The sequence below is a fragment of the Zea mays genome, chromosome 3 (genome assembly GCF_902167145.1).
Source record: "Zea mays cultivar B73 chromosome 3, Zm-B73-REFERENCE-NAM-5.0, whole genome shotgun sequence".
NCBI lineage: Eukaryota > Viridiplantae > Streptophyta > Magnoliopsida > Poales > Poaceae > Zea > Zea mays.
Genome location: NC_050098.1, coordinates 15389844 through 15460266, shown reverse-complemented (window position 1 = coordinate 15460266; position 70423 = coordinate 15389844). Strand labels below are relative to the sequence as shown.

Sequence of the window (70423 nt, the reverse complement as noted above, 5' to 3'; positions counted from 1 at the left end):
TCCGTATCCCCTGCACGACCGAGGCCTTCCGATCCGTCGTTATTGGTGCCGTCGTTAGAAAGCCCAAGTCATGACAATTGTCCGATGCTCCCTGCTGATGAATGATGATGCTCCATTTTTTTCTCTCTCTCTCTTGGTTTCTCTGCAAATGTATTAGCTTATTAGTCACAGTTTCGCACAACCACACAAGGAACAAGGTTGTGCTTGTGCAGAAGGTGTAGAAGTTTCTGCTAAGTTGTGGGTGTAGGGAGGTTGGCCTCCACTGTCCACTTGTACAAGTGCAAGCAGGGACTTTTAAATCCAGTGTCATGCATGGTTCATGATCAAATCACTGCAATAATTTGCTATGATGATCTCTCTTTTTTTTTGCAAAAAAAAAAAAAATTTGTTGCTATTGCACTCATTCAATCAAAAGTAGGCAGAGATCCAAGAAGTACTAGAAATAGACTTCGGAGCTCGCTATTTATCCTTATTGCTTCTTTGTCTTCCCTGCACAGATTTAAGGGATATACAGCGTGTTTCACAGCGGCGGTTTAGTCTCTCGTTCAAGGCATAAGTATCGGTATGACGAAATGGCCATAAAGCTTGTCAGTAAGCAATCTGACTGCTGAAAAGCTACATCACGTTTCATCTACAAACTTCTTGTCATGCTCTACATGGTTCAATCAGTTAACCATGGGTGCGGCAGTACAGATTTGTTGTAAAGAATAAGAGAAGAGAGAAAAAATATATAGATGGGCAAAAGATTGGTCTAGCTCTAGCCTGGTATGGCGCGATTATAAAGGTCCATTGGCAGTGTTTTGGCTTCTATAAAAATAGCTTTGCCTCTAACTTCTCTGAAAACTCAGAGCCAGTTGAGCCACATTTTGTGGCTTCTCCTGTTTAATAAAAAATGGTTCTGTCATTTTAAAAGAAATAATTTTTAAAAAATGATGTTTGGCACAACTCTACCTTTTTAAGGAAAAGATAGAGCCAAAGCCCCGCCCCACATGCCCTAAATAGATAGGATATTATTGGACACGGTAGGTCGGTACCATGTCATAGTCAGTCGTGCTTAACTCTCGATCTAGACGTTGCCCTATGTGCCATCCCAACGGGCTCAACGGCCCACCAGGCCCGTGTTAGGCCTTCGCCATAGCGTCGCACCAACGAGTCGTATCTAGTTGAGTGGTGCTATCACACAATCACACCTCACTATGATCATATTTGTATCTTTTTTTTCTGGGCATGATTGTTGTGATCGTTGATTCGTCGTATCGCCATATTCTCGTCGATTCTCGATCACTAGTTCAATTTTCGATCACGAGTTTTATCACATGATGTTTGACATGATTATAGGATTCTTATCGTTGACACCACCAAGTTGTGAGTTGAAAGGGAAATAGGCTTTAAACCTCTTCCTAAATGATTTTGGTGGTTGAATGTCCAACACAAACAATTGGACTAATTAGTTTGCTCTAGATTACATGTTCTACAGGTGCCAAAGATTCAACTCAAAACCAATAAAAAGAACAAGACAGGGTTCAAAAGAAAGGAGCAAAGAGAAACCGAAGTGCTCCCTGGTATGGCGCACCGGACTGTCCGGTGTGCCACCGGACAGTGTCCGGTGCACCAGGGAGGATTGTCTTCAAACTCTTCACCTTCGGGTTTCTCAGGCGCAGCCCACTATAATTCACCGGACTGTCCGGTGCACCACCGGACAGTGTCCGGTGCTCCAGAGTGAAGCGGCTCTGAACTGGCCAGCTTCGGGAAAATGGGAGGTCGCTCCGCTAAAATTCACCGGACTGTCCGGTGTACACCGGACTGTCCGGTGTGCCAGCGGAGCAACGGTCATCTGCGCGCAACGGTCGACTCTGCAAAGTGTACAGTTGAATTCAGAGTGTCAGAGCAGAAGTCAGAGGGGCACCGGACTGTCCGGTGCTGCACCGAACTGTCTGGTGCCACATGAGGACAAAGCCTTCAACGGTCGACCAGCTCCAATCTCAACGGATAGGATGACGTGGCTGGCGCACCGGACATGTCCGGTGTGCACCGGACTGTCCGGTGCGCCCATCGCCAGCAGCTTCTCCAACGGCTACAAAATTGGAAGGTGGCTATAAATACCACCCCAACCGGCCACTTCAATGTATGGGAGCCCAAGCAACATTCCAAGTCATCTAGTTGACATACTCAAGCCCTCCCAACTACATATATTCATTGATCCATCCTATACACAAGATTTAGTCCACTGCAACCAACACAAGTGCCACAAAAGAGAGAGAGCAAGCAATTGAGAGCTACTCAATTGAGTTTAGCCCTAGCGCCTTGTGAGATTCATTAAGAGATAGTGTGTGCTACATCTTTGTGTTCATTTGTGCGTGGAGTATTGACTCCCATCGAACTTCCTCCAAAGTTTTGGAGGCTTGTAAAAGCTAGCAAGAGACACCAAAGAGTGTGGTGGTCCTTGTGGGATCGAGAGTGATCCTTGAGAAGAAGAAGAGCTCGCCGATCCTTGTGTGATCGGGGGAGAGAGAGAAAGGGTTGAAAAAGACCCGTCCTTAAGTGGACTCCTCAACGGGGACTAGGCCTTCGAGGGCCGAACCTCGGTAAAACAAATCACCCGTGTCCTTTGTGTTTATTACTTGTGATTTGTTTGTTTTCCCTTGCTCTAAGTTTTCTTGCACCATTATTTGCTAATATCATTTGGTGTTGCTTCAAGTTAAATTCCCATTTAGTGAAGCAACACGTTGCAAGAAAGAACTTGTCCTAGTGCTCTTCTCATCTAAAGGCTTCTTGCTTTGTTATTCTATAACTTATTAGTTGTATTAATTTATCACTCCCGCATTATTTAGCAATACTCTTTCCAAGCAAGAACTTAGTTTATATACTCCTATATTTGTATATCTTGTTCTAACCACTAATCAAGGGATCTAGTTGGGGGATAAAGTTTTAATTTTCAGGTTCCGCCTATTCACCCCCCCCCCTCTAGGCGACTTTCAATTGGTATCAGAGCTAGGCACTTCATCTTGAGTCTAACAACTCGAAGTGATGGCTCGTAGAAGATCCCAAAAGAACAAGAAGACTCCTCCATCGAACGTAACTCAAAAAGAGGTAACTCTTGAAATATTATTTGATGATTGTTCCAATTATGACTCATGGTCTACTAGTGTGATAAATGCTTTTAGAACCATAGATCCACGATTAGAACAAATTATAGACAAGAGTATTTTTTCCTCTAATTTCAATGGAAAAATTAATTCCGAGGAGGATCAAAGATGTTATCGCTTAAACTATCTAGCTTTTGACATCTTAACTAATTCTATTAGCAAAGAAGATTATCGTGCCTTCATATCAAATTATAACGAATCAATCCATGATGCGCATGATATTTGGACTAGAATTAAAAGCAAATTTAATAAGTCCAAACATGATAGTTCATTTTGTGCTTCTACTTCCTTTAGTATTTGTGATACTAACCCTTGCAAGGAAGAAGAAGAAAATGAACGGTGGAGACCAAACGATGAATCCACCTCTCCAAAAGGTTTGTCTTCCCATTTCGATTCCCACATGTGTTGTGTGGCTAATGCAAATGATAGCGGAAGCACAAATGAGGATGAGGAGGAAGAAAGAAGCTTTGTGCAACTCTACGCTCGCCTAAGCCAAGAAGATAAGGCGGTCATGCTCAAGCTTCTAGAAAGAGCGAGAGAGCAAGGCGAAGCTCGTCAAAGGTTAGAAAGTATTCTCTCCATGAAGATGCAATGCTTTGACGAGTTGACTAAAGAACATGAGGAGCTAAAGTGCTCTCATGTTGATTTGGTCCAAAGGTATGAAACTATTTCAATTGAGCAAGATAACGCTTTACATTGTATCGCTCAATTAGTAAATAAGAATACCTTGCTTAAGGACCAAGTGGAAAAGCTAAAAATTGAAAATCTAGCTTTTCAAGAAAAATATGATATGCTCCTATGCTCTCATGAAAATCTTAGAGATGATCATATCATATTAAACATTGCTCATGAGGTTGTGATAGAAAATTTAAAATCCCAACAACCTCACTCATGCACATGTATTCAAATTGATACTATATTACCATGTGCTAATGCTTGTTGTCCGTCGACAAGCAAATCTTCCTTTGAGCTAGAATTTGCAGGAACAAACGATGATTCATATCAAAAGCTCAAGGAAGAAAATGAGAGGCTAAAGATGAGCTTGACACAACTAAAAGGGAAGTGCATTGCTCAACCTTCTCAAAATAACCGTGACCACATGGTGAAGAAGCTTGAGACGGGAACAACTGTGGCATGCACTAAAACCCTTGAGGAAAATGTCAAGGATTTAAGGATTGCCAAGAGGAAGAAGCAAAAGATGAAATTCAATACATCCTCCAAAAGCCTCAACCACGCCTCTACAAAAGGTAACATCCAAGGTAATGATCAAGCCACACTTCACATTAAGAGGTGTAGTGAATGCTTTGAAAAGGGGCACTTGATTAGGTCATGTCCCTACATTAAAAATGGCTTGATTATTAACAAGGATGATAGACTTTGTTTTAAATGCTCTAAGAAGGGACACTTGCTTAGATCTTGTCCCCATTTAAAACAAAAAGGCATAGGGTTAGAAAAGAAAGTTTTTACTAACCATGTAGCAAGCAACAAACAAGGAAAGAAGAAAACTTCAAAACTTGAAAAACGCCTATGCTACACATGCCGAAAGAAGGGACATCAATGCAAGGATTGTCCCATTGGTAACAATTCCACTCCTAGCTTGTCAATTAATTCTCATGTAACTAGGCAACCCAAAATTGCAACTTGTGCTAGAAAGGTAATAAGTTTACCTAGTGCTAACACAAAGAACTTTTGGGTTCCTAGATCTTTGTTGACTAACCGTGATGGACCCATCAAGCGATGGGTACCAAAATATGCTTGACAAGCTTTGCAGGAAGAAGGAGATGATATGAAGTCTTTGGGGTGCTTGAGAGAGTTCATTCAATTCTTATCAACTCAAGCCATCAATCTTCAATGATCTATATACATGATTGACCCAAGGTTATTTTTCAAATTGCTGTGTCTTAAACTCATATCATCTCGAGGAAGATATTATATGTTGTAGGAAGTGAACAGATATCATATGCGAAAAGTCAAGGCCTACAGCATGGAGGAAAGCCAAAGGATGGTAACACTTATCTTTTAAGTATTTAAAATATCATTTCTTATGTGTCTTGTGTAGTCACATAGAAAAATTGAAGCACTTCAAATGTCTTTAAATTGATATTACCATTCTTTGAAGAATTTCCTCTCATATGATAGTTTGCACATTCATCATTTCCATACTATGGCAATCTACATACTTTAATTTATTGCTAGTATGTCATGGCATATCCTTCCTCTAATTATCTTGTTATTGCCATGATTCTAGATATAGAGAGATATTTCATGTTCTTAAAAGAATAAGGTGTCATGTAAGGAATTCAAATCCTTAGGACACTTGTAAAAGGAAAACTCTCTCTATAACTAGAATAGTGAGACTAATGATTTCTATCTAAGTAACCCAAGTAGTCTCACTTGTAGAGAATAAGTTTCTCTTTGGAAGCATGTAATCTAACATGAAAAGAAAAATCAATCCAATGTTTTATGATGTATTTCTACTTGCTCAAATTGGATATGATTCTTTCACATTTATCGCTTTCCAAATCATGAATTAGATTTATTCCTATAATCTCAAAGGATTATTTATGCTTGTTTTATGAGTTAAAATTGAGCATAACATCATCTATGGATAATCTAGTTCATGCTATGGAGTTTCCATGTTTTGGTAATCTAGCTTCTCATTCCTTATCAAAATGATTACAAAAAATGGAAACTAGTGCTTGTGTTGCCACTAACATTTCTCTTGAGTTCAATTATGAAAATCTACAAGAGAGAAAGTGCACAAGCCTCATGGGTTGAGCTTCACCCAAAGGAAGAAAGGTAAAAGCAAAGGTATGGGAACTCATCTTCTTAAGTTTGGTTCCCATCTCAATGGGTATTTAATCTAAATTATCATATTCTACCCTTGTGAGGAATAGATTCTTTATTGGACCAAAATTAACTAAGTATGCATTCAATATCATTTTCATAAATGCGCTTGTCCATTAGAATCTAATTCATGCCTTTGCTATATCCATTTTCATATTGATGCGCTTCTAAGTCATGATAATAAATTCAATATGAAAAAGTAAAATTCCTTTGATTGATCAAAAATGATTAAAAAGGTGCTCATTCCTCTTTTCTGTTAATGTGCACTAACGTTAAGGAATTTACTTCATGTCTATGTGACTCATGGATGATGAATTATGCTTATTTCCTATCTAAAAGAAATCATCCATCACTATATACTCCCTTGTATTACTAACATTTTTCTTGAGTATTTTCAATAAGTTTGAAAGGAAAAAGAAGCCACTGCAAAGGGAGGACTCTCAAATGAAAGAGGAGAACATCAAGAACAACACCACCTACTTCCACGAAACAATCAATGGTGTGGTTGTGAGTATTCTAAATCTTTCATAATGAAAATACTAGGCTCAAGTTATTTATTACAAATTTAATGAGCCTTGATCAAGATGTATAATGGTTCTCCCTATTTGTCTTCCAAGTAAATACATCCATTCAATTCATTCAAATTCTTGATGCATATCTTTAGAGGGAGCCTCTTTCTATATCTTGATTATGTTGAGACTATTACTTTATCTTAGTAATTTCATATAGTCTCTTACATGAGAATAAGTTTCTCATATAGTATGCTACTCCACATCAATCCAACTTGTTAAAATAATGTCGCCTTTATCAAGGATTGTTGCTTTCATTGCTAAAGTAGCATGCTTATTGGATTCTCCCATTTTAAGCTTAATTCATATTCCAATATGTTACTCTCTTGATCACATCCATTGTTTGTTTGATCATAGAAAAACATCAAATGACACTTAGTGCCTCATACTCTTTCAAATCGATATCTCTCTTGATATGCACTAGGTTAAAAGGAGAATTCATGATTCATTTATGCAATTTGTGATCCACTTGATATATGTTAACCATGTCTTAGAAAAAGGATCACTAGTTGTAAGAACTCTCTCTTGTGCAAAATATTTTCACACACTGTCATTAAGCATAGGTCTTAAGCAAACAAGACCAAGGACATAAGCACAATGGAGAGAGCGTCTACAAGTAAAGGTACAAAAAGGGTAAAACTAATTCCTATCATTTACATATGTACCTAAATCTTCCTCTTATATACACTCTTTGCATATCTTGTATAAAAGGAAGAGAAAGCATGTCCTTTGCATTTATCCCTGCTTCATACCTAGTTTAATCTCTTAAAATCTCACTCATGCATTATTGCATCTTTGTTAAAACTAGATGAAGTGGTTTTATTGTCAAAGAGCTTAAAGCTTAACCTTTGTAACGAGGATAAGCTACCTTTGTTCCAAAGGTGGATGGTCCTTAAGTCTCTTTGAAATCTTTAAAGGAAAATGCTTAAAATGTTTGCAACATGCTTTCATAAGTGCATAATCTGTCATGAGCATCACACATATACTATGACACAATGCACTTCACTTTCTCTATGATATAGACTTGTTCTCATTAACCTAATTATGTGCACTTGGCATTTAAGGCCAAAATATGTAATCCTCTCAAGGCACATATTTAGGGGGAGAAATCTATATTGTATAGAACTAAGATCATGCTTAATTGACATATCTTTTGATCATATCTCTTTCATTTTGGTACAAATGCATATATCTTATTATTCTCGTACCATGACTACGACTAATATGTTTCCAAGTATATTTCTGTCGGCGTTTCGAGACAGGGGGGTCCCAAAGCCGACGAGTGAGTGTGTTGCGTGCCCCAGCCCAGATGGGTCGAGCGCGTGGGCGAGCGCGAAGGGGGGAGAGGCGAGGTGGCCGGAGTCGAGCGTGAGAGAGGTGGAAGTCCCGCGGCCTTCGTGTTCGTCCCGCGCCCAGGTCGGGTGCGCTTGCAGTAGGGGGGTTACAAGCGTCCACGCGGGTGAGGGAAGCGAGCGGCCCCAAGAGAGCGCCTGTCCCGTCCTCGGTCCCGCGCGGCCAACCTTCTCTAAGAAGGCCCTGGTCCTCCCTTTTATAGTCGTAAGGAGAGGATCCAGGTGTACAATGGGGGGTGTAGCAGAGTGCTACGTGTCTAGCGGAGAGAGAGCTAGTGCCCTAGGTACATGCCAATGTGGCAGCCGGAGAGGTCTTGGCACCTTGCTGGCGTGATGTCGTGGCTGTCGGAGGTGCGACGGAGCCTGGTGGAGGGACAGCTGTTGGAGCGGTCGAGTCCTTGCTGACGTCGCCCTGCTTCCGTAAGAGAGCTGGGGGCCGCCGTCGTCACAGAGCTTGTGGAGCGCCATCATTGCCCATCCGGCGGAGCTGGCCGGATGGGACGTCGGTCTTGTTCTCCGTGACCCGAGTCGATTCGGGGTAGGACGATGATGACGCTTCCTGTTGACGTGGCGGGTCTGTGCCCTAGGCGGGGTGACGTGGGGGCTCCTCCGAAGCCGAGGTTGAGTCTGTCTTCTGTTGCCGAGGCCAAGTCCGAGCCATGGGGTCGGGCGAGGCGGAGGTCGTTTGGCCGAGGCCAGGGCGGAGTCCGAGCCCTGGGGTCGGGCGAGGCGGAGTTTCGTCGTCTTCTGGGTCTTAGCCCGAGTCCGAGCCCTGGGGTCGGGCAGAGCGGAGTTCGCCGTCTTCCGGGTCTTAGCCCGAGTCCGAGCCCTGGGGTCGGGCGGAGCGGAGTTCGCCGTCTTCCGGGTCTTAGCCCGAGTCCGAGCCCTGGGGTCGGGCGGAGCGGAGTTCGCCGTCTTCCGGGTCTTAGCCCGAGTCCGAGCCCTGGGGTCGGGCGGAGCGGAGTTCGCCGTCTTCCGGGTCTTAGCCCGAGTCCGAGCCCTGGGGTCGGGCGGAGCGGAGTTCGCCGTGGCGCCTTTGGCAAGGCCTGACTGTCTGTCTGACTCACTCTTTGCGTTAAATGCTCCTCTTTTTGACGCGGTTAGTCGGTGTGGCGATTTAGTCAGGGTCGCTTCTGAGCGAAGCCAAGGCCTCGGGCGAGCCGGTGATGTGTCCGCCGTAAAAAGGGGGGCCTCGGGCGAGACGGAAGTCTCTCGAGGTCGGCTGCCCTTGGCCGAGGCTAGGCTCGGGTGAAGCATGACCGAGTCACTCGTGTGGACTGATCCCTGACTTAATCGTACCCATCAGGCCTTTGCAGCTTTATGCTGATGGGGGTTACCAGCTGAGAATTAGGCGTCTTGAGGGTACCCCTAATTATGGTCCCCGACAGTAGCCCCCGAGCCTCGAAGGGAGTGTTAGCACTCGCTTGGAGGCTTTCGTCGCACTTTTTTGCAAGGGGACCAGCCTTTCTCGGTTGCATTTTGTTCCGGTGGGTGCGCGCGAGCGCACCCGCCGGGTGTAGCCCCCGAGGCCTTGGAGGAGTGGTTACACTCCTTCGAGGTCTTAATACCTTGCGTAATGCTTCGGCTGGTCTGGTCGTTCCCTCATGCGAATTGGCCGTAGCCCGAGTGCACGGTCGGGGCCCAAGCTCTCGGGCTGGTATGTTGACGCTGTCAACGGTTTGGCCGGAGCCGGTTTTTGCGAGAGCAGCCCCCGAGCCTCTACACAGGGCGAGAGGACGATCAGGGACAGACTCGACTTTTTACATACGCCCATACGTCGCCTTTCCGCAAGGAGGAGGGGGAAGTGCGCCATGTTACCCTCGATGGGCACCGAACATGGTGTCTCCGGTGAGCTGCAAGCGGGTAATCCGAGTGGGCGTCCGTGCCCCGTTCGTTGGGGGTCGGCTAGGGGCCCAGAGGCACGCCCAAAAGTACCTGCGGGTGATTTGCCGGACCCGGTCCCCTGGCGATGGGGTCCGAGGGCTCGATGCCTCCCTCCGATGGGATTCCGTTACAAGATCGTTCCCGCTGGTCTCGGAAATGTCCTAGGGTACCTCGGGAGCGCAGCCCGAGCCTCAGTTATGTATCGAACGTACCCCTGGTCATCCCTCGCTCGGTGTCTGAGGCGACTGTGAACCCTTCGGGGGCCAGCCTTCGAACCCCTGATCAGTAATGGGCGCGGAGCCCGAGTAGCCTGAGGCGGCCATGGAGCCCTTCGGGGGGCTGGCCTTCGAACCCCTGACCAGTAGTGGGTGTCGGGCCCACGCGATCTGAGGCGACTGTTGAACCCTTCGGAGGGCCAGTCTTCGAACCCCTGATCAGTAGGGGGGCTCGGAGCCCGGTTCCTTCGCGGAAAAGGATCCTTTTCGGGGTATCCCCCTTTCCCGGTCCCTGTTGCAAGAGATAGAGAAAGAGGAAAAAGGAAAAGGAAACGAAATCGAATGACGTGGCGTACCTCTTTTTGACGCGGTTATTACGACGAAGGTGAAGCGTCGCGCGCTTCTCCCGCCAGAGGCGCCGCGTGTCCCGCCGTGGAGTTAATGCGACGGGGCGAGTGGTTGGCGAGGCCTGAACATATATGTAATTTCGGCACGGAGCCGTGTTTTTTCCTCATTTTCGAGCACTAAGTCTCGCCCGTTGGTTATCTGAACCGCTTTACCAAGCATGAGTCGCCCCGTGTCAAGGTGACGAGTGAGGTATCCGTATCCCGGAGGCATAGGAATCCCTCGGCCCGTTCGGCCTTGTTGTCTGGGGCTCCTCTAGCTTAGTTAAAGAGACCCCTCGGCCGCCCTTCGATGAGCCGAGGCCAGGGGTAGCGATATCAGTATGAACAGAGGCGGAGTTGGCTCGAGAATGGGAACCTGGTTGGCCGGAGCCTAGCCGTGTTGTCCGTCAGCGGAGCCGACGCCAAAGTCGATCCGCCGAGGCCTCGGGTCGGGCTGGCGCCCTTGGAAGCCGGTTGGCCGAGGCCCCAGGGGTAACCGGCCGAGCCGCCTGCTCGGGCCGGATTCCCGGAGGGGTCCCTGGACCGCGCCACCGTCTGAGGCTGGGTCGGACATAGCTGAAGACGCCGTCGATGCCGAGGGTGCTACGGCTCCCTTCAACGTGAAGACCCGAGCCTGCAGGATCAGATCGTCTTGTAGTGTGTGCCTTCTGCGGCCGCCGAGGCCAGAAAACACACCCTCGCCGTGCTTGCGAAGCTGCGTCTTTTTTCCTCCTGTTTCGAGCATCTGGACTCTGTCGGTAACAGGGATGTTTGTGTGAGCGAGAGTTACTTCTCGCGGAAGGGACGAGTGAGGTATCCGTATCCCAGAGGCGTGGGAATCTGATAGTCGCCTAGAGGGGGGGTGAATAGGGCGAAACTGAAATTTACGAATATAAACACAACTACAAGCCGGGTTAGCGTTAGAAATATAAACGAGTCCGAGAGAGAGGGCGCAAAACAAATCCCAAGCGAATGAGCAAGTGACACACGGAGATTTGTTTTACCGAGGTTCGGTTCTTGCAAACCTACTCCCCGTTGAGGAGGCCACAAAGGCCGGGTCTCTTTCAACCCTTCCCTCTCTCAAACGGTCCCTCGGACCGAGTGAGCTTCTCTTCTCAAATCAAAGCCGGGAACAAAACTTCCCCGCAAGGGCCACCACACAATTGGTGCCTCTTGCCTTGATTACAATGGAGTTGTGATCTCAAGAACAAGTGAGAAAGAAAAGGAGCAATCCAAGCGCAAGAGCTCAAATGAACACGGCAAATCACTCTCACTAGTCACTAGGGTTTTGTGCGGAATTGGAGAGGATTTGATCTCTTTAGTGTGTCTAGAATTGAATGCTAGAGCTCTTGTAGTAGTTGAGAAGTGGGGAACTTGGATGCAATGAATGGTGGGGTGGTTGGGGTATTTATAGCCCCAACCACCAAACTTGACCGTTGGCTGGAGGCTTCTGCTCGATGGCGCACCGGACAGTCCGGTGCACACCGGACAGTCCGGTGCCCCTGCCACGTCATCACTGCCGTTGGATTCTGACCGTTGGAGCTTCTGACTTGTGGGCCCGCCTGGGTGTCCGGTGCACACCGGACATGTACTGTTTGATGTCCGGTGCACCGGCATGGGCGATTCTGACTTCTGCGCGCGCTGTGCGCGCATTAAATGCTCCGCAGGGAGCCGTTGGCGCCGCAGGGAGCCGTTGCTCCGCTGGTACACCGGACAGTCCGGTGCACACCGGACAGTCCGGTGAATTTTAGCGGAGCGGCTGCCACGCGAACCCGAGGCTGGCGAGTTCTGGAGACCGCGCTTCCTTGGAGCACCGGACATGTCCGGTGCACACCGGACAGTCCGGTGAATTATAGCGCGCCGGCTTCCGAGAATTCCCGAGGGCGAAGAGTTTGAGTCTGAGTCCCCTGGTGCACCGGACAGGTACTGTTCACTGTCCGGTGGCACACCGGACAGTCCGGTGCGCCAGACCAGGGGTGCCTTCGGTTGCCCCTTTGCTCCTTTATTGAATCCAAAACTTGGTCTTTTTATTGGCTGAGTGTGAACCTTTTACACCTGTATAATCTATACACTTGGGCAAACTAGTTAGTCCAAAGATTTGTGTTGAGCAATTCAATCTCCAAAATTATTTAGAAACTAGGTGTAAGCCTAATTCCCTTTCAATCTCCCCCTTTTTGGTGATTGATGCCAACACAAACCAAAGCAAACATAGAAGTGCATAATTGAACTAGTTTGCATGATGTAAGTGTAAAGGTTGCTTGGAATTGAGCCAATATAACTACTTACACGATATGCATGGAATGTTCCTTTCTTATATAACATTTTGGACCACGTTTGCACCACATGTTTTGTTTTGCAAATTTCTTTTGTAAATCTATTTCAAAGATCTTTTGCAAATAGTCAAAAGTAAATGAATAAGAGTTTGTAAAGCATTTTCAAGATTTGAAATTTTCTCCCCCTGTTTCAAATGCTTTTCCTTTGACTAAACAAAACTCCCCCTAAAAGAGATCCACCTCTTAGTGTTCAAGAGGGTTTTGATATACCATTTTCGAAATACTACTTTCTCCCCCTTTTGAACACAATAGGATACCAAATGATAAATACTTTTGGAAAGCACTAAGTTTTTGAATTTGGTGGTGGTGCGGTCCTTTTGCTTTGGGCTCATTTCTCCCCCTTTTTGGCATGAATCGCCAAAAACGGAATCATTAGAGCCCTCCTTAGTGTTTTTCTTCCTCTTTGGTTATAAATGAATGAGTTAAGATTATACCAAAGACGAAGTCCGGTCCTTTTGCTTTTGAGCTTTTACTCTCTCCCCAAAGGATGAAGTCCTTTTCTTTGATGCTCATTTCTCCCCCAAAGAATAGAGAGTTGCTCGGAGTGATGGCGAAGCATGAGTTACGGAGTGGAAGCCTTTGTCTTCGCCGAAGACTCCAATTCCCTTTCAATATACCTATGACTTGGTTTGAAATAGACTTGAAAACCCATTAGCCATAGCATATATAAAAGAGATATGATCAAAGGTATTCAAATGAGCTATGTGGGCAAGCTAGCAAAAGAAATTTCTAGAATCAAGAATATTGAGCTCATGCCTAAGTCTGGTAAAAGATTGTTCATCAAGAGGCTTGGTAAAGATATCGGCTAATTGATCTTTAGTATTAATGTAAGAAATCTCGATATCCCCCTTTTGTTGGTGATCCCTAAGAAAATGATACCGAATGGCTATGTGCTTAGTGCGGCTATGCTCGACGGGATTGTCGGCCATTTTGATTGCACTCTCATTGTCACATAGCAAGGGGACTTTGGTTAATTTGTAACCGTAGTCCCGCAGGGTTTGCCTCATCCAAAGCAATTGCGCGCAACAATGACCTGCGGCAATGTACTCGGCTTCGGCGGTGGAAAGAGCGACCGAATTTTGCTTCTTTGAAGCCCAAGACACCAAGGATCTTCCCAAGAACTGGCAAGTCCCCGATGTGCTCTTCCTATTGATTTTACACCCCGCCCAATCGGCATCCGAATAACCAATCAAATCAAATGTGGATCCCCGAGGGTACCAAAGCCCAAACTTAGGAGTATAAGTCAAATATCTCAAGATTCGTTTTACGGCCGTAAGGTGTGATTCCTTAGGGTCGGATTGGAATCTTGCACACATGCAAACGGAAAGCATAATGTCCGGTCGAGATGCACATAAATAAAGCAATGAACCAATCATCGACCGGTATACCTTTTGATCCACGGACTTACCTCCCGTGTCGAGGTCGAGATGCCCATTTGTTCCCATGGGTGTCTTGATGGGTTTGGCATCCTTCATCCCAAACTTGGTTAGAATGTCTTGAGTGTACTTCGTTTGGCTAATGAAGGTGCCCTCTTGGAGTTGCTTGACTTGGAATCCTAGAAAATACTTCAACTCCCCCATCATCGACATCTCGAATTTCTGTGTCATGATCCTACTAAACTCTTCACATGTAGACTCGTTAGTAGACCCAAATATAATATCATCAACATAAATTTGGCATACAAACAGGTCATTTTCAAGAGTTTTAGTAAAGAGTGTAGGATCGGCCTTGCCGACTTTGAAGCCGTTAGCAATAAGGAAATCTCTTAGGCATTCATACCATGCTCTTGGGGCTTGCTTGAGCCCATAAAGCGCCTTAGAGAGCCTATAAACATGGTTAGGATACTCACTGTCTTCAAAGCCGGGAGGTTGCTCAACATAGACCTCTTCCTTGATCGGTCCATTGAGGAAGGCACTTTTCACGTCCATTTGATAAAGCTTAAAGCCATGGTAAGTAGCATAGGCCAATAATATGCGAATTGACTCAAGCCTAGCTACGGGTGCATAGGTTTCACCGAAATCCAAACCTTCGACTTGGGAGTATCCTTTGGCCACAAGTCGAGCTTTGTTCCTTGTCACCACACCATGCTCGTCTTGCTTGTTGCGGAAGACCCATTTGGTTCCTACAACATTTTGGTTAGGACGTGGAACTAAATGCCATACCTCGTTCCTTGTGAAATTGTTGAGCTCCTCTTGCATTGCCATCACCCAATCCGAATCTTGGAGAGCTTCCTCTACCCTGTGTGGCTCAATAGAGAAACAAAAGAGTAATGTTCACAAAAATGAGCAACCCGAGATCGAGTAGTTACCCCCTTATGAATGTCGCCGAGGATGGTGTCGACGGGGTGATCTCGTTGGATTGCTTGGTGGACTCTTGGGTGTGGCGGCCTTGGTTCTTCCTCATCCTCCTTTTCTTGATCAATTGCATCTCCCCCTTGATCATTGCCATCATCTTGAGGTGGCTCATCTTCTTGATTTTGCCCTTCATCAACTTGAGCTTCATCCTCATTTGGAGTTGGTGGAGATGCTTGCATGGAGGAGGATGGTTGATCTTGTGCTCTTGAAGACTCTTCGGATTCCTTAGGACACACATCCCCAATGGACATGTTCCTTAGCGTGATGCATGGAGCCTCTTCATTACCTATCTCATCAAGATCAACTTGCTCTACTTGAGAGCCGTTAGTTTCATCAAACACAACGTCACATGAGACTTCAACTAGTCCAGTGGACTTGTTAAAGACCCTATATGCCCTTGTGTTTGAGTCATAACCAAGTAAAAAGCCTTCTACAGTTTTAGGAGCAAATTTAGATTTTCTACCTCTTTTAATAAGAATAAAGCATTTGCTACCAAAAACTCTAAAATATGAAATGTTGGGCTTTTTACCGGTTAGGAGTTCATATGATGTCTTCTTGAGGATTCGGTGAAGATATAACCGGTTGATGGCGTAGCAGGCGGTGTTGACCGCTTCGGCCCAAAACCGGTCCGGTGTCTTGTACTCATCAAGCATGGTTCTTGCCATGTCCAATAGAGTTCGATTCTTCCTCTCCACTACACCATTTTGTTGTGGAGTGTAGGGAGAAGAGAACTCATGCTTGATGCCCTCCTCCTCAAGGAAGCCTTCAATTTGAGAGTTCTTGAACTCCGTCCCATTGTCGCTTCTTATTTTCTTGATCCTTAAGCCGAACTCATTTTGAGCCCGTCTCAAGAATCCTTTTAAAGTCTCTTGGGTTTGAGATTTTTCCTGTAAAAAGAATACCCAAGTGAAGCGAGAATAATCATCCACTATTACAAGACAATACTTACTCCCGCCGATGCTTATGTAAGCAATCGGGCCGAATAGATCCATGTGGAGTAGCTCAAGCGGCCTGTCGGTCGTCATGATGTTCTTGTGTGGATGATGGACTCCAACTTGCTTCCCCGCCTGGCATGCGCTACAAATCCTGTATTTCTCAAAATGAACATTTGTTAATCCTAAAATGTGCTCTCCCTTTAGAAGCTTATGAAGATTCTTCATCCCAACATGGGCTAGTCGGCGGTGCCAGAGCCAACCCATGTTAGTCTTAGCAATTAAGCATGTGTCGAGTTCAGCTCTATCAAAATCCACTAAGTATAGCTGACCCTCTAACACACCCTTAAATGCTATTGAATCATCACTTCTTCTAAAGACAGTGACACCTATATCAGTAAAAAGACAGTTGTAGCCCATTTGACATAATTGGGAAACAGAAAGCAAGTTGTAATCTAAAGAATCAACAAGAAAAACATTGGAAATAGAATGGTCAGGAGATATAGCAATTTTACCCAATCCTTTGACCAAACCTTGATTTCCATCCCCGAATGTGATAGCTCGTTGGGGATCTTTGTTTTTCTCATATGAGGAGAACATCCTTTTCTCCCCAGTCATGTGGTTTGTGCACCCGCTGTCGAGTATCCAACTTGAGCCCCCGGATGCATAAACCTACAAAACAAATTTAGTTCTTGACTTTAGGTACCCAAACTGTTTTGGGTCCTTTGGCATTAGAAACAAGAACTTTGGGTACCCAAACACAAGTCTTGGAGCCCTTGTGTTTGCCCCCAACAAACTTGGCAACGACCTTGCCGGATTTGTTAGTCAAAACATATGATGCATCAAAAGTCTTAAATGAAATGCTATGTTCATTTGATGCATTAGGAATTTTCTTCTTAGGCAACTTGGCACGGGTTGGTTGCCTAGAACTAGATGTCTCACCCTTATACATAAAAGCATGATTAGGGCCAGAGTGAGACTTCCTAGAATGAATTTTCCTAATTTTGTTCTCAGGATAGCCGGCAGGGTACAAAATGTAACCCTCATTATCCTGAGGCATGGGAGCCTTGCCCTTAACAAAGTTGGATAAGTTCTTTGGAGGGGCATTAAGTTTGACATTGTCTCCCCTTTGGAAGCCAATGCCATCCTTGATGCCAGGGCGTCTCCCATTATAGAGCATACTTCTAGCAAATTTAAATTTTTCATTTTCTAAGTTATGCTCGGCAATTTTAGCATCTAGTTTTGCTATATGATCATTTTGTTGTTTAATTAACGACATGTGATCATGAATAGCATTAACATCAATATCTCTACATCTAGTACAAATAGATACATGCTCAACAATAGATGTAGAGGGTTTGCAAGATTTTAATTCTACAACCTTAGCTTGTAATATGTCATTTTTAGTTCTAAGGTCGGAAATAGTAGCATTGCAAACATCAAAATCTTTAGCCTTAGCAATTAAATTTTCATTCTCTAATCTAAGGCTAGCAAGAGATGCATTCAATTCATCAATCTTAGCAAGCAAGTCAATATTATCATCTCTAAGAATGGGAATTGAGATATTACAAACATGTGAATCAACCTTAGCATTTAAAATAGCATTTTCATTTCTAAGGTTGTCAATCATCTCACGGCATGTGCTTAGCTCACTAGACAATTTTTCACATTTTTCTACTTCTAGAGCATAAGCCTTTTTAACCTTAACATGTTTCTTGTTTTCTTTAATTAGACAATCCTCTTGGGAGTCCAAAAGGTCATCCTTTTCATGAATAGCACTAATCAATTCATTTAGTTTTTCTTTTTGCTCCATGTTAAGATTGGCAAAGAGAATACGCAAATTATCCTCCTCATCACTAGCATTATCATCACTAGACGATTCATATTTAGTGGAGGAGTTGGATTTAACCTTCTTCTTTTTGCCGTCCTTTGCCATGAGGCACTTGTGGCCGACGTTGGGGAAGAGAAGTCCCTTGGTGACGGCGATGTTGGCGGCGTCCTCGTCGTCGGAGGAGTCGCTTGAGCTCTCGTCGGAGTCCCACTCGCGACAAACATGGGCATCGCCGCCCTTCTTCCTGTAGTACCTCTTCTTCTCCTTTCTTCTCCCCTTCTTGTCGTCGCCTCGGTCACTGTCACTAGACATAGGACATTTAGCAATAAAATGACCGGGCTTACCACATTTGTAGCAAACCTTCTTGGAGCGGGACTTGTAGTCTTTCCCCCTCCTTTGTTTGAGGATTTGGCGGAAGCTCTTGATGACGAGTGCCATCTCCTCATTATCAAGCTTGGAGGCGTCTATTGGTTGTCGACTTGGTGTAGACTCCTCCTTCTTTTCTTCCGTCGCCTTGAATGCAACGGGTTGAGCTTCGGATGTGTCGCCAAGCTCGTTGATTTTCCTCGAGCCTTCTATCATGCACTCAAAACTTACAAAATGCCCGATAACTTCCTCGGGGGTCATTTTAGTATATCTAGGATTACCACGAATCAATTGAACTTGAGTGGGATTTAGAAAAATGAGAGATCTTAAAATAACATTTACCACTTCGTGGTCGTCCCACTTCTTGCTCCCGAGGTTGCGCACTTGGTTTACCAAAGTCTTGAGCCGGTTGTACATGTGTTGTGGCTCCTCCCCTTTGTGAAGCCGGAACCGACCGAGCTCCCCCTCGATCGTTTCCCGCTTGGTGATCTTGGTGAGCTCATCTCCCTCGTGCGCGGTTTTGAGTACATCCCAAACCTCCTTGGCGTTCTTCAACCCTTGTACTTTGTTATATTCTTCTTTACTTAGTGAGGCGAGGAGAATTGTTGTGGCTTGTGAGTTGAAGTGCTCGATTTGGGCTACCTCATCCTCATCATAGTTTTCATCCCCTACGGATGGTACCTGCGCACCAAACTCAACAACATCCCATATGCTTTTGTGGAGCGAGATTAGATGAAATCGCATTAAATCGCTCCACCTAGCGTAATCTTCACCATCAAAAGTTGGTGGTTTGCCTAGTGGGACGGAAAGTAAAGGTGTATGTTTGGAAATGCGAGGGTAGCGTAGGGGGATCTTACTATACTTCTTGCGCTCTTGGCGCTTAGAAGTGACGGAGGGCGCATCGGAGTCGGAGGTCGATGTTGATGAAGTGTCGGTCTCGTAGTAGACCACCTTCCTCATCCTCTTGTGCTTGTCGCCTTTCCGATGCGGCTTGTGGGAAGAAGATTTTTCCTTCTTCTCTTTGTGATGAGAAGAAGATTTCTTCTCCTTCCCTTTGTTGGAGGAGCTCTTCTTCTTCTCCCTCCTTTTGGTGCGGGACTCTTCCGATGAAGTGCTCCCGTGGCTTGTAGTGGGCTTTTCGCCGGTCTCCATCTCCTTCTTGGCGTGATCTCCCGACATCACTTCGAGCGGTTAGGCTCTAATAAAGCACCGGGCTCTGATACCAATTGATAGTCGCCTAGAGGGGGGGTGAATAGGGCGAAACTGAAATTTACGAATATAAACACAACTACAAGCCGGGTTAGCGTTAGAAATATAAACGAGTCCGAGAGAGAGGGCGCAAAACAAATCCCAAGCGAATGAGCAAGTGACACACGGAGATTTGTTTTACCGAGGTTTGGTTCTTGCAAACCTACTCCCCGTTGAGGAGGCCACAAAGGCCGGGTCTCTTTCAACCCTTCCCTCTCTCAAACGGTCCCTCGGACCGAGTGAGCTTCTCTTCTCAAATCAAAGCCGGGAACAAAACTTCCCCGCAAGGGCCACCACACAATTGGTGCCTCTTGCCTTGATTACAATGGAGTTGTGATCTCAAGAACAAGTGAGAAAGAAAAGGAGCAATCCAAGCGCAAGAGCTCAAATGAACACGGCAAATCACTCTCACTAGTCACTAGGGTTTTGTGCGGAATTGGAGAGGATTTGATCTCTTTAGTGTGTCTAGAATTGAATGCTAGAGCTCTTGTAGTAGTTGAGAAGTGGGGAACTTGGATGCAATGAATGGTGGGGTGGTTGGGGTATTTATAGCCCCAACCACCAAACTTGACCGTTGGCTGGAGGCTTCTGCTCGATGGCGCACCGGACAGTCCGGTGCACACCGGACAGTCCGGTGCCCCTGTCACGTCATCACTGCCGTTGGATTCTGACCGTTGGAGCTTCTGACTTGTGGGCCCGCCTGGGTGTCCGGTGCACACCGGACATGTACTGTTTGATGTCCGGTGCACCGGCATGGGCGATTCTGACTTCTGCGCGCGCTGTGCGCGCATTAAATGCTCCGCAGGGAGCCGTTGGCGCCGCAGGGAGCCGTTGCTCCGCTGGTACACCGGACAGTCCGGTGCACACCGGACAGTCCGGTGAATTTTAGCGGAGCGGCTGCCACGCGAACCCGAGGCTGGCGAGTTCTGGAGACCGCGCTTCCTTGGAGCACCGGACATGTCCGGTGCACACCGGACAGTCCGGTGAATTATAGCGCGCCGGCTTCCGAGAATTCCCGAGGGCGAAGAGTTTGAGTCTGAGTCCCCTGGTGCACCGGACAGGTACTGTTCACTGTCCGGTGGCACACCGGACAGTCCGGTGCGCCAGACCAGGGGTGCCTTCGGTTGCCCCTTTGCTCCTTTATTGAATCCAAAACTTGGTCTTTTTATTGGCTGAGTGTGAACCTTTTACACCTGTATAATCTATACACTTGGGCAAACTAGTTAGTCCAAAGATTTGTGTTGAGCAATTCAATCTCCAAAATTATTTAGAAACTAGGTGTAAGCCTAATTCCCTTTCAGAATCCCTCGGCTCGGTCGGCCTTGCCGCTTACGCGTACTTTCACCCGTCCATGAGGCCCTGTCCCCGACTTAGTCGAGAAAGCTTGAAGGACTGCTTCGGCAGGAGAGCTTCCGAGCGTGAAGACTTGTTCGGTCCACGGAGTCGCTTTATCCGAGCGTGAGTTACTTATCGCAGAAGGTGATGAGTGAGGTATCCGTATCCCGGAGGCGTAGGAGTCCCTCGGCTCGGTCAGCCTTGGCTGCTTACGTGTACTCCGTCGTTTCCAGGATCCGCTTTCCGAAGTAGTCAAGAAGCACGAGAGTAATCCTGCTAGAAAGAGATCCTTTTTCGAGGAAAAATTCGACGCAGAGTGGGTCTCTCCCCTTTTAGCCCCCGAGGGAGGGTCGGGCTTTGCCGGGGCTAGGCCGACCCTTCCTTGACGACTAAACTTTGCGTAGGTGCGAGGTATATGAACAATTTGGAAACATCTTAAGGGTAGAAGCGACGTAGCTGTTTGATGTTCCAGGCGTTGCCGTAGATCTCGCCTTGATTGTTGGCCAGCTTGTATGTTCCGGGCTTCAGAACTTTGGCGATGACGAATGGCCCTTCCCAGGGGGGCGTGAGCTTGTGCCTCCCTCGGGCGTCTTGCCGCAGCCGAAGCACCAGATCGCCCACCTGGAGGTCTCGGGACCGGACCCCTCGGGCGTGGTAGCGTCGCAGGGACTGCTGGTACCGCGCCGAGTGTAGTAAGGCCCTGTCCCGAGCCTCCTCCAGCTGGTCCAGCGATTCTTCTCGGCTAGCTTGGTTGCTTTGATCGGTGTAGGCCCTCGTCCTCGGGGAGCCGTATTCCAGGTCAGTGGGCAAGATAGCTTCAGCCCCGTAGACCAGGAAAAACGGCGTGAAACCCGTGGCGCGACTCGGCGTCGTCCTTAGGCTCCAGACCACCGAGGGGAGTTCCTTCATCCACCGCTTGCCGAACTTGTTGAGGTCGTTGTAGATCCGAGGCTTGAGCCCTTGTAGAATCATGCCGTTGGCACGCTCTACTTGCCCATTCGACATGGGATGAGCCACGGCGGCCCAGTCCACCCGGATATGGTGATCCTCGCAAAAATCCAAGAATTTTTTGCCGGTGAACTGGGTGCCGTTGTCGGTGATGATGGAGTTCGGGACCCCGAAGCGATGGATGATGTTGGTGAAGAACGCCACCGCCTGCTCGGACCTGATGCTGTTCAGAGGTCGGACCTCGATCCACTTGGAGAATTTGTCGATGGCGACCAGCAGGTGCGTGTAGCCCCCGGGCGCCTTCTGCAAGGGACCGACGAGGTCCAGACCCCATACAGCGAAGGGCCAGGTGATGGGTATCGTCTGCAGAGCCTGAGCGGGCAGGTGGGTCTGCTTCGCATAGAATTGGCACCCTTCGCAGGTGCGGACAATTCTAGTGGCGTCAGCCACCGCCGTTGGCCAGTAGAAGCCTTGCCGGAAAGCATTCCCGACAAGGGCTCGGGGCGCCGCGTGGTGGCCACAAGCCCCCGAGTGTATTTCTTGCAGCAGTTCCCGACCTTCGGCGATGGAGATGCATCGCTGGAGGATGCCCGAGGGGCTGCGATGGTAGAGCTCCTCTTCATCGCCCAGCAAGACGAACGACTTGGCGCGTCGTGCTACCCGCCGAGCCTCGACTTGGTCGGGGGGTAGCTCTCCTCGATGGAGATATTGCAGGTACGAGGCCTGCCAATCTCGATCAGGCGTGGCCCCGCTCTGCTCTTCCTCGACGTCCAGTGCCTCGCCCTCGGGGGCCGAGGGTACCTCGGGCTGAGCCGAGGGTGCCTCGGGCCGAGCTGAGGGCGCCTCGGCTTGAGCCGAGGGTGCCTCGGGCTCGGGCACGTCATCGATCTTGACAGAGGATCGATGCAGATCCCGGGAGAAGACGTCCGGGGGGACCGTCATTCGCCCCGAGGCTATTTTAGCCAGCTCGTCTGCGGTTTCGTTGTAGCGCCGAGCGATGTGGTTGAGCTCAAGCCCGAAGAACTTGTCTTCCAGGCGCCGAACCTCGTCGCAGTAGGCCTCCATCTTCGGGTCGCGGCAGTGGGAGTTCTTCATGACTTGGTCGATGACGAGCTGCGAATCACCACGGGCGTCGAGGCGTCTGACCCCTAGCTCGATGGCGATCCGCAACCCGTTGACCAGAGCTTCGTACTCGGCCACATTGTTGGACGCCGGGAAATGGAGGCGCAGCACGTAGCGCAGGTGCTTTCCAAGGGGCGAGATGAAGAGCAGGCCCGCGCCGGCTCCTGTCTTCATCAGCGACCCGTCGAAAAACATGGTCCAGAGCTCCGGTTGGATCGGAGCCGTCGGCAACTGGGTGTCAACCCATTCGGCCACGAAGTCCGCTAACACCTGGGACTTGATGGCCTTCCAAGGGGCGAACGAGATCGTTTCGCCCATGATTTCCACCGCCCACTTTGCGATCCTGCCCGAGGCCTCTCGGCACTGGATGATCTCCCCCAGGGGGAAGGATGACACCACAGTTACCGGATGAGACTCGAAGTAGTGTCGCAGCTTCCGCCTTGTCAGGATCACAGCATATAGCAGCTTTTGAACTTGTGGGTAGCGGATCTTGGTCTCGGACAGCACTTCACTGACGAAGTAGACCGGCCTCTGAATGGGCAATGCATGCCCTTCCTCTTGCCTCTCGACCACAATCGCGGCGCTAACCACCTGAGTGGTCGCGGCGACGTAGACCAAGAGGGCTTCTCCATCCGCCGGGGGCACCAAGACAGGCGCCTTCGTAAGGAGCACCTTCAGGTTGCCGAGGGCTTCCTCGGCCTCAGGGGTCCAAGCGAAACACTCGGCCTTCCTTAAGAGGCGGTACAGAGGCAGACCTCTTTCGCCGAGGCGTGAGATGAAGCGGCTCAGGGCCGCGAGGCATCCCATGACCCTCTGTACACCTTTTAAGTCCTTGATGGGCCCCATGCTGGTGATGGCCGCGATCTTCTCCGGGTTGGCTTCAATGCCTCGCTCGGAGACGATGAACCCTAGGAGCATGCCTCGGGGCACCCCGAAGACACACTTCTCAGGATTGAGCTTGACTCCTTTCGCCTTGAGACATCGGAATGTCACTTCAAGGTCGGAGAGGAGGTCGGAAGCCTTCCTTGTCTTGACTACGATGTCATCGACGTAGGCCTCGACTGTGCGACCGATGTGTTCGCCGAACACATGGTTCATGCACCGCTGGTACGTCGCGCCCGCATTCCTCAAACCGAACGGCATGGTGATATAGCAGTACATGCCGAACGGCGTGATGAAAGAAGTCGCGAGCTGGTCAGACTCTTTCATCCGGATCTAGTGATACCCTGAGTAGGCATCGAGGAAGGACAGGGTTTCGCACCCAGCGGTGGAATCCACGATTTGATCGATGCGGGGCAGAGGGTAGGGAACCTTCGGACATGCTTTGTTGAGACCAGTGTAGTCTACACACATCCGCCATTTCCCCCCTTTCTTCCTCACAAGCACAGGGTTGGCGAGCCATTCGGGATGGAATACCTCTTTGATGAACCCTGCTGCCATTAGCTTGTGGATCTCTTCGCCAATCACTCTGCGCTTCTCCTCGTCGAATCGGCGCAGAGACTGCCTGACGGGTCGGGCTCCGGCCCGAATATCCAGCGAGTGCTCGGCGACATCCCTCGGTATGCCGGGCATGTCCGAGGGACTCCACGCAAAGACGTCGGCGTTTGCGCGGAGAAAGTCGACGAGCACTGCTTCCTATTTGGGGTCGAGCCCAGAACCGATCCGGACCTGCTTGGTGGTGTCGCCACCGGGGTCAAGAGGGACGGCCTTAACTGTCTCTGCTGGCTCGAAGTTGCCGGCATGGCGCTTCACGTCTGGCACCTCCTTGGAGAGGTTCTCCAGGTCGGCGATGAGGGCCTCGGACTCGGCGAGGGCCTCGGCGTACTCCACGCACTCCACGTCGCATTCGAACGCGTGTTTGTACGTGGGGCCGACGGTGATGACCCCGTTGGGGCCCGGCATCTTGAGCTTCAGGTAGGTGTAGTTGGGGACGGCCATGAACTTCGCGTAACATGGCCTCCCTAGTACGGCGTGGTAGGTTCCTCGGAACCCGACCACCTCGAACGTCAGGGTCTCCCTTCGGAAGTTGGAGGGCGTCCCGAAGCAGACGGGGAGGTCGAGTCGCCCGAGGGGCTGGACGCGCTTCCCAGGGATGATCCCGTGGAAGGGCGCAGCGCCTGCTCGGACGGAGGACAGATCGATGCGCAGGAGCTTGAGGGTCTCGGCGTAGATGATGTTGAGGCAGCTGCCCCCATCCATCAGGACCTTGGTGAGCCTGACAATGCCGACAACGGGGTCGACGACGAGCGGGTATTTCCCCGGGCTCGGCACATGGTCGGGGTGGTCGGCCTGGTCGAAGGTGATGGGCTTGTCGGACCAGTCTAGGTAGACTGGCGCCGCCACCTTCACCGAGCAGACCTCCCGACACTCTTGCTTGCGATGCCGAGTTGAGGCATTCGCCGCATGCCCTCCATAGATCATGAAGCAGTCGCGGACCTCGGGGAACTCTCCTGCTTGGTGATCTTCGTTCTTGTCGTCGTCGCGGGCCCTGCCACCCTCGGCGGGTGGCCCGGCCCTGTGGAAGTGACGCCGAAGCATAATGCACTCCTCGAGGGCGTGCTTGACGGGCCCCTGATGGTAGGGGCATGGCTCCTTGAGCATCTTGTCGAAGAGGTTCGCACCTCTAGGGGGCTTCCGAGGGTTCTTGTACTCGGCGGCGGCGACAAGGTCCGCGTCAGCGGCGTCGCGTTTCGATTGCGACTTCTTCTTGCCTTTCTTCTTGGCGCCGCGCGGAGCAGACGCCTCGGGAGCCTCTTCCAATGGGCGGCCCTAGGGATGCTTGTCCTTTCGGAAGATAGCCTCGACCGCCTCCTGGCCAGAGGCGAACTTGGTGGCGATGTCCATCAGCTCGCTCGCCCTGGTGGGGGTCTTGCGACCCAGCTTGCTCACCAGGTTGCGGCAAGTGGTGCCGGCGAGGAACGCGCCGATGACATCCGAGTCGGTGATGTTGGGCAGCTCGGTGCGCTGCTTCGAGAATCGCCGGATGTAGTCCCGGAGCGACTCCCCCGGCTGTTGCCGGCAGCTCCGAAGGTCCCAGGAATTCCCGGGGCGCACGTACGTGCCCTGGAAATTCCCAGCGAAGGCTTGGACCAAGTCGTCCCAGTTGGAGATCTGCCCCGGAGGCAGGTGCTCCAACCAGGCGCGAGCAGTGTCGGAGAGGAACAGGGGGAGGTTACGGATGATGAGGTTGTCGTCGTCCGTCCCACCCAGTTGGCAGGCAAGGCGGTAGTCCGCGAGCCACAGTTCCGGTCTCGTTTCCCCCGAGTACTTCGTGATAGTAGTCGGGGGTCGGAACCGGGTCGGGAATGGCGCCCGTCGGATGGCCCGACTGAAGGCCTGCGGACCGGGTGGTTCGGGCGAGGGACTCCGATCCTCCCCGCTGTCGTAGCGCCCCCCACGCCTGGGGTGGTAGCCTCGGCGCACCCTTTCGTCGAGGTGGGCCCGACGGTCGCGTCGATGGTGCTCGTTGCCGAGGTGGCCTGGGGCCGCAGGCGCGGTGTTGCGCGTGCGCCCGGTGTAGACCGAGGCTTCCCGCATGAATCGGGAAGTCGCGGCATGAGGTTCCGAGGGATATCCTTGCCTTCGGGAGGCAGTGCTCTCGGCCCGTCGGGCCGCAGCGCCTTCCAGGAGATTCTTGAGCTCTCCCTGGATTCGCCGACCCTCGGTGGTTGATGGCTCCGGCATCGCACGGAGGAGCATCGCTGCGGCTGCCAGGTTCTGACCAACCCCGCTGGATGCGGGCGGCGGCCTGACCCTGACATCGTTGGCGACGCGGTGCTGGAGACCTTGGGGCAGGTGACGTATTTCTCCGGCCAGGGGTTGGTCCGCCCATACCTGCCCGACGTCCCGACGGATCGGCTCAAGCGCTCCTGTTCCCTCGTTGAGCCTGGCCTGCGCCTCGCGGACTTGCTCGAGTTGTGGGTCGTAACCCCCTGCCGGAGCGGGGACCACAGCTAGCTCCCGTGGGATGTCAGCGCGAGGCACCGGCCTAGAAAGATCACCGTCCTCCGGCATGCCAAGACGGTTGCCTTCGGAGGGATCCCCTAGCTCGATGTGGAAACATTCGCGGCTTGGGCCGCAGCTCTCGTCGCCAAGGCTGCGGCTTCCGTCGGAACAGTCGGATAGGCAGTAGTCGCATGCGGTCATGAAGTCCCGCATGGCACTGGGGTTGCCAAGTCCGGAGAAATCCCAACAGACGCTGGGGTCGTCATCTTCCTCGGACCCAGAGGGCCCGTAGGTCGAGACGTCCGTCAGCCGGTCCCAAGGCGACCGTATACGAAACCCCAGTGGGGTTGCACTCGCCTCAATGAGAGCGCCCGCCAAAGCGAGGTCGTTTGGCGGGTTGAGGCCGAGTCGAAATGACGTAAGATGGGAGTTAGTCGGTACCTTTTGGTCGACGAGGAGCGACGTAGTCGCATCGGGGACTGGTTGCACCGTCATCTCAGGTACGAGGGCGACGTCCTGCAGGCTTTCCGCGAGCGCGCCGGCGTCGTCTTCTTGCTCGGGGTCAGCGTGTCGCGGGGGGACGGCGCTTGCCTTCGTCTTGAATGCGAGGTCGACGTCCGGCGTGCCTTCCGTCGGGGCGTCGGGGGCGTCGATTCGCTCGATGGCCAACGAAGCGCGGCCTCCCGCTTGGCCTTGATGGCCCCGCCTCCTCCTCCGTTGGCGGGGGAGAGAACGGAGCGAGCTCGAATGTTGTTCTTCCACCACGCGGGGAAGGTGTCGTCGATTCCGCCGCCGGCGAGCGGGTTGTCGGCCGCCATTGTCGTTGTCGCGCGGCGGTGGAAGAAGTATCATGTCGTAGCTGCCGTCGAAGGACATGAACTCAAGAGTCCCGAAACGAAGCACCGCCCCGGGCCGGAGAGGTTGCTGGAGATTGCCCATCTGGAGCTTGACGAGGAGCTGTTCGTCAGCACGCAGCAGGCCCCTACCTGGCGCGCCAACTGTCGGCGTTTCGAGACAGGGGGGTCCCAAAGCCGACGAGTGAGTGTGCTGCGTGCCCCAGCCCAGATGGGTCGAGCGCGTGGGCGAGCGCGAAGGGGGGAGAGGCGAGGTGGCCGGAGTCGAGCGTGAGAGAGGTGGAAGTCCCGCGGCCTTCGTGTTCGTCCCGCGCCCAGGTCGGGTGCGCTTGCAGTAGGGGGGTTACAAGCGTCCACGCGGGTGAGGGAAGCGAGCGGCCCCAAGAGAGCGCCTGTCCCGTCCTCGGTCCCGCGCGGCCAACCTTCTCTAAGAAGGCCCTGGTCCTTCCTTTTATAGTCGTAAGGAGAGGATCCAGGTGTACAATGGGGGGTGTAGCAGAGTGCTACGTGTCTAGCGGAGAGAGAGCTAGCGCCCTAGGTACATGCCAATGTGGCAGCCGGAGAGGTCTTGGCACCTTGCTGGCGTGATGTCGTGGCTGTCGGAGGTGCGACGGAGCCTGGTGGAGGGACAACTGTTGGAGCGGTCGAGTCCTTGCTGACGTCGCCCTGCTTCCGTAAGAGAGCTGGGGGCCGCCGTCGTCACAGAGCTTGTGGAGCGCCATCATTGCCCATCCGGCGGAGCTGGCCGGATGGGACGCCGGTCTTGTTCTCCGTGACCCGAGTCGATTCGGGTTAGGACGATGATGACGCTTCCTGTTGACGTGGCGGGTCTGTGCCCTAGGCGGGGTGACGTGGGGGCTCCTCCGAAGCCGAGGTTGAGTCTGTCTTCTGTTGCCGAGGCCGAGTCCGAGCCATGGGGTCGGCGAGGCGGAGGTCGTTTTGCCGAGGCCAGGGCGGAGTCCGAGCCCTGGGGTCGGGCGAGGCGGAGTTTCGTCGTCTTCCGGGTCTTAGCCCGAGTCCGAGCCCTGGGGTCGGGCGGAGCGGAGTTCGCCGTCTTCCGGGTCTTAGCCCGAGTCCGAGCCCTGGGGTCGGGCGGAGCGGAGTTCGCCGTCTTCCGGGTCTTAGCCCGAGTCCGAGCCCTGGGGTCGGGCGGAGCGGAGTTCGCCGTCTTCCGGGTCTTAGCCCGAGTCCGAGCCCTGGGGTCGGGCGGAGCGGAGTTCGCCGTGGCGCCTTTGGCAAGGCCTGACTGTCTGTCTGACTCACTCTTTGCGTTAAATGCTCCTCTTTTTGACGCGGTTAGTCGGTGTGGCGATTTAGTCAGGGTCGCTTCTGAGCGAAGCCAAGGCCTCGGGCGAGCCGGTGATGTGTCCGCCGTAAAAAGGGGGGCCTCGGGCGAGACAGAAGTCTCTCGAGGTCGGCTGCCCTTGGCCGAGGCTAGGCTCGAGTGAAGCGTGACCGAGTCACTCGTGTGGACTGATCCCTGACTTAATCGTACCCATCAGGCCTTTGCAGCTTTATGCTGATGGGGGTTACCAGCTGAGAATTAGGCGTCTTGAGGGTACCCCTAATTATGGTCCCCGACAATTTCTATACTAAGTCGTAGATTGAAAGGGAAATGGAGTCTTCGGCGAAGACAAGGCCTCCACTCAACTCTATCGGTACTATTTATCCTTCACCATCACTCCACACTAGCTCTCCACATTGGTATAATATTTCACTCATATATTATTTGCCAAAGGGGGAGACAACTTATAGTCAGAGGGGCTTATATTTCACTCATATGTATCCGTTTTTGGCGATTCATGCCAAAGGGGGAGAGAATGTTAGCCCAAAGCAAAAGGACCGCACCACCACCTAATTTTAAAATGAGTTTCAAATTTCAAATTGGTATCTTATTGTGTTCAAAAGGGGGAGAAAGTAGTATCTTAAAACCCTCTTGAACACTAAGAGGATTTAATCTAGGGGGAGTTTTGTTTAGTCAAAGGAAAAGCATTTGAAACAGGGGGAGAAATTTTCAAATCTTATGATTCATTTACCTTTGACTATTTACAAAAGACCTTGAAAAAGAATTTCCAAAACATTTGCAAAAACAAAACTTGAGGTGCAAGCATGGTCCAAAATGTTAAAAATAAAGAAAAGCATCCATGCATATCTTATGAAATGAATATTGGTTTAATTCCAAGCAATCTTTGCACCTATCTTATGCAAACTAGTTCAATTATTCTCTTATATATTTGCTTTGGTTTGTGTTGGCATCAATCACCAAAAAGGGGGAGATTGAAAGGGAAATAGGCTTTAAACCTCTTCCTAAATGATTTTGGTGGTTGAATGTCCAACACAAACAATTGGACTAATTAGTTTGCTCTAGATTACATGTTCTACAGGTGCCAAAGATTCAACTCAAAACCAATAAAAAGAACAAGACAGGGTTCAAAAGAAAGGAGCAAAGAGAAACCGAAGTGCTCCCTGGTATGGCGCACCGGACTGTCCGGTGTGCCACCGGACAGTGTCCGGTGTGCCACCGGACAGTGTCCGGTGCACCAGGGAGGATTGTCTTCAAACTCTTCACCTTCGGGTTTCTCAGGCGCAGCCCACTATAATTCACCGGACTGTCCGGTGCACCACCGGACAGTGTCCGGTGCTCCAGAGTGAAGCGGCTCTGAACTGGCCAGCTTCGGGAAAATGGGAGGTCGCTCCGCTAAAATTCACCGGACTGTCCGGTGTACACCGGACTGTCCGGTGTGCCAGCGGAGCAACGGTCATCTGCGCGCAACGGTCGACTCTGCAAAGTGTACAGTTGAATTCAGAGTGTCAGAGCAGAAGTCAGAGGGGCACCGGACTGTCCGGTGCTGCACCGGACTGTCCGGTGCCACATGAGGACAAAGCCTTCAACGGTCGACCAGCTCCAATCTCAACGGATAGGATGACGTGGCTGGCGCACCGGACATGTCCGGTGTGCACCGGACTGTCCGGTGCGCCCATCGCCAGCAGCTTCTCCAACGGCTACAAAATTGGAAGGTGGCTATAAATACCACCCCAACCGGCCACTTCAATGTATGGGAGCCCAAGCAACATTCCAAGTCATCTAGTTGACATACTCAAGCCCTCCCAACTACATATATTCATTGATCCATCCTATACACAAGATTTAGTCCACTGCAACCAACACAAGTGCCACAAAAGAGAGAGAGCAAGCAATTGAGAGCCACTCAATTGAGTTTAGCCCTAGCGCCTTGTGAGATTCATTAAGAGATAGTGTGTGCTACATCTTTGTGTTCATTTGTGCGTGGAGTATTGACTCCCATCGAACTTCCTCCAAAGTTTTGGAGGCTTGTAAAAGCTAGCAAGAGACACCAAAGAGTGTGGTGGTCCTTGTGGGATCGAGAGTGATCCTTGAGAAGAAGAAGAGCTCGCCGATCCTTGTGTGATCGGGGGAGAGAGAGAAAGGGTTGAAAAAGACCCGTCCTTAAGTGGACTCCTCAACGGGGACTAGGCCTTCGAGGGCCGAACCTCGGTAAAACAAATCACCCGTGTCCTTTGTGTTTATTACTTGTGATTTGTTTGTTTTCCCTTGCTCTAAGTTTTCTTGCACCATTATTTGCTAATATCATTTGGTGTTGCTTCAAGTTAAATTCCCATTTAGTGAAGCAACACGTTGCAAGAAAGAACTTGTCCTAGTGCTCTTCTCATCTAAAGGCTTCTTGCTTTGTTATTCTATAACTTATTAGTTGTATTGATTTATCACTCCCGCATTATTTAGCAATACTCTTTCCAAGCAAGAACTTAGTTTATATACTCCTATATTTGTATATCTTGTTCTAACCACTAATCAAGGGATCTAGTTGGGGGATAAAGTTTTAATTTTCAGGTTCCGCCTATTCACCCCCCCTCTAGGCGACTTTCATGAGTAACCTATTTGGCCATCGCACTATTGCAGCCTCTTTAGTAAGGCTCTCCAAGTTGTGGATGTGTCACATCTGTGTAGACTCGCCTTCGACTGTGCGCCACCATCGTTGTGGAGGGTTGTGCTCCCTGTTGGCTGCCACACGCCTATGCCACATGCCTACGCCTATGTCACACGTGGATGCACATACATTGTTGCACATTGTCGTGAAAGAGAGGAGAGAATGTGAAGTTAGGGTTTGGGAGGGAGATGTTTTCTTATATGCTTGTATTGTGCATCAAACAATTCTAATTCATCATGTATTTATCTAGAGGTAGAAATTGACTAGGCCACACTGCACCATCATATTCTGCATGATTGGTTGGACGAGCTCCTGCGTGCAGGTCCCGTGCATGCGTTGACCGTAGCTGGGCGTGTGATTGGTTGGCTGCATGGTAGCGTCTGAGCTTGTCGCGCAGGTGTAGGCTAGACCTTTATACGCTCATTAGCCTGTATGCGCGGGGAAGTAAGAAACATCTGTATCAATCGATGCAGGATTGCGTGAGCCAGACGCCAAGGCTGCAGGCAAACCAATCGGGCCGATTGTGTCCGTGCTGGACTTGCGTCTTAGACATGGTATCGGTGCATTGTGCTTGCATATTTGGCCATCAAACTATTACAGAGGCTCTTGCATCAACAATTCCACCTCTCTCTCTGCTTCTATGAAAAAAATGTTCCCTCCTTATTTTTAGGAAGAGCCCTCAGAGGAGCACCTCATTTGGTTAGAAAATGCAGCTCCTCCTTTTGAAGGAGAGAGGACAAAAGAGAGAAGGAGAAGCATCTTTTTTGGGTTCTCGACTTCGCTCGGTTTATGGGAGTAGCTCCTTTATTTTTACGGAGAAGCTAACTGAGAAGCCTACTATTTGGTAGATTTTTTTAAAGAGCCTTTGGAATTTGGAAGAGACTTTGAAAGAGCCCTACTAAAGAGGACCTGCATCAATGGTTAAACTTCTCGATTCAGAAGTCATGTTTCATGCTATATTTCTCGTTTTCGGTCCGATATATACAAGATACGAAAACCGCTACAGGTTTTTATGTATTTCAGTTTAAAATTTTAAAATATAAAATCAAACTTTCGTAAAAAAATGGTTTTCGGAATTTACATAACAAAAATGTAATCACTGCGTGCATCACACGCCACGGTGGGCTGGACTACTGTGTGTGCTTATGCGCTTAACCGGGCTACCATTTCGGCCGTGAAATTTTGAGGTCCGAATGACGCTCCACGATGGGCTGCGTGAAGCCCAGCAGACAGCCCAACATTCGTAGAACTGGCCCGGGGAATTGGGCACTAGGTGAGGCTGGCGATCCGCATCGAAGCCGTCCCAGCCAATCACCTCGCAGATCACTCAACACGCGGATCGACCCCGCCAGCAGGCAGCAGCGACACCCTCGCCCTCCATCCCAATTCCCAATCCAACGACCCATAGTTGTCCGCCGCCCGCGCCAGCGCCCAGCGCTTCCGAAAATTTTCGCCATCCCAGCGTGCCCGCCCAAGCAGGCAAGCACACCCTCTGCCACCAGTATAAACCCAAAGCCCCCTCCGACGGCAGACCGCATCACACAGCTTGCAAGGCGCCCCATCTCTCAAACCATCCGAACCCCCCTCGCCGCTCACTCCCAAGCTAATCCCCGCCGGCAGCGATGGCCCGCACGAAGCAGACGGCGCGCAAGTCGACGGGCGGCAAGGCGCCGCGGAAGCAGCTGGCGACCAAGGCGGCGCGCAAGTCGGCGCCGGCCACGGGGGGCGTGAAGAAGCCGCACCGCTTCCGCCCGGGCACCGTGGCGCTGCGGGAGATCCGCAAGTACCAGAAGAGCACGGAGCTGCTGATCCGGAAGCTGCCGTTCCAGCGGCTGGTGCGGGAGATCGCGCAGGACTTCAAGACGGACCTCCGGTTCCAGTCCTCCGCCGTGGCCGCGCTGCAGGAGGCCGCCGAGGCCTACCTCGTGGGCCTCTTCGAGGACACCAACCTCTGCGCCATCCACGCCAAGCGCGTCACCATCATGCCCAAAGACATCCAGCTCGCGCGCCGCATCCGGGGCGAGAGGGCCTGAGCACCCCCGGTCTCTACTGCGATTCCTTCGCTTCCTGATTTCTGTAGCGGGAAGAACTACTGTAGTAGGCGAGGAACTACTGCGTGTTATATTGGGGTTGTGGGTAGGAAACTAGGAATGTTCTGTTGGTTTCGATGCAGTGCCCCCCGTGATACTGACATCCGTGCTGCTTGTTCTGTTCTTCCTACTACGAATGCGATTGTTACTATTATTTTAGCGTTTGTTTATGCGGTTATGCTTCTGGAACTGAACAGTGCTACTTGTTACCGCTTTCTGCCCCAACTTCCAACAGAAATAAATCCGCTACTCTGCTGCGTCAGTAGAATTGTAAAAATGAATCGAAGTCACAAAGGCGCGAAGTGTAAGCTGTGCAATGTTTTAAACTGTACGCGCAAGTGCTTTGTGTGGGCCAAAAATGATTGGTACAAATTGAAGTGGACCAAAATCCCCAAACGATTAGTTGGACGAGCAGGTTCCTAGGAGTAAAATGATAGAAAACAATAGGTAAACACTAAAATTATTTTCGTTTTCATATTTTTCATCGAAAACGGTAACTCTGAAAACAAAAATAACATCGGTAATTCGGAAAGATCGAAAACGAAAGTTTGGTATGAAAATTACATCTGTTAGGCTCAGAATCTAAAATTCGATTGATAAAAATTATAACATATATCTTCAATTGATTTCAAAAATTCACGCAAGTCATACATTCATATATAAAATTAGTAATAATATATAAGATATAAGGTCACATTAAATATATAAGGTAGATACAATAATAAAATAATTATTATGTATTTAAATAAAGTAGAATCAAGATGTGTATAATACTATGACAATTACATTCTATTTATACTCCTACTACTTGGCATAGTCAATATAATTAGTGTTCTCTTGGTTATTCTTAAGTTCTCGTGCAAATTATGAATATATGTATTAAGAGTAATAACATGTAAGAAAAATAAATAAGATTTATAAAAGTTTCAAACAATTCTAAATTATATATTATTAGATAGATCTTGATTTTAGGAAAATATTAAAATTAGTTTCATATTTTTCTAAGCTAAGATAATTTTATTATGAATTTATAAAGGTAAGTTCAAATTTAATATTTTTCTGAAAAATACCGAATTTATTAATAACGGTAAAATACCGAATAAAACAGTAATTTTCGGAAACAGTCGAAAGAGCCCAAACCGTTTCCGCTTCTGATTCCTATTTTTTCTACCGATTTCGTTTCCGTATTTTCAGTAAATATTTCCATTTACATCTAAATTTCGGCAAAACTTCGAAAATGATTTCCGGTATCTAAAAATTACCGTTTCTGTTTTCACCCTACAGGTTCTATCACACTGATCACATCGTTACCTCTAGGCTGTGCATTTAAGATCACTCGATTAATCACAATTAATCAGATAATTAGAAAATAGCGCGTGTGAGTATGGGAAACTAAATCCCGAGGCATATGTCTCCATGACAATGCGATAAATCACGACACTGCACTTAGTGTCGCGCTTGCCATCCATCCCTATATGTCATGGATTCTATACCAGTTGTGAATCGAAACTTTTCTTCGGTGACGATCGAAGCTCCGATAAGAATAAACTAATCATAATGAACTCTTAAAAACACAATGAATACTCTGGATTTTTTGGTGTTGTGCAAACCCCACTGTTTTTTCTTGTATTAGACATCTATTTATATAGATCTCGATCATAAAAAGAAAGCGAAGAAAAGAAAAAGAACAGCAAAGACATGCTCCGAATGATAACTTTTTAACCGAGTTTAACACTATCTCTATAAAAAGAAAATTAACCAGGATTCAAAATTACGTGCATTGCTAATAGATTTTAGCCGCAGAACTCCAATTTCGTACAGAACTATACAACTGTTCTTTTTTATTCTTTCTAAGACCAAATATACAACAGTTATATTGATATTCGATTAAAAAATTATTATACACGGACAAATTAATTGTGTGATCCACTCCCACTAGTAAAGGGTTGTGACGTTGACGTGCCTGAAACCGTAGTTGTCTGTTGTTCTGTTGACGAGTGTGGTCTCCCAAATATGGTCTCCAGCAACCTCGGCAGGGGTGGCATGTCGCAGTCCAAGACGCCCTCCAGTATCTGAACCACCTCCCCCATGGTCGGCCGGTCGGCCTCGTCGTCCTGGATGCACCAGCATGCCACCTTGCAGGCTCTCTCCACCTCCACGAGATCGGCGTCGCCGCAGAGCTTGCCATCCAGCAGACTGCTGACGCTGACTACGCCAGGCCCCTTGACGAGCTCCCTCGCAGCTTCCATGGGGAAGAACGCGAGCTCCTCCCGCGCGGCGTCGTCGTCACCAGAGCCACTGGCCGTGCAGTACTGCTCGCCGGCGTTCCTCCTCCCCGACACGAGCTCCAGCAGCACCATGCCGTAGCTGTACACGTCGACCTTGGGCGTGATGGCCGTCCCGCCGATCCACTCCGGCGCGAGGTAGCCCTTGGTGCCCCTCATCGTGGTGAGCACCCGGCTGAAGTCCCTCCCGACGAACTTGGCCATCCCGAAGTCGGCGATCTTGGGGAGCAGCGACGCGCCCAGCAGGATGTTCTCTGGCTTGACGTCGCAGTGGATGATGCGGTCCCGGCAGCCGTCGTGGAGGTAGGAGAGGCCCCTGGCGACGCCGACGGCGATCTGGTACCGGGTGCTCCAGTCCAGGAACACGCCGCCGCCGCTCTGGAACAGGTGGATGTCGAGGGACCGGTTCGGCATGTGCTCGTAGACGAGGAACCGTCTCTCGCCCTCGCAGCAGAAGCCGACCAGCCTCACCAGGTTGACGTGCTGGATGACGCCGATGGAGCTCACTTCAGCTCTGAACTGTTTCTCTCCCTGGAAGCTGCCGTCGAGCCTCTTCACCGCAACGCCCGTGGAGTCACGCAGCTGCCCCTTGAAGACGGAGCCGAAGCCACCTTGCCCGAGCTTTTCAGAGAAATTCTTGGTCGCGGAACGCAGCTCTCGGTATGAAAAGGCCGTGAGCCCACCACCGGCAGCAGCCCCTCGACCGTTCTTGGTTTTCTTCCTCCTACGGATGATCACTGCTACTGCCAGCGCCAGCAAAACCAAGGCAGCAGCGCACGCACCGGTGACGGCACCGATGGTCACTCCTCTTTTCCTGCGTCCTGATGTCTGAAACTCTGTTGCAGCGAGACGAAGATGAAGAGTTTCTACGTCGGAAACATAGTCGGCGTCGTTGCTTTGCGGCTGTTTCGCGTCGAGCAACCCACCCTGCCAAACGAGGCACCCCTGGCTGCCACCATAGGAATACGCAGTGCAGGAGCAGTTGGTCAGACATGCCGTTGAGCATTCAGCTGAACTCCTCGCGTTCTGCAAGGTACGCCCGTTGTCAGGCAACCCAATGCTAGGCATGGAGAAGAAGCCATCGGACGTTGAAGATGGCGCGCTGGCATTGCTGTTGTTACCAGTACTGCAATCCAGTGGAGCATCTCTAACGCACCCTCCTGTCCGGTCACCCTGTTCCCAGTCCATCGGCGACCTCACCGAGAAGCCCTTCATGCAGCTGCAGAGCTGCACCGCGGTATAGCTGCAGACCGTGAACGGCCCGCACGCAGCGTACACGTCGCACTGCGCCTTGGGCCCCGCGTAGAGCGTCAGCCAGCCCTTGGACGCGCCGAGCCACACCTGGTGCTTGTTCTGGCCGGTGACGTCGACGAAGTTGCGCGTCACGGTCGCCTCGGTGGTCACGTTGAACTGGAGGTACTCCTCGCTCGCGTCGTCGACGAACGCGAGGTGGAAGTTGGGCACGTCCCCGGCCATCTCCGGGATGTTGCTGAAGTACCTGCCGTTCCACGCGCCGGTGGCCCAGTAGGTGGTGACGGGCGATGAGTCGCAGAGCCTGAGCACGAGCTGGGGAGCGACGGGGTCGACCTCGAAGCAGTAGGGCCCCGGGGACGGGGTGGCCGAGCTCAGCCTGGACACGAGGCGGCTGCTCGCGCCCGTGGCCCTGTTGAGCCCGAGCTTGGCGCTGGGCAGCAGCGTGTCGGTCGGGTGGTCGAAGCTCTGCCACAGCGTGCGGCGTGGCGCCGCCGCCGCGGTGGAGCTGGAGTTGGATGCGTCGAGGAGGACGAGGTTCCCGCTGTTGAGGAGCACGGCGACGGCCGCGGCGGTGGTTGTGTTGGCGTCGTGGGCGGGCCTGGCGGACCACGTCACCAACTTGGTGGCGTTGTTCACGACGGCAAGGTCGCCGTCGCCGGTGACCGCGAGCTCCGGCGATCCTGTGTCGGGCTCGATGATTGGGTTCGCGCCGTTGGCCACCCAGACCGTGGTCCGGCCGGGGACCGCGGTGAACCATATGCCGAGGTACCACTTGTCGGCCGAGCCGGCGGCGCCGTCGGGAGCCTTGAAGAAGCCGAGCGTGAACTTGCTGTTGTTGGACACGAGCGTGTCGTTCCCGGCGAGCACCTGGCGCGGCGAGAGAGTGTCCGTGGCCGCCGAGCGGCACGCGCCGACGAGGGCGAGGAGCCCGACGACGGCGATGGGCAGAGCGACAGACATGGTGGTACTTGGTGAAACGGGAGGGGGCTGCCGGCTGCGCTAGAACGCAGGTGGGGTTTAACATGTGGACGTGGGCGCCCACGTGCAAGACCGTCGCCGAGATGACGAGTGCGGACGGCGCGGGGTGGAGCTGGACCAGAAACCAAGCCGGGCAGCCGGCCGGCCGCTGACGAGAAAACCCGTCTCGGTGCCGATGGCGACGGCACTTGCCGTGTTCGTCCAGTCGCAGCGGCGTGGTTGATGGTGTTGGTGTCCAGTGCTTTGGGTCTTTTCACCGTGGCCTGCCGCCCGCCGCCGTGCTTCGCCCGTGGAATTCAACGCTGCCTTTTTCATGCGACGCACTGAGTTCCCGATCCCGACTCGTCGCCCCTAGCAAGCGGCCAAACACCAACGAAAAAAAAACGTACGAGGTGCTGCGACTGCGCCACGGTCCAGACGTGTCTTCTAGAGTATGCATCAGTCTGGGCGTCAGGTGGGGTGGCCACTACTGATGTGCGTCTCTGCATCAGCATGCGTGTTCATCTGCTGCCTCCTTGCGGTCCTGCCTGCTAGATAAATGCTAGCACGGCGGCGGCGGCGGGCTGGGCCGCTGCTCGCACGGAATCGACCTTGCTGGGCCTTTCACGGCCTCCGTTTTCTTTTTGAGCGGCAGCATGAACGTGGAGTAGTTTCCCGTTTCAGTACCAAAAGCCCAAAACGGAGCTACAGCACGGCGCGTGTCCTGCAACTAAACCATTGGTTCCTCCAATGAGCAAGTGAGCAACTCCACGAGTCCACACAGCTAACCACTAAACGATGAAGCCATCAACACGTCCATATGCTCGCCATCCCATATATATGGAGATCTATTGTGGGTGGCTCAAGCCATCACAGTGGCAGCTCAGTCAGAGCACAAACAGTTGCAGTATCAGTGCATCACCACCAGCGGGGCGAGCTAGAAACAGAGAGAGAGCCTTGCCTGCTCGAATGGCGTTCAAGAAAGCGGCCATCGGACTCTCTTCCCTTCTCCTCATCCTCGTCCTCCTCCTCGTCGCGCCCAGCGCTACCGCGGCGAGACCGACGCGTCAGCTGACTTCCGACGACGACGACGACGGCACTGGTGCTGCGGCGCCCGCTGCCGCACCGGCCATAGCGCACCCTGCTGCTGACGCACCGGTCACTGCCGATGCCAGTCCACCTGTGGTAGGAGGCGCCGGTGTGGTGGCGGCGCCCGGAGGCGCCGTGGCAGCAGACGCACCGGTCGCTGCCAATGCCATCCCCGCTGCTGCTGCGGCAGCTCCGGTCGCAGCCAGCACCATCCCTGTGGGGGCCGGGGCCGGGGCCGCGGGAGCGGGTGCAGCGAGCGGCGCTGACGGCCACGGGATGGTCTTCTTCATGCACGACATCCTCGGGGGCACGAACCCGTCGGCGCGCATCGTGGCCGGCATCGTGGACAACGCCGCGGTCACCGGGCAGCTGCCCTTCGCGCGGCCCAACGGCGCCGTGCTGCCGCTCAACAGCGGCGTGAACGTCAACTCCGGCGCGGCGGGCGCCATCGACAACAACAACATTCCCTTCCTCACGGGCCTGGGCGGCGCCACCAACGCCGCCAAGTCCGTCGGCAGCAACGGCAACGGGAACGGGAACGGGAACGGCGTGCCGGTCTTCGCCGGAGGCAGCCTCCCGCAGGGCACCACGCTGCAGAAGCTCCTCTTCGGGACCATGACCGTGGTGGACGACGAGCTGACGGAGGCACCGGAGCTGGGGTCCGCCGCGGTGGGCCGCGCGCAGGGCTTCTACATCGCCAGCTCGGAGGAGGGCGTCAGCCAGACCGTGGCTGTGACCGCCATGTTCAAGGAAGGCGGGTTCGACGACACCATCAGCTTCTTCGGCGTGCACCGCACCGCGGACTCGGAGTCGCACCTCGCCGTCGTCGGCGGCACGGGGAAGTACGTCGGTGCGAAGGGCTTCGCCAAGGTGGCCGTGGTGAGGCCCGGAGGGGTGGCGGCGTCCGGCGCGCTGCTCGAGACCGACGGCGTCGAGTCCGTACTCCAGTTCACCGTGTTCCTCGTGTAATGTATGAGCCTGTGTGTGTGCGCGCATGTACGACGAAGACTGCAGGTGATGCTGTTCAAGGAGCGGCAAGTGCGTGCAACTGAGGTTGATGTGTTGTGTTGTGTGATGCAGCAATGAGTTGCATGCAAAAGTTGATGTATTACTAGCTGCTGTTGCTACTACTACTTGTTACATAATAAGGATACGTGTTTTCAGAAATCGTACTCCTGTTCTAAAATATAAAATGTCTAAGTTTATGCTGAATCAAACAATTCTATGTTCAATCACTGTAGAACGAGTAAAGTGGAGACTAGATTACGAGTACATAATTTCTTGTCAATTCTGCTTAATTAAAACCTGGCAGGGACATCCAAGACCAAGAGCATTTTATCGTTATAGTTAATATATGTTCCAATGTCCAAAATGTGGAATGCTACATAATGTTTATCATTCATTCATTCATGTATGAATGCACATGACAAGACCAAACAAATAAGCTAATGAAATGTCAGTCTACAGTGTAACAATCTCCACCTCCCATGTAGTGAGTATAATCTATAGAACGTCCATGGACACAATGAAACAACAATACTATGTACATTCAACAATTCAAAGTCTACAAATTTTCAGAAGAAGCCAGCACAAGGAAAGTTAGGTGGAATGCGCGTTCAGAGATGTCGGGTTGAGCGTGGTTATTTTGGATTGGTTGATTTAGATAGGTCAGCTCGCAGCTCCTCTTCAAGCTCGTCGAAATCCCAACCGCCTATCTCCTCATGGTCTCTGTTAACTTTTCCGAATTCTAGCTCTAACTTTGCAAACTCTGAATCTGGGTCCATCGTCTGCTCAGGTTTCACTGGAGATTTCGGAGACTCCACGGGCACATCTTTAGGTGAAGAGGGCACCTGAACAGGTGAATGGCTCGATTCAGATTTGTCTTTGGCTGAACGATTCGATCCAGACTTGTCCTTCATTGGATCCTTTGCCTTGCGGACTTCAATGTCTAGTGTCGGCCTTTCTACCGACTCAAACACTTCCTTCAGTTTCTCAATCTCAGAAAATAAGGTCCTGACCTCTGCATCATCTTGCCTGAAAAATAGAGAGGGTAAGGTGGTTTGTCTAACTGCAGGGATCATGGGTACAAAAAAGAGATTCAGTAAGTAGAGATGAGAAGAGTCAGAGAGTACCTAGAATTAGCCGCTTGCTCAGAATAAAACATCTTCTTCATGCGATCTACAATGCTGAAGGCAATCACGATCTGAAAATGTAGAAAAATTGTCAACCAGCTATCTGTTAAAAGCTAATGGGCTAAAAACACATATATGTTCATAGCATGAATTATAAAAACAAGACAGCTATTTATTCGAGCAGGTGTGTGTGTGACCTTAACAACATCTAGTTAAGAGTTCAGGTGTAATATCAATGTCAGGTACTAAAAATGAACCTTCTTTTCAGTTTCCAAATATTCCTCCTCAAGGGACTTTTGTGGACTTGTCTGCACAGAAATCTCATCATCCCCTTCATGTTCTATTGACTCCTCCCTATAAGATTTGGTCCAGAACACAGATTGAAAAACAATTAGTTCTATTTTGGTTATAAAAAAAAGGAAGGGTGCATGTAAGACATTGCAAAGAACAATTGAACAACCTAGAGTTTAAGACTGCCAAATTATCCACGTATGTGCGTATCCGCTCAATTGACGGGCTAAGAACTTCCTGCCCAAGAAAAAAGATGCATACGAGAAACTGAATAAAATATATACTCCAATAATACAATGCTTAAACAGCATATATCCAACCAACAACCTTGAAATAGGAAAGATGATGCTTGGTCAACTTCAGAAAACTGCTTGTGCATCTCTCCAGCTCGTCACTAAACAAAAAGTAAAGCTGAATCAGCCAAACATATTATTTTGTCACATTCTTCACAACAGGATGAGAAGAGTAATAATAGGACAAAAGGGTTGAAACTTGTAATAGTTACATACTTCGTTTTAGTTTCCTTCTGTTCATTGTATGACAACTGAAGTTGCCATGTATCCTCGAGGAAATTTACCCAAGTCTTGACTACACTGGCCTCCATGTTACATGAGTCAATAGATTTTGACAGGTCATTCTCCTGTGTTGATGCAGAAAACAAAATATCAATCTAGTCAACATATTGAAAACAGATAATAAACATTGATCCCATCAAATACAGCAGGATCAAAACTGAAACTGGATAATCAGAAAAGTGTAGCCACCTTTGCTTGTAAAGTAAATATCATCTGATTGTTTGCTTCATGAAACTGGTCCCTCTCTTCTCTTGTCTGCTTTAGTCGACAAATAGCAGCATTCAGTGAAATGTTGACCTGTTCATCATGAAACATTGAAAACAAATCAAGATCAGAACAATAGGAGACAGGAGAAAACATCAAGAAAATAAAATCTTCCGCAGATGTCTCAGGATAAGGCACCTTCTTTAACTGAGCCTCAAGTTCATCCTTTTGCTTCTCCAATTCAGAAATCTCAGCAGTCAAATCCTACATGAGACATTAAAAAAACATGATTTAATCAATAGGTGTAAAATCGTCTTTTCACATGAAAGATTAACACCGTTAGAGGTCAAAACTAATGGTAGTGTCATATAGTGAACCAAATTTACATCCTGTGTCAAATAAGAAAGATTTATATTTTGAGGGCCAAAAAATGAACCAGGAACTTTACTAGTGTTAAATAAGGAATTGTCTCAATCAGAACTTATATGTGCATCCATTTTATAAAGTACCATAAATATAGTATAGATACACATGTGCAAGAAGAATGGCTTTCCATGCAGCTACCTAAAAAAAAAGTATTTCTAGTCTTCCAGAATTATGTTGGGCACTTCGACTAAGGTGGCTTTGGTTACAAAAGACTGACCACTCTCGCCCCTGGTCTGGACTTCAAATACAAGTCCCAAAAAAGGCTAGAGCTTTCTTTTCTGAAGTAGTGACCACTGAAGTGGGGAATGGAAACAATACCAAATTCTGGAAGGATAAATGGCTTAATGGAAAAAGAATTGCAGATCTGTTTCCAAGGCTGATTGGCGCAATTCCGAAGCGGGTAATCAATTGCAGGACAGTTCAGGAAGCAATTGTTAGCGCCAAATGGATATCTGACATCAGAGGAGCTCTGTCAGTAGGGGTTTTGACAGATTACCTTCAGCTTTGGGATTTGATATCTGGCATCGAGCTACAGCCGGAGGTTGATGACAAGCATATTTTCAGTATTGCCTCGAACGGTGTGTACTCAGCCAAATCAGCATATGAAGGACTGTTCCTAGGATCTGTGACATTTGAACATTATAAAATAATCTGGAAGTCCTGGGCCTTGCCAAAATGTCGCTTCTTCCTTTGGTTGGTGGCCCATAAGAGATGTTGGACAGCTGATAGATTGGCAAAGCGAGACCTAAATCATCCAGAGAAATGCCTGCTATGTGATCAAGAGGAAGAAAATATAGACCACCTCCTTGTGCAATGTTCCTTCTCCCGAGAATTCTGGTACCTTTTACTCAGGAAATTTGGTCTTCATTCTCTTGCACCACAGCCGACTGCAAACTCCTTCCTGGGATGGTGGGAAGTGGTGGGAGGAGCAGTACATGGTCTCACAAAAAAGGGCCTTAACTCTCTCATCATTCTGGTAGCTTGGACTTTATGGAATCATCGAAATAAATGCATTTTTGATGGCTACAACCCAAGTATATCTTCAAGTCTCAGAGCTGCTGATGAGGAAAGAAGAAGATGGGAAGTGGCTGGTGCAAAAGGCCTCACACATCTGGCTGCACCCTTGGTAGAGCCTTAGGAAGATTTGAGTAGTTTGATTTTTTGATCCCCTTATAGATCTATATTTGTATGCCTGTTTCTGGCCTCCGTAAGGAGGACTGTAAACCTTTTTGCTTTTGTTTTTGTTTTTCTCTGCTTAATATATAATGGGGCGCAGTTCTCCTGCGCGTTCGAGAAAAAAAAATAAGTTGAAAAAAGCTTACAAAGGTGCGTAGCTATAACTATATGCTAGAAGGGAAATGAATCAGAGTTATATGTTATACGATGCGATATGAGAGCTACAAACAGATTCTACATATGAACTTGGATTCTTACCTTTTCAACAGCAATCACTTCGTTCTCCTTTTTAGCACGAAAGTTAAGAGCCTCTTCTTTCTGGCGTCTGAAATCGTAAAATTGGAAAGGTCACTGGAAGGTTTTCTGTAATCTGTATTTATTTATTTGTTTTAAAATGCACCAAAACAAAATTTAGAAAAATCATAAAGCTACAATAGTGGCAAGTGAACAACATGATTTGTATAATTGTAATATGGTGTACTCACTAGTGAACAGATTCATAGACTAGGAATTGCATGCTGATAACCCTGCTGATTTAGCGACAAATACCTAAACTAAAATCTAATAGAATCACGCCAACTCTGACATTATACTTTCAGCCAATGTAAATTGAATTAATTTACACAGAATGCAGATTGTACTGTCACAATGAATATAGTTGAAGTTTGATGTGTGCATAGATATATGTTCCTCTGGCAAGTGTTAATATGGGTGTTCCTTTTTTTCAAATGATTATCTCTTAAAATCAATCCATATGTACTAGGAAATCAAATATGTGAGAAGAATAAGATTTCATCCACCAGAAACATAAACACAAAGGGAAAGTAGAGTCCTTAATTTGTACAAGATTCTAACAAGGTCAACAAACGATTTTAATATATGCCTACAGAAAAGTTAAGCTAAACCTGTGATCCAAAATACGCTTCTCTGCCTTGGAGGATGAATTAGCAAGGGAAGTCGCCAATACCTTTAATTTCTCAACCTGCATCATTTTAGTCCATTATGTTAGTATATAGCTATATTTTCACCAATGTCCATGTATATAAGCATAGTTCATCTAGAATGATTACTATCAGCGTCCGGGGAAGACCATACCCTCGGATACTGACAATATGCCTATCAAAGATCACATCAACAGAGAAAAGCTCAATCAGGGCTCGGCCCAACCATGTGTCCCTAAGGCCCTGTGCCCAAAGGGGTCTTGCTCGGCTCCAGATAAGTCAGACGCCCTCCACATCGGAGACCAGGTCCCGAGGCCCTCTAGCCCTCGAAGCTCTTCCGCCTCAAGCACCCTCCATACCGGGGGACTAGATCACGGGGCCCTCAGGACCTCTGAGGCCCAGGGCCTTCCAGCCTCTAGAGCCCTATTTCTCTCGAGGCTCTCCAAACCAGGAACCAAGCTCACTGCTCGGCCTACACTAGGAGTCCCTGTAGGCTAAGATCTACAACTAGATCTCTCGGGCATCCTTCAAGATGTCGTGGTCCCAACAGTCGAAGCCCCTAGGGTAGGACAACCCCGAACGAAGATGCCTCCCAAGGCAGTACCACCCTAGTGCCATGTGAACCCCTACTCAAGACGACCATACCGGGTAGTTAGGATTAAGGCTAGCTCCAGCAACGGACCCTAAAGGGTTCTGTACCCTAAATATAGAGGATCAAATGGTTCTCTACGCTCTCCAGCAACGTCCTCTAAACGGTCCTCTAAATTTAGAGGACGCTGCTGGATTCTCTATATATAGAGTTTCTCTAAACGGTACTCTATCCATTTGAATACTTTAAATAACCGGTTTAGCAAAACTAAAATATGTACAATACATTTGAGAGTATAACAAATACGTATGTACAAAAAATAAAAATAAAAAATGTCTCTAATATAGATATTTGAGTATAGAGGACGTGATTTAGAGGACGTTGCTGGAGACAACCTAAGGCTTCCGTCCATCGCATTAAATGTCGTGGATAACATTGTGGTCAATGAAATGCATTGTGGCCACACCGGGGGCTACAGGTGTACCCGAGGCCACTGTGTAATGTGTCACCGTCCTTGGATTCATAACAATGGGCAGCAAGCGTGGCTGAGGCTACTATACGGTGCGTGCCACCATCCCTGTTGCCACGTCTAGACGTACCAACAAGCATTATAAAGTACAGGCTGCTACAACGTTTATCAACTACGTCGTACTAGATGGCGCAGGATTTAGTACTTGCCACTACGACAGGGCGTATCAACCCCTGAAGCATGGTGGGCTCAACATTGTGGCCCGACCAAGACGTGCACCATGAACGACCCCACGTCTGAGATAAGATAGGAGTAGTTGAGGCTCTGCTAGGCAGGTCCCACTGCCCAACAGACATGTATCTCTCTCCTCACTTGGGCTATAAAAGGGAGGGATAGAGCAACGTAGAAGGAGGATTCAAAAGGGATTTTCAGCTCTCGATTCAGAAGGTAGCCAGAGGTGATCTAGAGACCAGTTAGTCTAGAACTCTCACCAGAACCAAAAGGGGAGAGCTAGGTGGTCATAGAGCTCAGGGGTACATTTGAGCATGTAATGTTCTTCACTTATGCTTTCAGCAATCCATTGTACACAATTACAAATATGACATAGTATTACATATTTGCGGCCCGAACTTCTATAAATCACCCGTGTGCTAGTAGCTAGGCAGTACACAGGATCAACGTGCCTCTAGCTTGCGTCCCTCGCTTCTATCCCTGAACCCTCTCAGGTGCCTCCGGTACCCTGGTGTCGTTACACAACGACAACTATCACGTTGTTATTTGCAAGTCCAAATAATGCAACGAGTAAGATGAAACTTTGACACAATTACAGCGCAATATTGGTGATTGCTCACCTAGCCCATGCAATAATTTAGAAGTTATCAACATACATGGTTATATTGCTGCAACAAACATAGGCCATACTGCAGATGATATAGACTATTCAATGAAAAGTAAATGTAAAGAGAAAAATTCTGGGAATTAAGAGTCCCATAGCTCATAAACTGACTTGCTTCAAAGGATTATGTTCAGAAAATGAAGATCCAACAACAACAAAAAGAACAGTATAGTATGCATGATCACAATAGTTAGCACTAAAGAGATTAGTTATCACTAAACCTTTGTTTTTGTTCAAGTGTCCATGCAACTGTGGTGTTTGGCCAATTTATGAGTGAGACTGAATATAAGCAGAATATAAATGTGTATCTAACCAAAAAAATAAATTCTCAGAAAATCACAAATAAACATGCCTTTTGGGAGTGGATCTCTAAGGAATCCCCAGTATTAATTGTTTTCTTCTTCAATAGAAGTTCCTCCATTCTAGAGCAAAATCGGACTTCGTTGAGTGCTTCTTTGAAAGACTGAGCAAGGTGAAAAATAGAGTTAGCTTGTTCCAAACTAAAAGCACTATAAAGGCATAATAAAATTACTTATAAAAAGATGCAACAGATCAAAGCAAACTGTTTGGCAAACTGAATTTACTTATCGATGCTGGGATCATAAGAAACTTATAAATGAAATAATTAAAAGCCTAAAGCCATGTGTGCCAAGTGTATGTCTTCATAATGACACTGTGCCCGCTTATAGGTAGATCCCAAGTACCTTTGTGAACATTTAACCAAGCATTGAGAAATTGTACTGCAGAAACAAGTAAAACAAAGTACTTAATCTGAACATATATCATAGAGTAAACACCTCAATAGTTGAAGTCTTTTCTGTAACTTTATCAGGATCGCCAATTGATTGAGCTCGTGATGCCTCCTTCTCATGTAGTTTCTTCCACAAATCTAGAGCTTCAGAATCTATCCTGAAGTGAAATACACATATTAGAGTAACAAGAATTAATAATAGCCCAAAAAAGGCAAAAGTACTAAATTAATCTTTCAGTCTTGTCATATGTTGCAGGTTAAAAGTATAGATCACAAATGATGGCTGATAATATTTTACATTTAGGCTAGAAAATTGAATCGGACAACACCCTGATTTGCTAAATATCCTTACTGGCACTTTGAGGTGAACAATTAAATGTTATCTCATATCACAAATCACATATGAAATATAGATGATGTTTACTGTTAAACAGATAGATGGACCCAGGACGTGGTCCACATCCATTGTGCCGCTGGCCATGGCCCATGGGCCTATGAAGCACATGTAGACTGTTTCGTATTAGGCACGGATCTCCCATGTGCTAATTTAATTCTATAAGCTAAACACTATGACGTACTTTCCCTATATAATCTAGTATCCTCTACTCGCATCATCAATCTATTTTTCCCGTGTGCAAACCTTGCTTACATTGTATCAGGCTGGTCCATCCTTGCTCACACACGCATGAAAAATTAGACTTCATGAGCAAATCAGTAGAATAGTGGTCACCTCACAATGTCAGCATTCCTCTTTAGACCTGAAATGGCACTTTGTGTGAACTGAAGTAACTCTTCACGTTTCACCTACATGTATACAGATACAAGAATATTATTTGAAAAAAAAGGTCAATTTATGCAAAATTTGATAATTGAAAACAGGAAAATAAAATCCACCATTCTTTCTCTAGGAATGTAACCCTAATCAAGTGCTTGCTTTGCTTGTGAAGGAAAGAAGCAAGGAAGGACAAATAAATATGCCTTTTCAGTAGCAAGGAGAAAATGTGGCACAAATTAGAAAAATGAAACCCCATTCACCAAGAAAGAAGACTAGAAATATATATGAACTGCAATTACATTCTTGTAGATTACCAAGTACATAATAACTGGTGAATAATCAGAACATTTTGCGCCAAGTATTACATGATAATTTAGCACTATAAGTTTACATCAGACAACTGGCAGACATACCAGGACCTCATCATGGTAATTTGAGAATGACTTTGCCAGGTCCTGTATACTGCTCACTATAGCATTATTAACTTCTTTGCCCCCTGTAAGACATATTCTGTAGCAAATAACTGTCATTTAAAATGGAGAGGATGCTCATGAAGAAAACAAATACTGAGACTCAAGTTCAAGTAGAATCATGTCAAACAGCCACAGCCAAACTAATGATTAGAAAATGATGGGCTGAAAATTTGTTTTCTTAGGAAGGTAACATGTATAACCATATGAGCCTTCATAGGAGGCCAAAGTAAAATCTTAATTGCACATTCACTAAGAATATGAAATATCAAAAGAAAAAATATCGCATAACAAAATTTTAGGGATTAAAAGGCTTTGTTGTTGATATGAAAATAGCAAGCAGCCAAGCCGACAGTGTTGTACTTGAAATAGAAAACCATAAAATAAATTCTTAACATTCAAGGTGAAATTCACATCAAAGCAGTAGGTTTCTAGAGTCACTAGTATATCCTAAAGTGAAGTGCAAATGTTATTGCTTCGAGGACACTCAACAATATAGTTTAGATGACTATTTTCCCTGCTCCATCCAGACCAAGTGCACTTAATTATATGTTAATATTCAAGCTCGAGTAATTACTTAGTGTACTTAGACATTCCACTTGAACTGAAAACTAAAGTGAAAATTGCTTGGATTGTTGAAAAACATAGCGACAACTGACACATCTTTTGGACAATAAGCTCACCCGAAAATTTCTAGAAGAAGGGAAACCTCTTCTTCTTTAGGAGCTTCAAGAATCTGGGTAAGGAAAAGATAAGCCATGCTTAACTTGTAGCAGCGGTAGTGCGGTACAAGAAACAACAGAGACCTACTACAGCAAGTGCTTTCTTGTTGGGTAAAAACAAATACAGGTGCAGATGGTATCTTGAGTTCTTGACAGCGAGGATAGCATCATTGAATTAACTCACCATGGACAACGTAATACCCTCAAGTGCGTGGCTATAAAGGAATATATCTCGGAAGTTCATAGGAGGCCCTCCAATATCAGCATCATAAAACAAAACCTGCAGAGTTGTATCTACTATGTTCTTATGGATGAAAATAAGAAGGAACAATTGGATCTATACCATTAAAAGATCCAAACTTTAGATATATACCATGGACCCCACATGTCATTGACTCATGTGGACCCACATGTAAGTGAGATAGTAATGGTATGGATCCAAAGTGGTGATCTTTTAATGGTATGGATCCAAATTTCCCAAATAAGAATATCACATAAGTGTGGAGCCTATATGCTATAAATGACAATACAAAGCCAGTGAGCTTCATGCATGATTAAGCAAAACCCAAGAGCCAAGAACATGAAATCTGGTAGGCAGATGCACACTTTGGCCAATGATGGTTTCGAAGAGTTTGGCTCGCTTGAAGAGACATTCTGCCTCTGAGACCCACCCGAACCTCCAACTTCAGCCTCAACCTCCTGTAGGGCTCCGAGCCAGCGCCTTAGCACTTGAACTCTCTCATCCCTGCGTGATGAAACCGCAACCTCTTCCAATCGCTTCACTGTTTGCTTCACACTTTTGAAGTTCTGAGTGCTCTGTCAATCCCATAATAAGAAACATAATACAAATGTTCCTCAGATCAAGTCATCATCAGTATACAAGAGATTTCCTATATAAAAGACAGTCAGTCTATACATACTGCATCAGCATGAACCCTAAATGCCCAAATGTCCCAACTTTTAGTCATTTCCCCTTTTTAGCAGCCACCCCCCGTCCTAGAACATGGTGGTGTGACACTGATAGATCACTCATTACTCCAGTGTCACTTCGAATTAGAAGACAACACATAGATTGAACCAGAAGAAGGTAGAACGGCAGCTTAATTTACACGCGAGCCGCACCTCGGCCCTATAAGTTGGATTTATTGCCCAATTGGCATCGCCTCGTCAGCAACAAAAACGAAACACGTTTCCAGGCCAACTGAACGAACTCTGGGGACAGGACGCGGGGGACGGAGAGGGAATCCGCTCACCACGCGCTCGTTGATAATCTTGGCGCCCTCGGCGACGGCCTGGCCGGCGTGGTGTGCGACGGCGTCGGCGTAGCCCAGGACCGTGCGGGCCACGCCGCTGCGGCCGCCGGCCTCGACGGCCTTGCTCACCGCGCTCCGCAGCCACGAGGACATCGCGGGATCAGGGCGGCGACGGCGAGGGACAGCGAGGGGAGTAGTAGGTGGGGCGTGCGGTGGTAGCGCGGCGGGGCGGTCGCTTCCGAGGGCTGCGCGCTTCAGGCTTTCCGAGTTCAACACCTCAACTGTCGACCTGCTCTTTTCTGTTTCTCTTTCTTTTTTTTCTCCTAACATATTATGTTTACCATATTTATGACCTGTTTACTTAAAAAAAAAGAGGCGGTGTTCTTGTTCAGTTAAAAAAGTCAAAGAAGGGTAGCAATGCTGCTCATTCCACGTGCGAGTGAGCTCGGATTTACTATTCCTTTATGCCTAACCTTTAGAATAAAATCTAGTTCATCCTCTCACATTCAAAAAATGGTGTTCATCTCCTCGGTTTTATAAAACAGAACAAATAATCCTCTATACAGTTTTATTTGGTAATTTTGAACACATGTAATTGGTGATTTTTATGACATGACATTGCCAATATCCTCTATCTAAAAATCAAGTCGTTACACATTTCTCGCTTCCACAAGGAAATGCAACGAAAAAATAGGACGATTACGGAACTTTTTCTGTCCCCAACTTTTCCCACATTTATTCGTTTACTCCGTACTGATTCGTATGGAATTAGCCCGACCCGGCGATCAAATTCTTGGTGGGAATCATTAACTTTATAATGTTTTAATAACGGCTCACGCTTTTTTAATGATCTTTTTATGGTTATGCCGGCAATGTATTTGCGTAGTAAATAGAGTAAGGATCAAAGAGTATACCACTAAACAAGACCCTTATAGAGCAGAGAGAGAAAGGACATAACAAGACCCTTATCCTGGCTTCAAATCGTTGGTGTTGATTATCATATAATCTCCTTGCTTTGGAGTGAAGAAAAGAAGTTCGATCAGTTCATTCAATTAGGAAGCGTCAGACTAGGCCTTTCTCATTGGTTTTGTCTATTTCAATTCAGTGATCTAATATATCTAAAATTTATATAGCACAAAATTTGGTAATGAGATATTACATGTGTAATTTTGTTTTTCGTCAATTTTTAGACGGCCCTTTTCTTACATAAAATAACTTATATAAATATTTTCTAAATTCTTCTAAAGACTTTAAATTTGGACTCATATAAAGTTCTTAAAATATTTATGTAAATTATGGGTACACAGTTACATTTCTTAGAAAATTTTATAAAATATTTGTGTAATTTATTTTAGCTAAGATAAGAGCTATGTAAAATTGTATATTGTTTTACTATTGTTTGCTAAGTGCTTATAAAAATAAATGTAAAATTGATTTAGTTAGTAATTAGAAAAAATACTATTTAACTTGCTTAATAAAATCAACAAAAATCAGTAGTTTAATAATAATATTAGTTATCTATAGTAAATGTTTATCTTAGGAAGATAAACAAACAAATCAGGGACAAAAATATTAAACTCTTTTCATGTAGTTTTTAGTTTTAATAATTAATCTGTTACTTCTAAAATTTCATAAAATTTAGAGAACATATAATATCTTATTACCAATTTATATGCAAAATTATATACGTTTTAGATTCTACTACATTACAGATTTGAAATAGACAAAACTAGTGTCATTTAATCAATGACATGTCATTAAAACTAACAATTAAAACTGCTCTGAAAGTTATTTGTCTCGTTTTGTAAAACTAAAGAGCTTAAACAACTGGTTTTGAAGGTAAAGGGAGACTTAGACTATATTCTAAAGATTGGGGGTTATGTAAACTTCTTTCTACTCTTTTATTAGAACAAGTTTTACTCTTTAGTAATATAGTAATGTCTTGCAGATCACATGCTCGTTGTTTAAGCTCTTCGTCCACCAGCATGTGATCTGTAAAGGGTCATGTCCTCTAAATATAGAGGACTGTCAGGTCCCCTACGGCTCCAGCAAGGCACTCTATACCGTCCTCTAAATTTTAGAGGATGTGGCAGACACTCTAAATGTGGAGGGCTCCGGGAGTGCGCTATCCACGCTCTTCGTCCACCAGCCGCCGCCAGGAAACTTCCCCGCATTCCTACCCCACGCTAGCGACTGCATCTTCCGGGGCCGAGCCCTCGATCCGGCGCGCTTCGCCGCCGGCATCGAGGCAGGAGGGCGAGAAGCGGCCGTGCGGAGGTGGGTCTGTCGGCGTAGAGCTCGCACCCCTTGGAACCGAGGCCGTGCGACCCCCCGCAACCGAAGATCCAAGCCAGCTTCCCCCTGTTCGTCGCCGGAGAGCCGCCATCGGCAAAAGGCTTCGTCGTCCGCCGACTTCGTCGAAGGCAGCCGGCAAAAGGAAGAGAACCTCCTCGCCGCCGTCGTCTTCGTCTTCGATTCGGTCCACCGAGGCAGATCCGCGAACAGCGAGGTACGAACTACACAAATCCTTTTTTGTTTAGTACTTAATCATTACCGTATTGTATTGTTCGTATTCGGTAGTATGGATTAGGGTTTCTGGGATGTTTAGGGTTTACGATCTTGAGCATTGTAAATAATGCGCATGAATTTCATGCATCAATGGCTTATTGTTGTGTCCGGATGCTTCAATTTAGACCGGATTTGCGGGATCCATTTCAGGTTTGGAGGTGTTGTTCGTCCCCTATGATTCGGTTCTGTCCAGATTAAAATTACTCAACATGAATTTTGTATGCGACCATGGTAACCTAATCTGCAAAATTATAACAGGTTCACATAGATGCAACAGGTAACCTAATCTGCAAATTTTAACTCTGTACTCATAGTTTGGAATCCCTTCGATTGAGTAGTTTGTATAACATACTTAAATTGTAGTCGGTGTTAACTAATTGAACACTGTGTTTGATGTAGCCATGGATTCGGAGAACGAAAAGCTCCGTAAAGCACTGGCTACTCTGCTCAGAGTTGTTCAAAAGCGTAGTTGTGACATCGTTGATGTCGTGAAATCAGCCTTCCAGCCTTTCAACTCACCTTTGCTCGACGAATTGAACCGAGCACTAGTTGAGATTGACGACCTCGCCAAGGATCTTGAAGACGTAGCAGTGCAAACTCAGTGGGAGGTAGAAAATATGGCTAAGAGTGAAGTGAAAGAACATCCACAACAAGAGGAAGCAGTAGAGGAGCTTCTCATACAAGATGGTTCAGAAGACGAGCTACTGATAGACGAAGAGTCACCAATTAAGTATGAAGACCTTGTGGGCTACGCTAATCCCACACATTCTAACACTGTCGATGTGGATGCAGAAGAATCTGTACCATCAAGCTTCACATCCAAGAGGCCCCTTGGTCGAGATTCTTCGAAGGAAAAGGCAAAGAGGACTAAATCTGTGGACACATCTGAGAGCACCTAGAGGGGGGGTGAATAGGTGATCCTGTAAAAAACTTAACTTATAGCCACAAAAACTTGTTAGAGGTTAGCACAATAATTGCCAAGTGGCTAAAGAGAAGATCTTGCACAATACGACAATCACAGAGAATTCAACACAGAGGAGACACGGTGATTTATCCCGTGGTTCGGCCAAGTACAAAACTTGCCTACTCCACGTTGTGGCGTCCCAACGGACGAGGGTTGCAATCAACCCCTCTCAAGCGGTCCAAAGACCCACTTGAATACCACAGTATTTTGCCTTGCTTATCTTTATCCCACTTGCGAGGAATCTCCACAAATTGGAGTCTCTCGCCCTTACACTTAAGATTCACAAAGAAGCACGGAGTAAGGGAGGGAAGCAACACACACAAATCCACAGCGAAACGCGCACACACACGGCCAAGATTCGAGCTCAAAGACTATCTCACAGTTTCTCACAAGAACAGAGCTCGAATCACTTAGAATCACAAATGGATGCGCAAAGACTGAGTGTGGATGATCAAGAATGCTCAAGAGTTGCTTGGTGTGTCCTCCATGCGCCTAGGGGTCCCTTTTATAGCCCCAAGGCAGCTAGGAGCCGTTGAGAACAAATCTGGAAGGCCATCTTTGCCTTCTGTCGTCGGGCGCACCGGACAGTCCGGTGCACACCGGACAGTGTCCGGTGCCCGATTCCTTTCCTTAAATGGCGAAGCCGACCGTTGCAGATGCGGGAGCCGTTGGCGCACCGGACATGTCCGGTGCACACCGGACAGTCCGGTGCCCCTCCCGACCGTTGGCTCGGCCACGTGTCCCGCGCGGATCGCGCGGCCGACCGTTGGCCCTGGCCGACCGTTGGCTCACCGGACAGTCCGGTGCACACCGGACAGTCCGGTGAATTTTAGCCGTACGCCGTCAGCAAATTCCCGAGAGCGGCCTCTTCGGCCGAGATAGCCTGGCGCACCGGACACTGTCCGGTGCACCACCGGACAGTCCGGTGCCCCAGACCGAAACAGCCTGTTGGCTGTACACAACCAACTTTCTTCTCTTCTTCTTCTTCCTGTTTCTAATACTTAGACAAGTATATTAGTACACAAAACCAATGTACTAAGACTTAGAAACATACCTTTGCTCTAGATTTGCACTTTGTTCATCCATGGGTATTGATTCACATTTAAGCACTTGTGTTGACACTCAATCACCAAAATACTTAGAAATGGCCCAAGGGCACATTTCCCTTTCAACATCTTCATCAGATTCTGAGTTTTTGACACGCATGGGTGATCTTTCTTTGGAGCGCCTGTCAGTGTACAAAACAGCTGTTACAACTGAGGAAAAGAAGTTGGATTCAATGAACAGAAATGAGAGGTAGAAATTGCTCCTTGAAAAGAAGAAGTTGAACCTAGAGAAATTAAGGCTTGAAAGGCAGAAACTAAAGGAGGACAAGGAAGAGGAGATAATGATCTTAAGCATGGATTTGAGCAAATGTAACCCTCTCCTCCGCCAGTACTTGAGAGCACCTAGAGGGGGGGGGGGGGGTGAATAGGTGATCCTGTAAAAGTTCAAAACTTAAGCCACAAAAACTTGTTAAGGGTTAGCACAAGTATGACCAAGTGGCTAGAGAGAACTCAAAACACGATAACCACAAGAAAGCAATCACAGAGTTGACACGGTGGTTATCCCGTGGTTCGGCCAAGTACAAAACTTGCCTACTCCACGTTGTGGCGTCCCAACGGACGAGAGTTGCACTCAACTCCTCTCAAGTGATCCAATGATCAACTTGAATACCACGGTGTTTTTCTTTCCTTTGATCTTTTCCCGTTTGCGAGGAATCTCCACAACTTGGAGTCTCTCGCCCTTACAATTGAGTTCACAAAGAATACGGAGTAAGGTGGGAATGAGCAACGCACACAAGACTCGAAAATCAGAGCAACAACACGCACACAAGTCGCAACAAGAGCTCGCAACGCAACACAAAGAGTTCACAACTCCACAAGAGCTCTATATGCTATCACAATGAAACGAATGCGTGAGATTGATGTCTTGGTGCTTAGAAGAGTTGTAGGAATGCTTGGTGTACTCCTCCATGCGCCAAGGGGTCCCTTTTATAGCCCCAAGGCAGCTAGGAGCCGTTGGGAACAAATCTGGAAGGCCATCTTTGCCTTCTGTCTCGTGGCGCACCGGACAGTCCGGTGCACACCGGACACTGTCCGGTGCCCGATTTGTTTCCATAAAAAGCGAAGCCGACCGTTGCCGACCGTTGCAGATCTGGCGCACCGGACAGTCCGGTGCACACCGGACAGTCCGGTGCTTCCTTCCGACCGTTGGCTCGGCCACGTGTCGCGCGGCGATCGCGCGGCCGACCGTTGGCCCGGCCGACCGTTGGCTCACCGGACAGTCCGGTGCACACCGGACAGTCCGGTGAATTTTAGCCGAAGTCGCCGGAGAAAAACCCGAGAGCGGCCTCTTCGGCCGAGGCAGCATGGCGCACCGGACACTGTCCGGTGCACCACCGGACACTGTCCGGTGCACCACCGGACAGTCCGGTGCCCCAGACCGAAACAACCCCTTGGCTGCACACAGCCAAGTCTTCTCTTCTCTTCTTCTTTCTGTTTCTAACACTTAGACAAATATATTAGTACACAAAACCAATGTACTAAGACTTAGAAACATACCTTTACTTGTGATTTGCACTTTGTTCATCCATGAGCATATTTTCACATTTAAGCCCTTGTGTTTGCACTCAATCACCAAAATACTTAGAAATGGCCCAAGGGCACATTTCCCTTTCAATCTCCCCCTTTTTGGTGATTTATGCCAACACAACATAAAGCAAGTGGAACAAGTGCAAAACTATTTCAAATAAAAACTCAAATTAGTTTTGATTCAATTTTGGCATATATGGATCATCCTTTGCCACCACTTGGTTTGTTTTTGCAAATCAAATTCAAATCTCTATCTCTAAGTCAAACACACATGTTGAAGCATAAAGAGAGTCATTCCAAAAGAGATTGATCAAAGATTTCAAAAACTCCCCCTATTTCCCACAATCAATACTTCTCCCCACAAGAAGTCAACTTTTGACAAAAGAGACAATAAGAGACAATAAAAGCTTTTGACAAAACAAAAACTCTATTCTACTATTTTCAAAATCTCTCAAGTGGTAGCTGATCCATTTATCACTTTGGCCTTTATTTTCTCCCCCTTTGGCATCAAGCACCAAAACGGGATTAATCTTGGCCTTTTTAACCCCATTGCCTCACCAAAGTCTTCAATTAAGAGCAAATGGCAATAAGATGTCATGAGATGAACTTGGAATTAGTTACCCTCTCATCGGAGTGCAGTGGAAGTCTTTCATGGTCCAAGTCCACCTTTTCCCTTTCAATCCTCCTTCGAGACTAAATCATCAAACTCAAGCACATGGTTAGTCTCAAAGGGTCAAGTTGTAACACATCTCCCCCTAAACATGTGCATCACTTTGCAACGGACTTGTGAGGTCCAGGGAGTGTTTGTACAACTTGAGCACCATAATAAGCAACAAAATGCAAAAAGGAACATGATCAAAAGCATAAGTACATGTATGCTACAATTCAATCCAAGTTCCGCGAATCTAAGACATTTAGCTCACTACGCAGCCTGCAAAAGGTCTTCTTATCTAGAGGCTTGGTAAAGATATCGGCTAGCTGGTTCTCGGTGCTAACATGAAACACTTCGATATCTCCCTTTTGCTGGTGGTCTCTCAAAAAGTGATGCCGGATGTCTATGTGCTTTGTGCGGCTGTGCTCAACAGGATTCTCCGCCATGCGGATAGCACTCTCATTGTCACATAGGAGTGGGACTTTGCTCAGATTGTAGCCAAAGTCCCGGAGGGTTTGCCTCATCCAAAGTAGTTGCGCGCAACACTGTCCTGCGGCAACATACTCGGCCTCAGCGGTGGATAGGGCAACGGATGTTTGTTTCTTAGAGTTCCATGACACCAGGGACCTTCCTAAGAATTGGCACGTCCCCGATGTGCTCTTCCTATCGACCTTACATCCAGCATAGTCGGAGTCTGAGTATCCAACTAAGTCAAAGGTAGACCCCTTTGGATACCAGAGCCCGAAGCAAGGCGTAGCAACCAAATATCTAAGAATTCGCTTCACCGCCACTAAGTGACACTCCTTAGGATCGGATTGAAATCTAGCACACATGCATACGCTAAGCATAATATCCGGTCTACTAGCACATAAGTAAAGCAAAGAACCTATCATTGACCGGTATGCTTTTTGATCAACGGACTTACCTCCTTTGTTGAGGTCGGTGTGTCCGTCGGTTCCCATCGGCGTCTTTGCGGGCTTGGCGTCCTTCATCCCAAACCGCTTTAGCAGATCTTGCGTGTACTTCGTTTGGGAGATGAAGGTGCCGTCCTTGAGTTGCTTCACTTGGAACCCAAGGAAGTAGTTCAACTCGCCCATCATCGACATCTCGAATTTCTGCGTCATCACCCTGCTAAACTCTTCACAAGACTTTTGGTTAGTAGAACCAAATATTATGTCATCGACATAAATTTGGCACACAAACAAATCACCATCACATGTCTTTGTAAAAAGAGTTGGATCGGCCTTCCCAACCTTGAAAGCATTAGCAAGTAAAAAGTCTCTAAGGCATTCATACCATGCTCTTGGGGCTTGCTTAAGTCCATAGAGCGCCTTAGAGAGCTTACACACATGGTCGGGGTACCGTTCATCCTCGAAGCCAGGGGGTTGCTCCACGTACACCTCCTCCTTGATTGGCCCGTTGAGGAAAGCGCTCTTCACATCCATTTGGAACAACCTGAAGGAATGGTGAGCGGCATATGCTAGCAAGATTCGAATTGACTCTAGCCTAGCCACAGGAGCAAAAGTCTCCTCAAAATCCAAACCTACGACTTGGGCATAACCTTTTGCCACAAGTCGAGCCTTGTTTCTCGTCACCACCCCGTGCTCGTCCTGTTTGTTGCAGAACACCCACTTGGTTCCCACAACATTTTGCTTCGGACGAGGCACCAGTGTCCAAACTTCATTGCGCTTGAAATTGTTTAACTCCTCTTGCATGGCCAACACCCAGTCCGGATCTAGCAAGGCCTCTTCTACCATGAAAGGCTCAATAGAAGAGACAAAGGAGTAATGCTCACAAAAATTAACTAATCGAGATCGAGTAGTTACTCCCTTGCTAATGTCACCTAGAATTTGGTCGACGGGATGATCCCTTTGAATCATCGCTCGAACTTGGGTTGGAGGTGCCGGTTGCACTTCTTCCTCCATCACTTGATTGTCTTGTGCTCCCCCTTGATCAAGCGCCTCCACTTGAGGTACCTGTTCGTCATCTTTGGTTGGGGGATGCACCATAGTTGAGGAAGAAGGTTGATCTCGTTCATCTTGTTCCTGTGGCCGTACTTCTCCAATCGCCATGGTCCGTATAGCGGCCGTCGGAACATCTTCTTCATCTACATCATCACAATCAACAACTTGCTCTCTTGGAGAGCCATTAGTCTCATCAAATACAACGTCGCTAGAGACTTCAACCAAACCCGATGATTTGTTGAAGACTCTATACGCCTTTGTATTTGAGTCATAACCTAACAAAAACCCTTCTACAACTTTGTGAGCAAACTTAGAATTTCTACCTTTCTTCACTAGAATGTAGCACTTGCTCCCAAATACACGAAAGTAAGATACATTGGGTTTGTTACCGGTTAGAAGCTCATACGAAGTCTTCTTGAGGAGTCAATGAAGGTAGACCCTGTTGATGGCGTGGCAAGCAGTGTTAACGGCTTCCGTCCAAAAGCACTCGGGGGTCTTGAACTCTCCTAGCATCGTCCTCGCCATGTCTATGAGCGTCCTGTTCTTCCTCTCTACCACACCATTTTGCTGTGGTGTGTAGGGAGCGGAGAACTCGTGCTTGATCCCTTCCTCTTCAAGGAACTCCTCCACTTGAAGGTTCTTGAACTCGGACCCGTTGTCGCTCCTTATCTTTTTCACTTTGAGCTCAAACTCATTTTGAGCCCTCCTGAGGAAGCGCTTGAGGGTCCCTTGGGTTTCAGACTTATCCTGCAAAAAGAACACCCAAGTGAAGCGGGAAAAATCATCAACAATAACTAAACCATACTTACTCCCTCCTATGCTCAGATAGGCGACAGGTCCGAAGAGGTCCATATGCAGCAGCTCCAGGGGTCTTGATGTCGTCATCACATTTTTGGTGTGATGTGCTCCTCCCACTTGTTTACCTGCTTGACAAGCTGCACAAGGTCTATCTTTTTCGAAATGCACGTTAGTCAAACCTATCACGTGTTCTCCCTTTAGAAGCTTGTGAAGGTTCTTCATCCCCACATGTGCTAAGCGGCGATGCCACAGCCAGCCCATGCAAGTCTTAGCCATTAAGCATGCATCTAGACCGGCCTCTTCTTTTGCAAAATCAACTAAATAAAGTTTGCCGTCTAATACACCCTTAAAAGCTAGTGAGCCATCACTTCTTCTAAAGACAGACACATCTACATTTGTAAATAGACAGTTATACCCCATATGACATAATTGACTAACAGATAGCAAATTATATCCAAGACTCTCTACTAAAAATACATTAGAGATAGAATGCTCATTAGAAATCGCAATTTTACCTAACCCTTTTACCTTGCCTTGATTCCCATCACCGAATATAATTGAATCTTGGGAATCCTTATTTTTGACGTAGGAGGTGAACATCTTCTTCTCCCCCGTCATATGGTTTGTGCATCCGCTGTCGATAATCCAGCTTGAACCCCCGGATGCATAAACCTGCAAGGCAAATTTAGGCTTGGGTTTTAGGTACCCAACTCATGTTGGGTCCTACAAGGTTAGCACAAATATCCTTAGGGACCCAAATGCAAGTTTTATCTCCCTTGCATTTTGCCCCTAACTTCCTAGCAACAATTTTCTTATCCTTTCTACAAATAGCAAAGGAAGCATTCAAAGCACAATAAATTGTAGAAGGTTCATTTGCTATTTTCCTAGGAGCATGAATAACATTCCTTCTAGGCACATGATGAATAGCATTTCTTTTAGGAACAACATTTCTCCTAGTAACATTTCTATCATACACATAAGAGGAACTAGGAGCAAACATGGCATGAGAATCATTAACATATGAATCAAAAGCATCATGACTTACATTTCTAGTTTGTCTTCTATCATGATACAAAAATGCATGGTTCCTTTTAGCACTAGTAGCCATAGGGGCCTTCCCTTTCTCCTTGGCGGGAATGGAGCCTTATGGCTTGTTAAGTTCTTGGCTTCCCTCTTGAAGCCAAGTCCATCCTTAATTGAGGGGTGTCTACCAACCGTGTAGGCATCCCTAGCAAATTTTAGCTTTTCAAAATCACTTTTGCTAGTCTTAAGTTGAGCATTAAGACTAGCCACTTCATCACTCAATTTTGAAATGGAAACTAAGTGTTCACTACAGGCATTAATATCAACATCCTTACACCTAGTGCAAATTTCAACATGTTCAACACAAGAGTTGGATTTATTTGCTTCTACTAGTTTAGCATTTAAATCATCGTTTATGCTCTTTAAGTTAGAAATAGAATCATGGCATGTTGACACTTCACAAGCAAGCATTTCATTCCTCTTAATTTCTAATGCAAGAGATTTTTGAGCCTCTACAAACTTATCATGTTCTTCATACAACAAATCCTCTTGCTTTTCTAAAAGTATATTCTTTTCATTCAAGGCATCAATTAATTCATTAATTTTGTCTATCTTAGATCTATCTAAGCCCTTGAACAAACATGAATAATCTACTTCATCCTCATCACTAGATTCGTCCTCACTTGAAGAAGCATAGGTAGAATTGCGAGTACATACCTTCTTCTCCCTTGCCATAAGGCATGTGTGGCGCTCGTTGGGGAAGAGGGTTGATTTGTTGAAGGCGGTGGCGGCGAGTCCTTCATTGTCGGAGTCGGAAGAGGAGCAATCCGAGTCCCACTCCTTGCCTAGATGCGCCTCGCCCTTTGCCTTCTTGTAGTGCTTCTTCTTCTCCCTTTTGTTCCCCTTTTCCTGGTCACTTTCATTATCAGGACAGTTAGCAATAAAATGACCAAGCTTACCGCATTTGAAGCATGATCGCTTCCCCTTGGTCTTAGTCTTGCTCGGCTGTCCATTGCGACCCTTTAGCACCGTCTTGAAGCGCTTAATGATGAGAGCCATTTCTTCATCATTAAGCCCGGCCGCCTCAATTTGCGCCACCTTGCTTGGTAGTGCCTCCTTGCTCCTTGATGCCTTGAGAGCAATGGGTTGAGGCTCGTGGATTGGACCGTTCAACGCGTCATCGACGTACCTTGCCTCCTTGATCATCATCCGCCCGCTCACGAATTTTCCAAGTACTTCTTCGGGCGTCATCATCGTGTACCTGGGATTCTCACGAATATTGTTCACGAGATGAGGATCAAGAACGGTAAATGACCTGAGCATTAGGCGGACGACGTCGTGATCCGTCCAACGCGTGCTTCCGTAGCTCCTTATCTTGTTGACAAGGGTCTTGAGCCGGTTGTATGTTTGAGTTGGCTCCTCGCCCCTTATCATCGCGAACCGTCCAAGCTCGCCCTCCACCAACTCCATTTTGGTGAGCAAGGTAGCGTCATTTCCCTCATGAGAGATCTTGAGGGTATCCCAGATTTGCTTGGCGTTATCCAAGCCACTCACTTTATTATATTCATCCCTGCACAATGAGGCTAGAAGAACAGTAGTAGCTTGTGCATTCTTATGGATTTGCTCATTAATGAATATAGGACTATCCGAACTATTAAAGTGCATTCCACTATCTACAATCTCCCATATGCTAGGATGGAGAGAGAATAGGTGACTACGCATTTTGTGGCTCCAAAATCCGTAGTCCTCCCCATCAAAGTGTGGGGGCTTGCCGAGTGGAATAGAAAGCAAATGTGAATTTGAACTTTGCGGAATACGAGAGTAGTCAAAAGAAAAGTTAGAATTAACCGGTTTCCTTTGTTTGTCGTGGTCGTCGTCCTTTTGGGAAGAAGAGGACTCATCACTGTCGTAGTAGACAATCTCCTTGATGCGTCTTGTCTTCTTCTTCTTCCCATCTCTTCGCTTGTGGCCCGAGCCCGAGTCATTGGACTTGTCATCCCTTGGCTCGTTGACGAAGGACTCCTTTTCCTTGTCGTTGATCACAATTCCCTTCCCCTTAGGATCCATCTCTTCGGGCGGTTAGTCCCTTTCTTGAAGAGAACGGCTCTGATACCAATTGAGAGCACCTAGAGGGGGGGGTGAATAGGTGATCCTGTAAAAGTTCAAAACTTAAGCCACAAAAACTTGTTAAGGGTTAGCACAAGTATGACCAAGTGGCTAGAGAGAACTCAAAACACGATAACCACAAGAAAGCAATCACAGAGTTGACACGGTGGTTATCCCGTGGTTCGACCAAGTACAAAACTTGCCTACTCCACGTTGTGGCGTCCCAACGGACGAGAGTTGCACTCAACTCCTCTCAAGTGATCCAATGATCAACTTGAATACCACAGTGTTTTTCTTTCCTTTGATCTTTTCCCGTTTGCGAGGAATCTCCACAACTTGGAGTCTCTCGCCCTTACAATTGAGTTCACAAAGAATACGGAGTAAGGTGGGAATGAGCAACGCACACAAGACTCGAAAATCAGAGCAACAACACGCACACAAGTCGCAACAAGAGCTCGCAACGCAACACAAAGAGTTCACAACTCCACAAGAGCTCTATATGCTATCACAATGAAACGAATGCGTGAGATTGATGTCTTGGTGCTTAGAAGAGTTGTAGGAATGCTTGGTGTACTCCTCCATGCGCCAAGGGGTCCCTTTTATAGCCCCAAGGCAGCTAGGAGCCGTTGGGAACAAATCTGGAAGGCCATCTTTGCCTTCTGTCTCGTGGCGCACCGGACAGTCCGGTGCACACCGGACACTGTCCGGTGCCCGATTTGTTTCCATAAAAAGCGAAGCCGACCGTTGCCGACCGTTGCAGATCTGGCGCACCGGACAGTCCGGTGCACACCGGACAGTCCGGTGCTTCCTTCCGACCGTTGGCTCGGCCACGTGTCGCGCGGCGATCGCGCGGCCGACCGTTGGCCCGGCCGACCGTTGGCTCACCGGACAGTCCGGTGCACACCGGACAGTCCGGTGCACACCGGACAGTCCGGTGAATTTTAGCCGAAGTCGCCGGAGAAAAACCCGAGAGCGGCCTCTTCGACCGAGGCAGCATGGCGCACCGGACACTGTCCGGTGCACCACCGGACACTGTCCGGTGCACCACCGGACAGTCCGGTGCCCCAGACCGAAACAGCCCCTTGGCTGCACACAGCCAAGTCTTCTCTTCTCTTCTTCTTTCTGTTTCTAACACTTAGACAAATATATTAGTACACAAAACCAATGTACTAAGACTTAGAAACATACCTTTACTTGTGATTTGCACTTTGTTCATCCATGAGCATATTTTCACATTTAAGCCCTTGTGTTTGCACTCAATCACCAAAATACTTAGAAATGGCCCAAGGGCACATTTCCCTTTCAGTACTATGAAGCCAAGCAACAAGAGATACTGGCAAGGGTTACTGGGTCTACTTCATCTGGCCAGTGAAGGTTCCTTACTTAATATGTTTGTTTGTCATTTATGAATGAGGCGTACTCGGACTTGTTACTGTGAGGTTGCTGTCGTCAGATCGTAATCTGGTTTGTACCAGATTTTTTAGGTCGTCTTTGAACTATTTGTTTTCAAGTTATTGTTTTGAACTATTTGTCATGGTTTGTACCTGAATGTTTTACTATATGTGTTCAACTATTTGGTTTCATGAACTGTGAGCTTGGTGCAGTTTTTGTTTAGCATTTGTACACACATGTGGTTGCATGACAGTAGTACTCCTTATTGAATTCAAACAGCAGCATGAGACACTACGACACTTGGACACTAAGACACACAATACACACACTTGACACATGAAGTAGAACACACATGACACTAACACAGACAGTAGAACAATGTAAAGTAAACAACGACAGTTCAACAGTAGATAAGAACAGCCATGACACAACTTGTTTCATTGCGTCCTATGCAACTCCGGATCCATGTCGCGCCCAGTGATGGTGTATCAGATCTACCTGAAGCTGAGTATATTCGTTGTGGTCTTTCAGTTGGTTGTACCTTTGATTGACGAAGTCGTTGCGCTCTTCCATTGAACCTTGAGTTGTGTCTGCCAGCACTCCGATGTTTTCAAAGGTTGTGTTCAAAGACAATGGACCTTCGTCTTCTACTATCATGTTGTGCAATATTATGCATGTTTTCATGATGTCCCCAATGTGTTCAGGACTCCAACCGTATGCAGGTCCACGGACCACACCCCATCTCTTCTGGAGTACACCGAAAGCTCGTTATATATCTTTTCGAGCAGACTCTTGAATTGTTGCAAAGTGTTGGGTTCTAACGTCGTAGGGGTTATGGATTGTCTTCACAAATGCGGGCCAGTCAGGGTAAATCCCGTCGGCTAGGTAATATCCCATATTGTACGTGTGACCATTCACAGTGAATGAAACAGGAGGTGTGTCACCGCTCAGATGCCTTTCGAAAAGGTTTGAACGGTGAAGAACATTTATGTCGTTGCAACTACCTGGCAGACCAAAATATGCATGCCATATCCACAGGTCATACGACGCAACAGCTTCCAAGATCATGGTAGGATGTTTACCACGCCCTGTAAACATCCCCTTCCATGAACTTGGGCAGTTACGCCACTCCCAATGCATGCAATCAACACTACCAAGCATACCAGGAAACCCACGTGACTCGCCAACTTGTAGAAGGCGTGCGATATCTTCTGCATTTGGTGCACGGAGATAATACGGAGCAAACGCGGTTTGGACGGCCGTGCAAAAGTGTTTCAATGCCTCATGAGCAGTAGATTCCCCAATACGTACGTATTCGTCAACGACATCAGCTGGAATACCGTAAGCAAGGATTCGAACAGCAACAACAACTTTCTGTAGAGCAGAAAGACCAATCTCACCCGCACAATTTGGACGCTGAATAAAATAAGGATCCACTTGTTGCACAACATCAACAAGGCGCTCAAAGACATGGCGACGCATGCGGAACCTACCATAGAATTCATGTGTCATAATAGGGGTCATGAAGTTTTGTACATGGTAAAAAGAATGTGTTAATTGTAAATACCTCCTACGAAATTGAGCATCCGTGTACACCGGGTTGGCTCCAAAGTAGTCGGCTCGGATTCTTGCATCGCCGCTCATGTGATCACGATGAATCCTAACACGCCCTGGAATCGAACCACCATGACGACGCTCATTGCGTGCACGTCGCCTCCTATTGACCATGTGCCTCGCCAACTGCAACTCTTCTTCTTCCTCTTCCATTTCTTCCATCAAGCGCACAAGAAAATTGTTTTCTAAGTAGGGATTCATGGTTGTCGAGTTTGTAAAGGCAAGGTTGAGTGAAGTATGGAAGTCTCACTTGGTATTTATAGAGGAAGTACGCTTCGGATAGAAGACGTGCGCTTGTCGTGCAAGGGAAGCAAGGCTATGGCTTCTCGAAGAAGAGTACTGGCTTACGGTGCAAGCTTGTCCATTTGAAAACTTATTTTGGCAACGATATTATACTATGTGGCGCGTTACCGACAATAATTACACAACAACAAAACAATCAATGTAATTATTATTGATATTTCAAATTTATTGCTTTCAAAATTAATAAATACAATTTTTTCGGATCATTTATATAGTGTCAAATGAGAAGAAAACAAAGAAAAATAAAAAAGAAATGGAAAATGTGAATCTGTTAACACTGTAGCTTTAGGGGATGAAATTTAGAAGACGCTGCTGGAGACGGAGAATATATAGAGGACAAAATCTTTTAGAGTGTTCTGTAAAGGACAGAGAATATTCCTTTAGGGGACGAAATTTAGGGGACGCTGCTGGAGACAGTCTTATATTCCTCATTTTCGTGAAATTGCTATAACTAAAAGCAGTGGCGGAGGACACATCAAATTAAGGTGTTGCGCTAACAGCATGAATAGAAACCAATTGTTTTATGTCTGAGATGCAAATTAGTAAGACATAGCCAAATTTAGGTTTATTACAAGTTTAGCAATGATTAAGTACTAAGCTTTACATGTCTCAAAATAATCTAATTCAAAATTTGGAAATTTCAATAAAATTATACCTAATCTGGGGACAAGAAACTCCACCCCGAGGAGCGCCACAGAGGCCAGAGGGCAGGGTGTGGGGTGGCGGGCTCGGCCAGCGCCCAACAGCCAAGGGAGGAGCCGGCGTTCAACGAGCCACATAGCTCGATGGGGGCTTAGGGCGGGGCGGGTCTGAGGAGCATGGTCAGACAGAGCTTTGCTCATGGTCGCTCATTCTGTCCGGTGCGATGCCGACGGGGCAAAAGGAAGCGGAACATGCGATGGGCGATCCCCCACGGTCGGTGTCGTGCCGACTCTTTGACGGAGGAAGGTGATCGAGCCAAAGACGAACAGGGGAGGCGGGTGACCGAATGCCCGGACTCACTCAGACGGCGGCTCATTTCGCACGCACGGCTCTATGCCTCGGCAGATGCGAGAGTTGGGAGCAGGTAACACAAGGTTAAGGATTTGGATTTTTCCTTGTTGGTCTCTTGTTGGGCTAGACTAAGGCATTGCTGGAGCAACACTAGGCCACATTGGGCCCTCCACCCCTGACTAAAAGTGAAGGAATATATTTTCTCTCTTTCTATTATCCAAATCACAAAGGTAAGGGTTGTAGGGACTTGAATTAAAGAGGCCTTCGTGTCAGTATTGAACCAAATTCAAACATAGGTTATAGTATTGTTTGTGGGTCACCAACCAACATGACACTCAACATCACGCCGACTAGGAGTGAAAGTTCTATTTCGACCCGAATCTAAATTTTGAGATATGGATAAAAAACTTTTATTATTTTTACGAACACTGATAATACGTACGAATATGAATCTGCAGATACTAATTATAAAGTGAAATCAGTGGAAAATTAGAATACAGATTGTCCGCAAATTCTATTGGGATAATTCGATATGTAGAATTAGATATCCGATAAATTGTCTTTTGCTAAACCTTAGAGAAATTGAAATTTGGAAAGGAGCTTGTTAGCTAATAACTCTTAGTTTTTGATGTCGTTGTTTGATGTTATAGATTTTGAATTGAGATTTAGTTTGTTGTTATTACATATTAGATAAATTTTCATTTGTGAGTGATGATTGTCGGGGACCATAATTAGGGGTACCCCCAAGACTCCTAAACTCGGTTGGTAACCACCATCAGCACAAAGCTGCAAAGGCCTGATAGGCGCAATACAGGTCAAAGCTCCGTCCACTCAAGGGACACGATCTCGCCTCACCCGAGCCTAGCCTCGGGCAGGAACAGTGGACCAAGGTGGATTCACGCCTCGCCCGAGGGCCTACTCAAGCAACGGGCGCACCTTCGACTCACCCGAGGCCCAGCTCGGGCAGGCTTCGCGGAGAAGCAACCTTGGCCAGATCGCCACGCCAACCGTCCGTATCGCAGGAGCATTCAATGCAAGGATCACCTGACACCTTATCCTAACGCGCGCTCCTCAGTCGACAGGGCCGAAGTGACCGCAGTCATTTCGCCCCTCCACTGACTGACCTGACAGGAAAACAGCGTCGCCTGCACTGCTCCGACTGCTGTGCCACCTGCCAGGGTGAGGCTGACAGCAGCCAAGTCCAGCCTCAGGCGCCATAGGAAGCTCCACCTCGCCCGACCCCAGGGCTCGGACTCCACCTCGACCTCGGAAGACGGTCTCCGTCTCGCCTGACCCTAGGGCTCGGACTCCACCTCGACCTCGGAAGACGGACTCCGCCTCGCTCGACCCCAGGGCTCGGACTCCACCTCGACCTCCGAAGACGGTCTCCGTCTCGCCCGACCCCAGGGCTCAGACTCAACCTCGACCTTAGACGACGGACTCCGCCTCGCCCGACCCCAAGGCTCGGACTTAGCCTCGACCTCGGAGGAGTCACCGCCTCGCCCGACCTCGGGCTCGGACCGACCACACCGCAGGGGGGTACATCATTACCCTACCCCTAGCTAGCTCAGGCTACGGGGAACAAGACCGGCGTCCCATCTGGCTCGCCCCGGTAAACAAGTAATGATGGCACCCCGCGTGCTCCATGATGACGGCGGTTCTCAGCCCCCTACGGAAGCAAGGAGACGTCAGCAAGGATCCGACAGCTGTGCTTCTACAGGGCTCAAGCACTCCTCCGACGGCCACGACATCACATGAACAGGGCTCTAGCACCTCTCCCACTGCCACGATGGCATGTACATAGGGCTCTGGCTCCTCTCTGCTAGACACGTTAGCACATTGCTACACCCCCCATTGTACACCTGGGCCCTCTCCTTACATCTCTAAAAGGAAGGTCCAGGGCCCTCGTACGAGAAGGTGGCCGCGCGGGAGGACGGGCTGACGGACAGGCTCTCTCTCTCTCCCTCGCGAACGCTTGTAACCCCCTACTGCAAGCGCATCCGCCCTGGGCGCAGGACAACACGAGCCGCGGTTCCCCTTATTGCTCCCCCTTGTGTTCCGTCTCGCGCCGACCCATCTGGGCTGGGACACGCAGCGACAATTTACTCGTCGGTCCAGGGACCCCCCGGGGTCGAAACACCGACAGTTGGCGCGCCAGGTAGGGGCCTACTGCATGTTGACGAACAGCTTCCCGTCAAGCTCCAAATGGGTAGTCTCCAGCAACCTCTCCAGCCCGGGACGATGCTCCGTTTCGGGAGTCTCGAGTTCATGTCCCTCGACGGCAGCTACGACATGGTACTCCTTCCTCCGCCGCGCGACAACGACAATGGCGGCCTTCAGCCCGCCTGCCGGCGGCGGAATCGACGACGTCTTCCCCGCGTGGCGGAAGAGCAGCATCCGGGTCTGTCCCGTCACCTTCCCTACCGATGGAGGAGGA

General features: G+C 48.1%; 5 protein-coding genes across 5 annotated transcripts; 2 read left to right on the top strand and 3 right to left on the bottom strand.

Annotated features, from left to right (window-relative positions):
• The first annotated feature begins 33184 nt into the window (after window positions 1–33184).
• Window positions 33185–33945, top strand: LOC100192589 (Histone H3.2). The gene has a single exon (NM_001137804.2). It carries the CDS (start codon window positions 33255–33257, stop codon window positions 33663–33665), a length of 411 nt encoding a protein of 136 aa, NP_001131276.1. The 5' UTR covers window positions 33185–33254; the 3' UTR covers window positions 33666–33945.
• Window positions 33946–35462: 1517 nt separating this feature from the next.
• LOC103651777 (G-type lectin S-receptor-like serine/threonine-protein kinase At2g19130) lies at window positions 35463–38651 on the bottom strand. Its single transcript, XM_008677477.4, has one exon. The coding sequence runs from the start codon at window positions 38219–38221 to the stop codon at window positions 35636–35638; it is 2586 nt and encodes an 861-aa protein (XP_008675699.1). The 5' UTR covers window positions 38222–38651; the 3' UTR covers window positions 35463–35635.
• Window positions 38652–39097: 446 nt separating this feature from the next.
• Window positions 39098–40471, top strand: LOC100284591 (dirigent-like protein). The gene has a single exon (NM_001157486.2). It carries the CDS (start codon window positions 39188–39190, stop codon window positions 40274–40276), a length of 1089 nt encoding a protein of 362 aa, NP_001150958.2. The 5' UTR covers window positions 39098–39187; the 3' UTR covers window positions 40277–40471.
• Window positions 40472–40679: 208 nt separating this feature from the next.
• On the bottom strand, window positions 40680–51278 carry LOC100304331 (uncharacterized). Its single transcript, NM_001348358.1, has 18 exons — window positions 50977–51278; window positions 50330–50539; window positions 49908–50003; window positions 49685–49737; window positions 48945–49041; window positions 48487–48560; window positions 47803–47914; window positions 47358–47468; window positions 45017–45093; window positions 44370–44436; window positions 42708–42773; window positions 42495–42602; window positions 42240–42370; window positions 42058–42124; window positions 41900–41967; window positions 41697–41793; window positions 41440–41510; window positions 40680–41341 (listed from the first exon to the last, which is right to left on the bottom strand). The coding sequence occupies exons 1-18, from the start codon at window positions 51127–51129 to the stop codon at window positions 40948–40950; spliced, it is 2052 nt and encodes a 683-aa protein (NP_001335287.1). The 5' UTR covers window positions 51130–51278; the 3' UTR covers window positions 40680–40947.
• A 14043-nt stretch (window positions 51279–65321) lies between these two features.
• Window positions 65322–66920, bottom strand: LOC103649740 (uncharacterized). Its single transcript, XM_008675469.4, has 2 exons — window positions 66644–66920; window positions 65322–66565 (listed from the first exon to the last, which is right to left on the bottom strand). The coding sequence occupies exons 1-2, from the start codon at window positions 66889–66891 to the stop codon at window positions 65845–65847; spliced, it is 969 nt and encodes a 322-aa protein (XP_008673691.1). The 5' UTR covers window positions 66892–66920; the 3' UTR covers window positions 65322–65844.
• Between the last annotated feature and the right edge of the window lie 3503 nt (window positions 66921–70423).

Coding starts and splice junctions, on each gene's coding strand:
- LOC100192589 (NM_001137804.2), top strand. CDS start 33,255: ATGGCCCGCACGAAGCAGACGGCGCGCAAGTCGACGGGCGGCAAGGCG.
- LOC103651777 (XM_008677477.4), bottom strand. CDS start 38,221: ATGTCTGTCGCTCTGCCCATCGCCGTCGTCGGGCTCCTCGCCCTCGTC.
- LOC100284591 (NM_001157486.2), top strand. CDS start 39,188: ATGGCGTTCAAGAAAGCGGCCATCGGACTCTCTTCCCTTCTCCTCATC.
- LOC100304331 (NM_001348358.1), bottom strand. CDS start 51,129: ATGTCCTCGTGGCTGCGGAGCGCGGTGAGCAAGGCCGTCGAGGCCGGC. Junction 42,371..42,494: donor TATTTACTTTACAAGCAAAG/GTGGCTACACTT, acceptor GCATCAACACAG/GAGAATGACCTGTCAAAATC. Junction 41,794..41,899: donor TTGGCAGTCTTAAACTCTAG/GTTGTTCAATTG, acceptor CAAATCTTATAG/GGAGGAGTCAATAGAACATG.
- LOC103649740 (XM_008675469.4), bottom strand. CDS start 66,891: ATGAATCCCTACTTAGAAAACAATTTTCTTGTGCGCTTGATGGAAGAA. Junction 66,566..66,643: donor GATGCTCAATTTCGTAGGAG/GTATTTACAATT, acceptor ATTCTATGGTAG/GTTCCGCATGCGTCGCCATG.